This window comes from Megalobrama amblycephala, linkage group LG20 (genome assembly GCF_018812025.1).
Source record: "Megalobrama amblycephala isolate DHTTF-2021 linkage group LG20, ASM1881202v1, whole genome shotgun sequence".
Lineage (NCBI taxonomy): Eukaryota > Metazoa > Chordata > Actinopteri > Cypriniformes > Xenocyprididae > Megalobrama > Megalobrama amblycephala.
The window spans coordinates 17,794,857-17,866,788 of NC_063063.1; the positions used below are offsets into that span (position 1 = coordinate 17,794,857).

The 71,932-nt window shown below is 41.0% G+C and overlaps 4 protein-coding genes and 1 pseudogene across 4 annotated transcripts; 4 read left to right on the forward strand and 1 right to left on the reverse strand.

The window, feature by feature from the left end:
* Nucleotides 1–13,346: 13,346 nt before the first annotated feature.
* On the forward strand, nt 13,347–19,497 carry LOC125255809 (extracellular calcium-sensing receptor-like). Its single transcript, XM_048171309.1, has 6 exons — nt 13,347–13,834; nt 14,065–14,353; nt 14,443–15,264; nt 15,430–15,657; nt 15,771–15,894; nt 16,065–19,497. The coding sequence occupies exons 1-6, from the start codon at nt 13,632–13,634 to the stop codon at nt 16,973–16,975; spliced, it is 2,577 nt and encodes an 858-aa protein (XP_048027266.1). The 5' UTR covers nt 13,347–13,631; the 3' UTR covers nt 16,976–19,497.
* Nucleotides 19,498–28,032: 8,535 nt separating this feature from the next.
* Nucleotides 28,033–33,283, forward strand: LOC125255810 (extracellular calcium-sensing receptor-like). Its single transcript, XM_048171311.1, has 6 exons — nt 28,033–28,263; nt 28,407–28,692; nt 29,075–29,887; nt 29,970–30,200; nt 30,328–30,451; nt 30,584–33,283. Exons 1-6 carry the CDS (start codon nt 28,058–28,060, stop codon nt 31,495–31,497), a joined length of 2,574 nt encoding a protein of 857 aa, XP_048027268.1. The 5' UTR covers nt 28,033–28,057; the 3' UTR covers nt 31,498–33,283.
* Nucleotides 33,284–35,562: 2,279 nt separating this feature from the next.
* On the forward strand, nt 35,563–38,735 carry LOC125255820 (annotated as a pseudogene).
* A 13,070-nt stretch (nt 38,736–51,805) lies between these two features.
* Nucleotides 51,806–56,660, forward strand: LOC125255811 (extracellular calcium-sensing receptor). The gene is made up of 6 exons (XM_048171312.1): nt 51,806–52,333; nt 52,437–52,728; nt 53,014–53,802; nt 53,879–54,106; nt 54,197–54,320; nt 54,448–56,660. Exons 1-6 carry the CDS (start codon nt 52,113–52,115, stop codon nt 55,359–55,361), a joined length of 2,568 nt encoding a protein of 855 aa, XP_048027269.1. The 5' UTR covers nt 51,806–52,112; the 3' UTR covers nt 55,362–56,660.
* Nucleotides 56,661–59,788: 3,128 nt separating this feature from the next.
* Nucleotides 59,789–63,779, reverse strand: LOC125255800 (extracellular calcium-sensing receptor-like). Its single transcript, XM_048171300.1, has 6 exons — nt 63,309–63,779; nt 62,891–63,182; nt 61,922–62,704; nt 61,611–61,844; nt 61,271–61,394; nt 59,789–61,142 (listed from the first exon to the last, which is right to left on the reverse strand). The coding sequence occupies exons 1-6, from the start codon at nt 63,620–63,622 to the stop codon at nt 60,229–60,231; spliced, it is 2,661 nt and encodes an 886-aa protein (XP_048027257.1). The 5' UTR covers nt 63,623–63,779; the 3' UTR covers nt 59,789–60,228.
* Between the last annotated feature and the right edge of the window lie 8,153 nt (nt 63,780–71,932).

Consider the following 71,932-nt stretch of genomic DNA (forward strand, 5'->3'; position numbering starts at 1 on the left):
ATAGGGAATTGCAACATACATGGATTTTTTTTAATAACCCGCCCCGCAAATAAAGTGACAATTTCTTAACCCGCCCCAATCCGACCCGTGGGTTACCCGCGGGGTCCGCGGGTTATGAGACAACCCGCGCATCACTACTGTCCAGCTCTGCCCCAGAATGTTTGTATCAAGCCACTAGTTAGTCTGGTTGTTTGATTGAAAGTGAAAGTGACATGTGAAGGCCGAGTATGGTAACCCATACTCCGATTTTGTCCTCTGCATTTAACCTAATCATTTAGTGCACACACATTAGGAGTAGTGAGTAGTGAACACACATACACTGCGCACTGTGGACACATACACCTGGAGCAGTGGGCAGACATTTTTGCTGTGGCACACGGGAAACGATTGGGGGTTATGTGCCTTGCTCAAGGGCACCTCAGTCATTTCCTGCCAGTATTGAGAATCGAACCTGCAACCTTCGGGTTACCACTCTGACTCTCTAACAATTATGGCCCTGTTTCATCAGTCTCTTTAATAAAAAAGAGATTAAATGTAGTTGCAATTAATGCTTTAAGAATCAATTCAACTGTAGGAGCAGATGACTATTATACTGTTGCGTGAAACTGAGGAACAACCGATGACAACATGGTTTGATGTTTGCTTGGCCAATCGGTGGAAAGGGGCATTTAATTCCCGCCCATATAGAGATTGAATATTCAAGCTGTTTATCCATTTTATTTTTATTGTGTTTCCATTTGGTGAATAAGTGTGATGAAAATGAAATAGGGTCGTATATGTGATAAATTTCTTTGTTTACCCATTTTGAAGACAAAAAACAGAAAACGTCTTGGGTTACGAGTGTAACCCTTGTTCCCTGAGTAAGGGAATGAGACGCTACGTCAGTGACGTGATGGGAATCCTCTGCATTTTTGTGTTCGTGAAGCACTATTGTATCTAACCAATGAGAGAATGTGACGTCAGAGGCGGGTGACGTCGCGGACCGGAACCTATAAAGCATGCCCAGAAACAAAGAACGCTAGCTTCTGTGATATGTCTGAAGTAAGCGCTCCAGGCATGCTGGAGGTACGGCAACGTGACGTAGCGTCTCGTTCCCTTACTCAGGGAACAAGGGTTACACTCGTAACCCAAGACGTTCCCTTTCGTGGGAACTATCGACGCTACGTCAGTGACGTGATGGGAACGCTGTCCCAACTACGCCGTGCCTCCGAGTGCCTGGCTACTATCTTGTAACACCAAAGCACCCAGAGTTCTACTCACATTAAGATTATAAAATCTGATGAAGGTGTGCTGGGATGACCATCCAGCAGCGCCACAAATATCAACCAAGGAAACTCCTGACATATGAGCTCTTGAAGCAACCATACCTCTAGTTGAGTGTGCCCTGACATCCAAAGGACACGGGTGGCCTAGGGCTTTATAAGTCAATGTGATGGCCTCAACCACCCATTTACTCATCCTCTGCTTGGACGCTGGGCCCCCTCGACTCGGGGACCCGTAACATACAAATAGCTGGTCTGATTTTCTCCACAGGGCAGCTCTGTGAACATATGCATCCAATGCCCTCACAGGGCACAGCAGATTAAGTTTTTCCTGATCTGGTTTAGTGAACGGAGGGGGATAAAAAGCCTCCAAAACAATAGGACCTGGGACCCTAGTGGGGACCTTAGGTATGTAACCAGGCCTTGTATGTAGAAAAGCCTTAACCATGCCTGGTGCAAACTCTAAACATGATGGTAAAACCGAAAGAGCTTGAAGGTCACCTATTCTTTTCAAGGATGAAATGGCCAGTAAAAACACAGTCTTCAATGTGAGCATTTTATCTGACACATCTTCCAAAGGTTCAAAGGGCGCCTCAGCCAACCCTTGTAACACAATGGCTAAGTCCCAGGTCGGAGATTTTGGGCGTACTGAAGGCCTCAACCTCAGTGCGCCACGAAGGAAGCGAACAACTAAGGGGTCTCGACCTACCGAGACACCACCCATAGGAATATGATAGGCTGAAATAGCAGCAACATACACTTTTAATGTGGAATGAGTTAAGCCTTCTGAAAGCTTTTCTTGAAGGAATTGAAGCACACAGCTGATAGATGAATGGACTGGGTCCACCCTATGATGACTACACCATGTAGAGAACACCTTCCACTTATACATATAAAGCTTCCTTGTAGATGGAGCTCTGGACTGAAGGATGGTCTCCACAACCTCGGTTGGGAGACCAGATTCTATGAGCCTTGCCCCCTCAGAGGCCAGGCCCACTGTTTCCACATTTCTGGACGGGGATGTAAGATCATGCCGCCCGCTTGGGACAGGAGATCCTGTCTGACTGGAAGCTCCAGAGGAGAGCCGTGAAGAAGCGATACTAGGTCCGCAAACCATATTCTCGTTGGCCAGAAAGGAGCCACCAATATTAAGTCTACCCCTTCCTGACGGACTTTGTCCAGAACTCCCGGGAGCAGAGAGACTGGGGGAAAAGCATACAGGCGTCGCCTCGGCCACGTCTGTATCATGGCATCCAACCCCAGGGGAGCTGGATGCCTCAGAGAGTACCACAGAGGGCATTGAGTTGACTCCAATGTGGCAAAGAGATAGACTTCCGCTCGACCGAATGTTTTCCATATAAGCTCCACTACCTCGGAGTGAAGCTTCCATTCCCCCGGACTCACACTCTGCCTCGACAGAGCGTCCGCCCCCATATTCAAATACCCCGGAATATACGCCGCCCTCAGCGAGAGTAATTTCCCTTGGGTCCACAGGAGGATGCGACTGACTAATTTGCATAGTGGACGAGACCGCAATCCCCCTTGGTGATTTATGTAGGAGACCACCGTAGTGTTGTCTGTCTGAATCAACACATGGTGGCCCCTCAGGTCGGGGAGGAAGTCCTTCAGAGCCTGAAACACTGCCAGAATCTCCAGCCGATTTATGTGCCATGAGACCTGGTGTACCTCCCAAAGACCTTGAGCTGAGCGACCACTCATGATCGCTCCCCAGCCCGTGAGGGACGCATCTGTCGTAAGCATTACGCGACGACATGAAGTTCCCAACACGGGTCCCTGGGACAGGAACCAAGGCTTTTTCCACATGACCAGAGCACGAAGGCACCGCCGCGTGACTTTGATCATGCAAAAAGGATTTCCCCTCGGAGAGAACCCCTTGGTCCTGAGCCACCACTGTAAGGGTCTCATGTGCAGAAGGCCAAAAGTAATAACGTTGGACGCAGCTGCCATCAGACCCAACAGTCTCTGAAACTGTTTTACAGTGAGTGACCGGCCTAACTTCAAACCTGAGGAACTTCCTGTGAGAAGGATGGATGGATATGTGAAAATATGCGTCCTTCAGATCTATCGCCACAAACCAGTCCTCGGATCTGATCTGTGGAATAATCTGTTTGAGTGTAAGCATTTTGAACTTCAACTTCTTTACAGATCGATTTAGTATACATAAATCTATGATCAGACGCAACCCTCCATCCTTCTTTGGAACAATGAAGTAGCGGCTGTAAAAGCCCGACATTTTGCTGGGAGAGGGAAACCGTTCTATAGCCCCTTTTTGCAAAAGCGTCGTAACATCTTGTTCCATTACCAGAGACTGCTCTGGAGCTACCACTGTGTGAATCACTCCACTGAACCTGGGCGGACAAGAACCGAACTGAATTCTGTAACCCTGTTCTACCATGAGCAGCACCCATTTCGAAATATTCGGAAGACGTTTCCATTCCCCCAAAAATTCTACTAAGGGAACCAGCCTCTCGAGACTGGTCTCTGGTGTTTTTTGAGCACTTGGCTCGTTTATCTGACGCGGCACACCGGCAGATAAGCGAATCACGTGCTGGCCGACCCTCCTCGAAGGATCGACGGGGACTGCTGCGCCCTGTCGCACACTGGGTGGCAGGGTTGGCAGAACAGCCCCCTGAGGGCACCGATGGGGAACGATAGATATTAATCGTCGAACCCCTTCGGAGGGGACTGCCCTCAGAAACCCTGACACATGAGTGTCAGGATTTCTTTTGGGAAGCCTTCCGGGAAAAAATGACGGTCCTCAGATCCGCCCTACCCCAGAAGGCTTCGGCTGTACAGCACGCACCGGTCCCCAAGCTTTCCGCGGGGGAGCACGGGCGGCCACACTAACCTTTTGCTGGGACCTGTGTCCTGAGGAGCCGGCTGTCGGCTGAGGCTGCTCCCGCCCAGCAGCCTCAGGGGGATGAGATTTTCGGGGGAGGAATCTCTGGAACGCCGCTTTCTGTTTTTTCGCCTCCTCGAACCTGTCCACGACAGTTGTAACTGCGTCACCAAACAGGCCCTCGGAGGAAAGCGGCGCATCCATAAGGATATGTTTGTCCTTATCCTTAATATCTGCAAGATTGAGCCACAGATGTCTCTCCGTGGCCACCAGGGCTGCCATAGAGCGGCCTACTGACTTGGCCGTCTCCTTGGTGGCACGGAGAGATAAATCTGTGGCTTTTCTCAGCTCTTGAATAGTCTCGAAAGTAGCCTCCCCACTCTTGTCAATCTCCCCCAGCAGATCAGCTTGGTATGCCCGCAGTATGGACATTGTGTGCAGACATGCCGCAGCCTGACCCGCCGCCGAATAAGCCTTGCCCACCAGATTCGATGTTTGCTTTAGAGGTCTGGTGGGCAACGTCGGGGATTTCAGGGACGATGCAGACTCAGGCGAGAGATAGCTCGCAAGCGTCTCCTCAACCTGAGGCATCGCCCCATAACCGTGTTGCTTCAGCCCAGTGATTTTGCTGTACATTGTTGTCTGTGGGCACGGTACTGCACGGGTTTATTCCACGACCTCGACACCTCTGTGTTTTCAGTTTTTCTACTGCCCGGGTCACTACCTCCATAAGCTCCTCATGGGCTGGAGATGAGGATGACGGTCCCTCATCTCCACCCTCGACACCTTCAATATCAACCTCCTCGGAGGAAGATATATTCAGTGCCGGTGCCTTCCTTTGGGGGGAAGAAACCGCAGCGCGTGCTTCCACCACCAAAGGAGAGACACTAGATCTAGCAGGTAAGGGGAGCGATAAGGCAGAGCCCGTCTCTCCTCCCTCTACTAGATCCATTTGTGAACCCCACGAGTGCAGTTTTCGCTGTGCCTCGGCAGCAGCGGGACCAGACCCGCGGGGAACACTCGCCGCAGCGCCCTCCTCAAAGAGCGCTCAGCGTGAGTGCAGCGTCCTGAGAGTGAGCCTCTCACAGTGCACACAGACAGCCCCCTCGAGAGCTGCCTGTGCGTGCTCAACTCCCAGGCATTTCACACACATCTCGTGTGTATCCCCCGCCATGATGAATCGCGGGCAGGGAGGCACACACTTAGTGAAACGCTGGTTTTCCTTTTCTTCCGTCATTTTATATATATGTGTCTTATTTCACTTTCTTTGTGCTCTGGAAACTCTTGTCCTCAGACGAAGAGATCACTTTTGGTGAGATGGTAGACAAACAACAGTAAATAAGACAGACAAGATACAAATAGCGCTTACTGAAGACAACAGAAGCTAGCGTTCTTTGTTTCTGGGCATGCTTTATAGGTTCCGGTCCGCGACGTCACCCGCCTCTGACGTCACGTTCTCTCATTGGTTAGATGCAATAGTGCTTCACGAACACAAAAATGCAGAGGATTCCCATCACGTCACTGACGTAGCGTCGATAGTTCCCACGAAAGGGAACTAATTATCCAAAGATACACAGACCAAATAATTATTTAAAGGGGTGGTTGATTATGATTTCACTTTTTTAACTTTAGTTAGTGTGTAATGTCAAGTCAAGTCAAGTCAAGTCAAATTTATTTATATAGCGCTTTTTACAATTGGTAATTGTTTCAAAGCAGCTTTACATGTTAGAAGCACAGAAAAAAAAGAGAAGTGGTTATAAATAAGCTGTACAAGCAGGCGTGGTAATATGTAACATATACAAGATGGTGCTACATTAAGCCAATGTCGGCTGACTCCCAGGGGTGGAAAAAACCCCCTAGGAGAAAAACCCAGCGTGCTAACACTGGGAAAAAAGTCCTAGGAGGGAAAAAACCCCTTGGAAGATATATATAATATATGTAAATGGATATGGAGATCAAAATCTGAATTATACATTTTTATTATAGAGATTAAAAATAGATTATATATAAATATATGTAAGCGGATACGGAGATTAAAAATCTGAATTATAGATGCAGCCAGAACTGGATCTGTAGGCCCATTGTCTCCTGGGCTACGTTGTAGTCAGGTCCAGACACAAGTTCTCCATCTGATCTGGATACGGCCTGGATCCAGCACCCGGCAAACCTCAGGATAAGCAGAGAATGTTGATGTTAGAGCATAACATCTGCAAAGTTAAGATGCTCAAAGTTCAAAGCAAAGCGAGATATTTTCTTTTAAAGAATTCTCTGTTTAAGGACTAGAACAAGCATCAAGCTTCTTCCCGGGTAAATGATATCACTAACCCTAAAATTTACATAAACCCTGCCCCCAAGAACATACAACAAAGGGGTGAGGCCATATTATTGCATTACAGTATGTAACACAAATGCAATAGCATGTCATAAAAGCAAGATGACAACATGACAAGTTATAACCGTAATTAAACTAAACTGTGCTATCTTCATGCAGCATATATTCTCTGGCTCTGTAGGCACCTTACAACAGTTCCCACACGAGCGATGTATAGATTATCATGACAGAATATGCTAATCAATGACTTTAAGATAGTTAACTCCACATCAGCTACGTAAATTCATCAACTAACTGTTCAGAAATATCCTGTTGCATTCTACATGTTGTCACTTCTTCTTGAGGGTCCGATTTGAACATAAAAGGCTGAACAGTTTCTGATATTTTCAGTGAGTCTGCGTGAGGTATCGTTGATTGGAGCTGCTAACACAAGCTCCTGAAACTCTGCCCTCTTCTTGAGAGCAGCAGCTCATTTGCATTTAAAGCATGAGTCTCAAATTCAAATTGGCTGGGGGCCATTTCTGTGATTGACACCTCATAGGAGGGCGATTTTAACATTCAAGCACAAGAAAGCGCAATATTTCTGAAAATTTACTTTCCTTTGCATTATTTCTCATTTACTTCAAATTTCATTACTAAAATATTTTTGCCATACTTAACAAAAAATGTAAACAGCAGTGTCTCGTTCTTGTTAAGTGTTTTAACAGTTAGAGCAAATGTTTTCCCTTACTTTATTTTAGCTTAAATAACATCAAAATCTTGCACTGAACAACACTGTACTGAACAAATGCAATCCCTGAATACATTTGTACACTATTCTATTTCTTGCCAGACACCTGGCAACACTTCTGCTCACACTGCTGAGCCACATTTGTCCAAGATGCCATTTGAGCATCAGTAACGTTTATTGGTAGCATCGGACCCGTTTTGGTGTTTAAGTCGATGCTCATGACTTGCGCAAAGGCTTTTACTGTAAATTAGGCAAGTGCGCTCATAATAGAAACGATGCGGTCGCGACGCGCAAGCGGTGTGGCACGCTTGTTTTTCCAGGCGTGCCTATGCCACGGCGAGATGAAAACATCTCAACTTTTCAGAATGCCGCAAGCGCACCGCAGGTCATGTGACAAAGACCGATGAACTTCGGCCTTTCCTTAACAAGATCAAAAGCTCAGCCAAACAGCTGATCATAGCTGTACAGGGCCGGTTTTTATTTCTAATCTATTTCTAATCCATAAATATATCTAGTAGTAGAGCTAATGCAAGGACTAGAAATCAATTTTATTTTCCTGAAACTCCCTCGTCATCCTGGAGAGGGCAATTCATGGTTGCATAGCAACGACAGACGCCACGGGAGCGCAAGCGCTTTGGAAAGAAGGAGAAAGTGGCGTGGCCATTTATGTGAATGGCCCCTTAGAACAGTGACTTTTTCTTTGCATATCAGACAGGTAGCATTTCCATTAAACTCCACGAAAAAAATACTGCAATGTCCATTTTTCTTGAAACTGTCTGTGTTCCTCATCCACTTTCCTTTTTGGTTTTGAAAAAAAAAAAAAAAAAAAAAAACATATTTCATTCGCACTTTGCAGCCAAACAACAAATAAACTATGAAAGTCCCGAACCAGCTCTTATCAAATCTGCCTGCATGCTTTATATGTATTATATATATATATATATATATATATATATATATATATATATATATATATATATATATATATATATATATATATGTCATGAATCAGGTTTAATTGCTCCTCATTTTCTCCTTTCTTCCTATCGTTTCTTTAGTTGATTTCACCTGCAGTTCCCTCTGCCTGGTCTCTCCATCTGCCGGCCGTGGGTTTTCCTATCTCCAGCCTGAAGTTACCCTGGCCAGTGACGGCTCTGCGGCTCCCCTTGATTGTCGTTTTGTCTGTTTATTTTCAATACCAGCTGCAAGTGTGTGTGTGTGTTCCGCACTTGGCAGACTGCCTGCGTTCTTATTATTGGAAGGACTATTAAAGCTGTGTTCATTCCACTCTCTCGCCTCTGGGTCCTGTATCCCCCTGACAGAATAATCCGACCAGCCATGGACCCGGTGGGGGAAGGGCCGATTCGTTCGGCGGTGGAGATGCAGGGAGTCCTGCTCGGGAGACATGAGGAAGAACTTTCCGCTGCAAGACAGGCTGTGGAGAGTCTCGCTGGCCAGGTTGCTGATCTTAATCACCGTTTTCAGTTTCTCCGCTCCGAGCTGTCTGATCCTCCATCTCCCAGCCCAGCTCCGGAGCCTAGAGTGAACAATCCCCCAAGATACGCGGGTGAGCCTACTGAATGTAAAGCTTTTCTTACTCAGTGCGAGGTTGTCTTCTCTCTCCAGCCCGCCACATACGCTTCTGACCTTTGTGATTTCTTTACTGACGGGAAGAGCGCGGGACTGGGCCACGGCGGTCTGGGAGGCGGAGGCTGAGTGCTGCCAGTTCTTTGCCCAGTTCAAGGAGGAGATGACGAAGGTCTTCGATCGCTCTGTCAGTGGACGCGAGGCGTCTCGTCAGCTTGCTGTGCTTCGCCAGGGCAGAAGGTCAGTTTCCGACTATTCCATTGAGTTCCGTACTCTTTCCGCAAGCAGTGAGTGGAACGAGCCTGCACTGGCAGCCCGGTTTCTGGAGGGGTTGTGCTCAGAGGTTAAAGACGAGATATATGCGCGTGAAGTCCCCGCTGATTTCGATCAGTTGGTGGAATTGGCCATCAGATTGGAGAAGAGTGCTGAGCTGCGACGCCGTGTCCGAGGGCCGACCCCTTTGCCACCCTTTTCACCGCCTGCTCCCACTCCTGAGTCATTTGAGGCTGCTCAGATTCCCGAGCCTATGCAGGTTTCTGGGATACGGATCTCTCCAGCTGAGCGTCAGCGCCGCATCCTGCATCGGCTGTGCATGTACTGCGGAGGATCTGGTCATCTGGTAGCGGTCTGTCCGTTAAAAGGATGCGCTCGTCAGTAGCACGGGGAGTACTGACGGGTGCAGCTGCGAGGTCCCCTTCGGAAAGAACACACACCATTTTCCCGGTCACACTACACTGGTCTGGAGTCATGTTCTCGTGTCAAGCCTTTATCGATTCTGGCTGCGAAGGAAATTTCATGGACGAAGCATGGGCTTTGGAGCATAATATCCCTCTTCACTATCTTGACAAGCCTACTCCCCTGTTCGCTCTGGATGGTAGTCAGCTGCCATGTACCCATCTCGCCACCGTTCCGGTGAGTCTCACCATCTCTGGAAATCACCAAGAGACAATTTCATTTTTTATTTTTCGTTCCTCCATCTCCCCTATAGTTTTGGGTCACCCCTGGCTAGTCCAACATAACCCGCTGATTGACTGGGCAGAGGGGATTATCATGTCATGGAAACTGTCTTGTCATACCCATTGTCTTGTGTCCGCTGTTCCTTCTCTCTCTCCTGTTTCTGTGTTGTGTTGTGTGTTGTAATGGCAAGTCGTATGTGGAAAGCCACACACTCTGCCCACAGACATACCTCGGAGCTTTGACGCAACGGCGATTGGCAGAGCAGCGAGTAAGTTCTCTGTTACGACACAAAGCGGCAGTCTGCGTTTGACAGATTAAAAAAGCTTTTTACCACGGCCCCTATTTTGGTCACCCCTAACCCCGAACGACAATTTATCGTCGAGGTGGATGCCTCGGACGTGGCCGTTGGTGCCGTTCTTTCGCAGCGTTCTCCGCAGGACGAGAGGGTTCATCCTTGTGCATATTTCTCCCGTCGGCTTTCGCCTGCGGAGCGTAATTATGATATAGGAAATCGTGAGCTCCTTGCGGTTCGATTGGCTCTCGAGGAGTGGCGTCATTGGCTTGAGGGTACCTCAATTCCATTTGTTGTTTGGACAGACCACAAGAATTTAGAGTACATTCGGACGGCTAAGAGGCTTAACGCGCGTCAGGCTCGTTGGGCTTTATTTTTTGGGCGTTTTGATTTCTCTATCTCCTTCCGCCCCGGTGAAAAGAATACCAAGCCCGACGCTCTCTCTCGCCAATTCGGTACCTCGGACATCGCCGCCACTCCCGAGACCATTTTGCCTGATGGTTGCGTGGTTGGAGGTGCGGTCTGGGGAATAGAGAGACAGGTCAAATCAGCGTTGACTAATGTTACTGTTCCCCCCAATTGCCCCCGCAACATTCTCTTCGTCCCGGTCTCCATTCGTCCCGCAGTGCTACGGTGGGGCCACTCGTCTAAGTTAATGATTCACCCTGGGATTAGAGGTACGCTCGCAGCCATAAATCAGCGATTCTGGTGGCCCGCTCTCTCTCGAGACGTTCGTAAATTTATCTCTGCTTGTGCCATTTGCACCCAGACCAAGTCTAGTAATTCTCCTCCCGCGGGGCTACTCCGCCCACTTCCTATTCCGTCCCGACCTTGGTCTCACATTGCGATTGATTTTGTGACGGGCCTTCCTTCATCGGCCGAGAATACTGTCATTTTGACTATTGTTGACCGATTTTCTAAGGCCGCTCACTTTGTTCCGCTCTCTAAATTGCCCGCCGCGAAGGAGACGGCCCAATTGATGATCGAACATGTTTTTCGTTTACATGGTCTCCCCACTGATATTGTTTCCGATAGGGGTCCCCAATTTGCATCTATGTTCTGGAAGGAGTTCTGTCGCCAGATTGGTGCCACGGCCAGTTTGTCATCTGGCTTTCACCCCCAGACTAATGGGCAGGCCGAGCGCACCAATCAGATTTTAGGACGTATGCTCCATACCTTGGCCTTCCATAATCCCGCTTCGTGGTGTGAACAATTGCCATGGGTGGAATACGCACACAACTCCCTTCCTTCTTCGGCCACAGGTTTCTCCCCCTTTTTCAGTCTCGCCTGGGGTACCAACCGCCTCTCTTTTCTTCCCAGGAGTCAGAGGCCTCGGTACCCTCGGTCCAAGCTTTTGTTCGTCGCTGTCAGCGTACTTGGAGGACTGTCAGAGCCGCTTTGTGTCGTAACAGAGAACTTACTCGCTGCTCTGCCAATCGCCGTCGCGTCAAAGCTCCGAGGTATGTCTGTGGGCAGAGGGTGTGGCTTTCCACACGCGACTTGCCATTACAACACACCTCTCGTAAACTGGCTCCGCGTTTCATTGGTCCTTTTTGCATTTCCAAGATTCTTAGTCCTGTTGCTGTTAGACTCAAATTGCTCCCCAACTTACGACGCGTACACCCGTTTTTTCATGTGTCATGTATTAAACCAGTTATTCGCGCTCCCGCCCAGCCCTCCCGTTGTCCTGCCCTTGTTGAGGGGTCCCCCGTTTATAGGGTGAGGAGGTTGCTGGACGTGCGTCGCCGTGGGCGCGGTCATCAGTACCTGGTCGATTGGGAGGGTTATGGCCCCGAGGAGAGAAGCTGGGTCCCTGCCTGGGACATCCTGGACCGCTCGCTCATCGAGGACTTCCTCCACTCTCGCCAGTCCTCTACCTTTGGAGCGCCAGGGGGCGCTCCTCGGGGGAGGGGTACTGTCATGAATCAGGTTTAATTGCTCCTCATTTTCTCCTTTCTTCCTATCGTTTCTTTAGTTGATTTCACCTGCAGCTCTTTTCTTCTCAGCGCTCACGCTGATTGTCCACGCACCTGTTGCGTTTCTTCTCTGATTGTTTCCCCTTCTTTGCTCTGCTGCTAGCCGCGCTTCAGTGTCGGATTATTGTTTTCCCACGCTGGCGTTTGCTCCTCGCTTCCTTAACGAAACTTTTCTGATCTGTGATATTGTGTGTGCCACAGTCTTAGTCCCAGTCCCAGTCCCAGATGCCGTCTCTGGATTTCGCCATCCTGTTTCTGGTTCCCTCTGCCTGGTCTCTCCATCTGCCGGCCGTGGGTTTTCCTATCTCCAGCCTGAAGTTACCCTGGCCAGTGACGGCTCTGCGGCTCCCCTTGATTGTCATTTTGTCTGTTTATTTTCAATACCAGCTGCAAGTGTGTGTGTGTTCCGCACTTGGCAGACTGCCTGCGTTCTTATTATTGGAAGGACTATTAAAGCTGTGTTCATTCCACTCTCTCGCCTCTGGGTCCTGTATCCTCCTGACATATATATATATATATATATAGGATGAGAAAATAATCCATATTACATATAAAACAACACAAATATTACAAATTACAAGTCACTCGTATTTCTAAAGGAACACTGCCCAACAGCAACACCCGCAGGTAAAGTTACAGCAGGAGTCATGCCTCTCTTACCTCTCATAGAAAACCATAGAAAACCATTAGACCCCGGTGTGCCATGGGTTTTGTGGGGGGGTAATATATATATATATATATATATATAATCATGTCATTCTTTTGAATCTGGAATATGGTATAGAATAATTAAAATCATAATCATAATAATAATAATTTAGCGGGACAGATTTTTTATTTTTTTTTGAGATCAGTTGCGGGCCGGGTGGAGGTGGAAGGGGGAGGGGGGAGCCGTAAATGGCCCGCAGGCCGGCAGTTTGACAGGACTGATTTGAAGGGACACACAAAAACGGAGCATTTTTGCTCACCCTCAAAAAGTTACAAATTTAACTTGCTGTAAAAATGATCTGTAGGGTATTTTGAACTAAAATGTCACATACACACTCTGGGGACATCAGAGACTTATTTTACATCTTGTAAAAGTGGCATTAGGCTATATGATCCCTTTAAGAAGTCATAATTTTGAAAAAGTGAAATTGAATAAAATGAGAGAAAGTAGCAATTATTTATTGGTCTAAAAAAAAAGAAAAGAAAAAGAAAAAAAATGTTCAGTTTATTTTTTACTTTTTGCATTTGCATTGGTATGGTCTAAAAACTGTAAAGCATTACACAGACTGAGGTATTGTGGATCTCTAGGGCATGAACAAAGAAATATTGCAATAAAACATTTGCCTGTGCAAAATATTGTTTGAAATATGACTAAAAATGATATCAATGTCTTCGAATAAATAGGCCAGCTCATGTGATTTTCAATGAAACCTCCTAATTTTGAGAAAACAACTTTTATATTTCCACCATTTACAGTTTGGTCTGCATTATATTTTCAGTGAGGTTTGTCAGATTTAAAAAAAAAAAAAAAAAAATCACCACGATTACATACATTTGTTCATTATGTGCTCTTGAGGAGCCTAACAAAGACTATATAAACAAACGCATCATCATCAGAAGAGTAAGGGAGGGCCCAGAGTCTTTGTGATGCTTGTCTTTGGGTTCTTGCTGCTCTGCAGCATTAAAACAAAAGGGGAAACGACTAACTGTAGTATTATAGGGCAACCAGAGTACCCCCTGCTTTCCAAGGATGGAGACATTATCATCGGAGGAGCTTTTTCAATTCACAGCAAAATAAATTTGGAAATGCAATCATTTACAGAAAAACCTCATCGTCTATTGTGCACCAGGTTAGCGACTTCTACTTCTAGGCTTCTATTTTATTAATTTAACAATGTAAATATATATGTCCCATGTAATAGATTTTATTTTGAGAAACAAGACATTAGTTAATATTTCCAATAACCCTGCAATATATATATATATATATATATATATATATATATATATATATATATATATTTATTTTTTTATTTTTTTTTAAACTCTCTCTCTCTCTCTCTCTCTCCAAACAAATTAGCCTTAATTTGAGAGAATTCCGCTTTGCTCAGACCATGATCTTTGCCATTGAGGAAATTAACAGCAAACAGACGTTACTCCCAAACATTTCGATTGGATACCAAATATATGACAGCTGTGGTTCCACATTAGCCTCTATGAGGTCATCAGTGGCTCTGATAAATGGTCAGGAGTTGACAGCAGAACACACCTGCCCTGGAAAAACATCAGTTAAAGCTATTATTGGAGAATCTGAGTCTTCCTCAACCATTGTACTGTCCAGAGCAACAGGGCCCTTCAAGATTCCTGTGGTGAAATAAATATACATAAATGTGTCCTATTGTAAGATATATGTGGATAAAAATAAGTATGTTTTCCTGTTACTTTTATCTGTTTTCAGATTAGCCATTTTGCTACCTGTGCCTGCCTGAGCAACAGAAAGCAGTTTCCTTCTTTCTTCAGGACTATTCCCAGTGATTACTACCAGAGCAGAGCACTGGCCCAGCTAGTCAAACACTTTGGCTGGACATGGGTTGGAGCAGTGAGAAGTGATAATGAGTATGGAAACAATGGCATGGCAACCTTTGTAGAGGTAGCTGAGCGAGAAGGAGTATGCATTGAGTATTCAGAGGCCATATCAAGGACAAATTCCAAAGAGAAGACTGCTAAGGTTGTTGAAGTAATAAAAAGAGGCACTGCTAAAGTTCTTGTGGCATTTCTGGCACAGGGTGAAATGGATGTGTTACTGGAAGAAATTATCAGACAAAATGTAACTGGGCTACAGTGGGTAGGCAGTGAATCCTGGATAACAGCGAGATACTTAGCAACAGAGAGAGTTTCAAAAGTTCTTGGTGGAGCAGTTGGTTTTACAATTAGCAAGTCAAAAATCCCAGGCCTGAAAGAATTCCTGCTTAAGGTTCATCCATCTCAGAACCCTTCAAATGCTCTACTGAGGGAATTTTGGGAGATGACATTTGGATGCCGTCTCTCTTCAACAATCAGTTCTGAAGTTGAGTATGAAAAGTTTTGTGATGGATCTGAAAATCTGAGTAATGTGAGTAATGCATTCACGGATGTATCTGAGCTAAGGATTTCAAATAATGTATATAAGGCAGTCTACGCTATAGCTTATGCACTTCATAACACAATGGCTTGCAAAACCTCAAACAGTTCACCTGAAAATATAACATGTGGAAATAAGGATTTAATGGTTTCCAGCCAAGTAAGTAAATACGAGGAAACTGTGTGTGTATGTGTATATATATATATATATATATATATATATATATATATATATATATATATATATATATATATATATATATATTATTATTATTATTATTATTATTAACAACACATTTTAACAGAGTTTTAAAAATGGTAACAGGTACTGCATTCCCTCCAAAATGTGAATTTCACAATGACCTCAGGTCAGAAAGTATACTTTGACAAAAATGGAGACCCTACGGCAAGATATGAGCTAATAAACTGGCAGAAAAATGGAGCAGGGGAAACTAATTTTATCACTGTAGGACACTATGATGCCTCACTACCCAGTGAACAGCAGTTTGTCATGAATTCTATCAATATTATTTGGGAAGGAGACAGTTACCTGGTATGTACAAAATAACATTAGTATGTTGAGTGCCTTATATGTGTCAGTTATATAAGAAAAAACTCAAAAGAAGTAAAACAAAATAAGAATGTGCAATGTAATGTGCTCGGCAGAAACCAAGCTCAGTGTGCAGTGAGAGATGCCAGCTAGGTTTCAGACAAGCTGTGATCAAAGGGAGACCAGTGTGCTGCTTTGAATGTTTGCGGTGCCCTTCTGGAGAAATCAGCAACACTACTGGTAAGATGACGGTCACTTTGATACAAAGAGACATAAACACATTTAATATGCAAATAAATGAAAGACACATATATAAATGGATGTACATATTCACACAATGCCATATATACCAGATTATGCTGAATGTAAAAGGAAAACATTATAATGCTATGCTCTGTTTGTCTTTTTAGATTCTGCTGAATGCATCAAATGTCCTTTAGAGTACTGGTCAAACGAAAACCACAGTATGTGTGTTCTCAAGAAGGTGGAGTTCCTTTCATTCAAGGAAAACATGGGGATACTTTTGTCTGCATTCTCATTAACCGGGGTGTCTTTAACAATTGCAGTTGCACTGGTGTTTTACAACTTCATAGATACACCTCTTGTGAAGGCCAGCAATGCAGAGCTGAGCTTCCTGCTTCTCTTCTCATTGTCTCTGTGTTTTCTCTGTTCACTTACTTTTATTGGTAAACCTACTGAGTGGTCCTGTATGTTGCGTCACACAGCATTCGGGATCACTTTTGCCCTTTGTACGTCTTGTGTTCTGGCAAGGACAATAGCAGTGGTAATGGCCTTCAAGGCCACAGTGCCTGGATCAAGTGTCCCTCAGTGTTCATTGCCTTTACAAAGAATTAGCGTTTTCTGTTGTACTCTTTTTCAGGTAATAATATGTACCCTGTGGCTGGTATTAGACCCTCCAATGCCATATAAAAATATTACTCATTCATTAGATAAAATAATACTTGAATGTTATCTAGGCTCAGCTATAGGTTTCTGGGCTGTACTGGTTTATATAGGGTTGCTCTCTGTCCTATGTTTCATTTTGGCTTTTCTGGCTCAAAAGCTTCCAGATAACTTCAATGAAGCCAAATACATCACATTCAGTATGCTCATATTTTGTGCTGTTTGGATCACATTTATCCCAGCTTATGTCAGTTCTCCTGGAAAATTCACTGTGGCTGTGGAGATATTTGCCATCTTAGCTTCTAGTTTTGGTTTGTTATTTTGTATATTTACACCAAAGTGCTACATTATCTTACTCAAGCCAGAGCAAAACACAAGGAAACATATCATGGGCAAAACCCATAATAAATCACAATAAATGTATTATCCACTCTCAAAGCAATTTACACTAGAACCATGGAATTTAACTTTAAATACAAATGTAAGGTTACACTTTATTAATTCAAATAATAATAATAAAAAAAAACAACCTTCTAATATGAGACCTACCCCATAAAAAATAAATAAATAAATAAATAAATAAAATAAAAAGCATAGATCTGAACATACTGCACTTGGGGAACTATTTTTTCTGAAAACCGCAGCTTATGTACTTATCTGATTCACTATATTTTATGCATGAATTTATTAAATTATGAAATCCCATAGCAAGAGAATGTTTCATTACACTAAAATAAGAATATAATAATTTTCAAGTTGATCTCTTTTTATCAAAATGGTTTATTTAGAGAGAGTTAGGCCTACATCTGTAGTAGACACCATGTATTAGGAGACATAAAATAAACCAATTGCAATATCTAAGAAAACGATAAAAAAAGCCTTTTAAAAACCATTAACCTACAACAATCGTTATGAAATTTGAATAAATAAATAAATAAATATGACATACTAACAAGTCTACTAAGTGAAACAAACAAACACACAAATAAATTAAACCACAAGGAACAACTTTTTGGTGCCTAAAGCACTAGCACTGTACTATCAGTTGAAAAAGTAAAATACAAACACAATTATATAAATAAAAGTGTTACTAGTGTCTGTCTATTGAAGCATATTTGTAACAATGTATATGGATTTGCGATTACCTAATTTAGTGAAGTCAGTAAAGATAGGCCTTAAAGGTGGTTTGGGATTGGACCCACTGAAACAGAATCTAAGAGCACAGTTTCTTCTTTCAGTCTTCTTAAATGCTTACTTTTTGACAAAGATGGCAAACATGTAATCATGCAATAAATGAGTCCTAATGTTCCACACTCAGTTTAAATATATATAAATCAAAATTTGCTCAACACAACCTGAACCTGACGCAAGTCAAATTGTTGCTTAGAACCATTTTGAATATTGTCACCTTTACTGAGCAGTCTAAAATTAGCCCGAAGCTTACAGAACCGATGAACTTATGATCAAAATTTAGCTGGCGTAAATCCAACACTCAAGGCCATTCCAGGAAACATTAGTGATAATTAGTAAGATACAGTATAATATTAATTTCATGTTAGTTGAAACCAGGTAACATATGACTGATTGAGCTCTGAGAAAGTGTGTTTGATTGTACTTTAATTCCAAACACACACAATACCTCCAAGATATTCAATGGAGAGGAGTCCCTTGCAAATATAAGCTCACATTTCACAGATGTGTTTGATGTTAGTCTTATTTATATTGTCTACAAGGCAGCACACATCCTGTTGCTATAGAATGACTGATAACTTGTGAGAAGGGGAGGGTCCCCAACAAGAGAAAAGGAAAATCCAGCCTTGACAGGTGTGTTCTTTTGATCTTCTGTACTGTCATTTTCTGGAATTCCGAAGTGTTGTTCAAAAGCAGGGTTTGGCAACTATTCTCCCACTGTGTTGTCTACATAGACTCTTATTACAAAGTATGAACACTAGGGAGAGATATAGGACTAGAAAAGAGTGAGCATAAGAGTAGACAAGAATGTGTACATATGGAGAGAGTTCAGTCGGGAATAAAGAGTGATTAATCAAATCAAATCAGCTTTTATTGGACAAGTATGCATAACATACAAGGAATTTTTCACTGGTATCAATCGTTCCACATGTATATGTGCTGTATTGTAATACTTGCAGATACCAATATAAAATGCTTTACATACAACTACACAACAGCATAAAAATTATTAACAGATATTGCCCTTAATTACGATATTACACAAGAGAGGGAGAAAAAAAATGACATAAATATAAATCAGATAAGATTAAAAGTCTTTATGGCTACTGGAAAAAGCTATTCCGAAATCCGTTAGCCCTTGATTTAACTAAACTATAATGCCTTCCAGAAGGTAAAAGTCTGAAAAGCTTGTGTGCAGGAAGATGAGGGTTATAGACAATTTTCTCTACCTGTTTCATGACACATAACAAATGCAGATCCTGAAGGGAGGGTAAATCAGTCCCTATAATGCATTCAGCCATTCTGACCACATTCTGAAGCTTATACCTATCTTCTTGAGTGGTGGAACTGTACCGAACACTGAATGATGAGCACAGGACCGATTCAATTGTAGCCCTGTAAAATTTACACATGATTCCCCTTGACAGGTTGTACTTCCTTAATTGACGGAGGAAATACATCCTCTGTTGTGCTTAATGTGATTAATGAAGGAATTATTGTGCCAGTGTGTCTTTAATTGGTAATTAAAGTTAAACAATAGTACAACAAGTTGGCAACGAGGTTATCTGTATCTATATTACGTGACACTACACTGAATTCTCCATTCCCACACTTGTTTTTGCTGTAGTGTAAGGCATTACTAATCAATTTTCAGTTATATTTTACTTGACACGTGTTCAGTAACGCTTGCGTTACAACAAACTTTTAGCCCAAAATTTAATTGTTAAAAAAAAAAAAAAAAAAAACAGCCACGAGACCTTAAAGGATTAATTCACTTCTGAATTAAAATTTCCTGATGATTTACTCACCTTCATGTCATCCAAGATGTCCATGTCCTTCTCTCTTCAGTCGAAAAGAAATTAAGGTTTTTGATGAAAACATTCTAGGATTATTCTCCTTATAGTGCACTTCAATTTTGCCACAAACGGTTGAAGGTCAAAATTACAGTTTCAGTGTCACATCACAAGTGCTTCCACCAGACCTTCAAAAAGCTTACGCTGAATGTCCGTTCCGTAAGTTGAATAGAGAAGGTGTAGGACATTCAGCGTAAGCTTTTTGAAGAATACAGAATCACGGTCTGGAGGAAGCACTTGTGATGCGATCATTTGTGTCTATAAAGCATATACATTTTCATTTTTTTCGAAAATGACAGATCGTTTCACTAGATAAGACCCCTATTCCTCATCTGGGATCGTTTAAAGCCCCTTGAAGCTGCACTGAAAATGTAATTTTGACCTTCAACCGTTTGGGGCCAATTGAAGTCTACTGAAGGACATGGACATCTGGGATGACATGGGGGTGAGTAAATTATCAGGAATTTTTTATTAGACAGTGGACTTTAATGAATGAAAAATGCCGCAAGTAAGTTCTATTACCTGTTCGTGGTCAGTCAATAGCCGCGTGTGGTGTCCAAGTTTGTAAATAAAGACTAAATGACAGCTTCTGATATATTTGTGTAGCGATTTATTTCATTCATCTCCCTCTCACTGGTGTAACTTTGTATTGTGTGACATAGTCCAGTGAAGGCGTATTTAGGGTGGGTCTTACAGGAGGACCACAAGGCTACTGGCCTGACAATGGAAACGCGGCATGATTTTGGCCTCTGTGCTCACGCTGGCCAGTGGAAAAGTGGATAATGGGTAAAGAAGAAGACTGTACATTAGCGAGATGGGCGTATGCGCATTACTGAGTTTGTCAGATAATCACTTTACCTCTACCATACATTTAACAGACTTGGATCGTTTGTGATTCTGTCTGTCATCCTTTCTTGCATTGTCTAGAGCCTTGACTTTGCCAATTATAAGCTATATTGTTAGTAGCCTGGATAGCCCACAGTCATTATGCTGCATCATATCGCCCTCTACTGGATGTAAAATGCTCTGCAGTACATTTTGTCATTTTAGAATGTTAAGTTCTACTTTTGGTGAAAGTAACTCAAAAGTAATACAGGAGTAATGTGACGCATTACAATTCTGAGACAGTAATATTGTAAGGTAAAGAATTACTTTAAAATACAAGTAACAAGTAATGTATAATGTATTACAGTTTTGAAGTAACTTGCACATCACTGCAAATCATTAAGCATGTGTCTGATCCCCAGATTCATGAGAGACTGCTCCTAAGACCTAACCCCACATTGGTAGAAGCTATTGCAACTGCTACCCGAGTCGTGTCTGCATTAGAACAAACAAAGGCCATAGGAGAGCGGAGCATTCCTGTGGAAGCTATTTAAATTCAACAAAAGGCTCATCAGCGCAAACAACAAAAGAATCACGTCTACCGCAAAGACTACTCCAAAACCTCAAGCACCGTCTGTGCATGCACACTCATGTTTTTGTTGTGGTTCTAGTGGATACTTGGCTTATGCAAAGGAGTGCGAGCAATGTCTAAGAACTATAAAAAGAAAGGGCACTTTGTTTGACTCCAACACACACTTTTAGAGAAGTTGAGTTACCTGAGTACACTTTAATATCCAAGGATCCAGCACGCTAAATAAAATCCAGTGTGCTGTGGGCATCCAAACCCCAAAGTCCTTTGCAACAAGCGCGCAGCCGCTCACATGAAAGCCCTGCTTATGGTGACGATGGAGGAGAGGACTAAACAACTAAACGTCTGCTTACACTTTAGGTCTGTGATATTATGCTTATTTTATTTTTTATTTCGATTTTGGCTTCCAAGGATCAGAAAGAAGATACCTGAGGTAAAACTATTAAAAACTAGCCGCGTTTTGTCTAGCACACCTTCTATTCACAGCTGTGCGCGTTCATTCCTCCCTAAACCCAAACTTAACGTCAGAATCAGCACAGTCGGTGATTGTTGTAAAATCCAGTCTTTACTGTTGCTAAATTGCAGTAAATGTTTGATAATTATCAATGTTTTAAAACGTTGAAAGCACATTAAAACCGTGCAAGAGACGCTGTTCCTCGGGCTGAATTGTGTGCGCGCGCTCCAAAACGGATGGCAAATAGACAAACAAATTACACGTTGGGCTTCAGGTGCATGTCCAAACGATCAAATGCACACAAATATATGTTAAAATAACCGGATTGGTGCGTGTTTAGCTACTTAAACGCAGTTTCTATCGTAAGTGTACATGAACAGCTGGGAGAAAATCCGATGTGTGTTAATATCTATCGTCTTAAAGTGACAGCAGTCACCTTCTGATGATTGTGCCATCAGTGTTAATCAAACAAGAAAATGCAAAGAGAAAATCACTCACAGCTCTTCATCTGAATATAGTTAGCTTTAATAAGCATTAATCTATTAATTTATACTGTGAAAACCATGCAGTGTTATTTTACATTTGGTTACTTTACTTCAATTTCTTTTATAGGCTAGGCCTATATTACTTACCTGAACACATGAACAAATGAAAGCACTTTATTTCATTTGTATCTGTTACGTACGCTGGTGCAGAGATGAGGCTGATACGGATTTCCACAATACGAACAATACATTTATTAAACAGAAGGCAGAGATCACCAAACATACATCTTAACAAAACAGAGAACGGACAAGGAGTGAAGGGAGTGAGTGCAATATATGGGGAGTGCTGACAATAGAGTCCAGGTGCAGGTGATGAGTGACGATGATGAGCTGACGAGGGAAGTGAGTGCAGGTGATGAAACAGGAGGATTATGGGAAATGGAGTCCAGGGAAACAAGGGTTCTGTGACATTACCCCCCCCTCCCGGTAGGCGCGTCCTCGCGCCGTAGATGAAACAACCGGGAGGGGGGCGGGCGCCCTGGAGACCTCAAGCTGGTGCAGGGGGAGGAGCAAACTGGAGTGGAGGTCTCCAGGGCAGGTTCAAAAGCCATGGCGGGTCAGGGGCTGAAGGCAGCCATGGCGGGTCAGGGGCTGAAGGCAGCCATGGCGGGTCAGGGGCTGAAGGCAGCCATGGCGGGTCAGGGGCTGAAGGCAGCCATGGCGGGTCAGGGGCTGAAGGCAGCCATGGCGGGTCAGGGGCTGAAGGCAGCCATGGCGGGTCAGGGGCTGAAGGCAGCCATGGCGGGTCAGGGGCTGAAGGCAGCCATGGCGGGTCAGGGGCTGAAGGCAGCCATGGCGGGTCAGGGGCTGAAGGCAGCCATGGCGGGTCAGGGGCTGAAGGCAGCCATGGCGGGTCAGGGGCTGAAGGCAGCCATGGCGGGTCAGGGGCTGAAGGCAGCCATGGCGGGTCAGGGGCTGAAGGCAGCCATGGCGGGTCAGGGGCTGAAGGCAGCCATGGCGGGTCAGGGGCTGAAGGCAGCCATGGCGGGTCAGGGGCTGAAGGCAGCCATGGCGGGTCAGGGGCTGAAGGCAGCCATGGCGGGTCAGGGGCTGAAGGCAGACATGGCGGGTCAGGTGCAGCGGGCAGACATGGCGGGTCAGGTGCAGCGGGCAGACATGCAGCGGGCATACATGGCGGGTCAGGTGCAGCGGGCAGCCATGGCGGGTCAGGGGCAGCGGGCAGCCATGGCGGGTCAGGAGCCGAAGCCTTCGAGGCGTTGAGCCCAGGCGTCGCTGAAGGACTGGCGGGTGATGGCGGAACCGTAGGCTTCCGCCGACCGAAGCGCAGCCGGGGCTCCAGAAGGCCGCAGAGGAAGCTGGAGGACAGCCAACAAAACGAACACCGGGGGAGTGAGGAGGCCAACTGAATCCGAGGGACGGAGTGACGGAGCGGAGACGGAGGAGTGCAGTCCAGAGGGGAGGGCAGGCTGATGAATGACCAAGGTGTGAGTGGAGGCAGGATGGATACTGGTGAAGCTGGTGGACTGATGGGCAACGGTGGAGCAGAGGGAGGTTGGAGCCGGGGTGAAGGTAATCGCCCAGAGGTCCGAGGTGGAGATCTGGGCGAGGGGGCTTGAGGTGGAGGTGCAGTGAGTACATTAGTGGGAGGAGGCGGGAGAGGGAGGCAGGGAGGGAAAACAGTCTTTGAATAAGAGACTTTTAGAGCAAAGTTCATCATAATAAAGGGCTCGGTGGTGGCAGGAGCGACTGGCTCGGCGGCGGCTGGAGCGGCTGGCTCGGCGGCGGCTGGAGCGATTGGCTCGGCGGCGACTGGAGCGGCTGGCTCGGCGGCGGCTGGCTCGGCGGCGGCGGCGGCTGGAGCGGCAGGCTCGGCAGCGGCGGCCGGAGCGGCAGGCTCGGCAGCGGCGGCCGGAGCGGCAGGCTCGGCGGCGGCGGAGCGGCAGGCTCGGCGGCGGCGGCTGGAGCAGAGGGCTCGTTCATCCCCTCAAATACAATTAAAATCCCCACAGGCACTGGAGCTGGCTCTGTGGGGACTGGAGCGGGCTCTGGAGATACTGGAGCGGGCTCTGGAGACACTGGAGAGGGCTCTGGAGACACTGGAGCGGGCTCTGGAGACACTGGAGCGGGCTCTGGAGATACTGAAGCAGGCTTTGGAGACACTGGAGCGGGCTCTGGAGACACTGGAACGGGCTCTGGGGATACTGGAGCGGGCTCTGGAGAGACTGGAGCCGCTTTCTTCCTCCTCCTCCGCTTACTGGGCCCAGTAGAGGAATGTGGGTCCAGCATGGGGCAGGCAGGGAGTTCGCTGGAAGGGTATGCGGAGGAAGCCGGAGCTTGGCAGACTGGCCGGGCTGACCGTGTTTTTGGAAGGACTGGACGAGAGGAACACCCAACATTCTGAACCTCTTGGACTAAGAATTCGGAGCAATTTAAATACAAAACTAAATTTATAGCATCAGTTAAGGAAACATAATCGTTAGGTTCCATAAAGCGAATGGTGTTCTCATCCAGTCCATCCAAAAACAGGTCGATCAACTGAGCATCCGACCAATCTGTCGAATAAGCGAGCTCTACGAACTCCTCCGCATACCTCTCCAGCGAACGACCTACCTGCAGGAGCCCGATAAGGCGATCGCTGGCTGTCAGGGTGAGAGGCGTTGGAGGAGCTGGATCCAGGGAGCCGGTGAAAATCTCCATTTTTATTTCCTGTGGAAAATCCGGTCGGTATTGGTCCGTTCTTCTGTTACGTACGCTGGTGCAGAGATGAGGCTGATACGGATTTCCACAATACGAACAATACATTTATTAAACAGAAGGCAGAGATCACCAAACATACATCTTAACAAAACAGAGAACGGACGAGGAGTGAAGGGAGTGAGTGCAATATATGGGGAGTGCTGACAATAGAGTCCAGGTGCAGGTGATGAGTGACGATGATGAGCTGACGAGGGAAGTGAGTGCAGGTGATGAAACAGGAGGATTATGGGAAATGGAGTCCAGGGAAACAAGGGTTCTGTGACAGTATCTTTGTTTTATTGTATTTGTCAGTTTGTTTTACTTTGTTTCTTTGTTCATGTTCTTACTGTATATTATATAAAACACCAAAAATGCCAGACACCATATGTGACCTGATCCAGCAAAATGAGTCACAGTGACCCAAATTTCAAAATTGAGATTTTGGTATTAATGATATAAAGATGAGACAATAAGCTTTAAAATGATACCCTAGTCAAAGTCATACCTTGAATGGTTTTAAAGATATACCCATTTGAATGATGGTTGTCTGCCCTCTTTTTCAAATTGAAAACCTGAGAAAATCGCTTTTAAAGTTTTTTGCCCGTTTTTTTGTTGATATCTTTCAAAATCCATTGCATTAAAAGGGATAAACTATTTATTTTACAGCTTAATTTGACCAAAGACATTTTTATATATATAAATGCTAAACCAGGCTGAAGCTCAAATTATTTGAAAGTATTTATTTGAATTAACACTTTAAGACCTGAAGGCTTTTTTTTTTTTTCCTGAGCGACACACACAAAAGTAAAGACTCATAACTCCAAAACTGTAGCAAGGAGTCAAAAGGTAGGTATCATTTGATAGAAAACATTTAAAATTTTAAGAAAATATAAATTACATTACATTTGGACATTTTCTTGCTGAGAAACAGCTGATAAAAGACAAAAATATATATATATATTTTTTTAATTATTTTTCTTTTTTTTTATTTGACATGGAATAACTCAGGAACACAATAAGATCCCTAAAAAAATATTTTTTGGTGATGCTCTCCTATATGTGAGCTGCATCTGGTTCAAATTTCATGGTGATAGCATAAAGAATAGTTTGAAAAATTGTTGTTCATTTTTTCTGCAGCCAGGTGGCGCCAACGGGCGGTAAACTCCGGTTTAGAGGTGCTTCTCAGCACTCCTCAGGAGTTTTTCAAAATGGTTAGATGCCTTAAAAAGATGAGATTCTAAGCTTTAAAATGATATCTATTTTGTGTTATTCCACGTTGGAAAACGAACATGGATGGGTCCGGGAACATTGGATACACACTGCATCCCGGAGAGATGAGAGACATGTTTTTAGCCAAGTATGTTAAATCAATCCGTGAGTAATATCTTGTGATCAACGCAATATATTATATTGATTTTGGATTCATTTTAATCTTGAGAGTCTGCTTTAAATATTGATGTGCCATTTTTATGATCTGTGCATTTTTCATGAAGTTATGAGCACGTGAAATATACATACTTGTATTCAGTTAGCGGCTGTGCTGTTTTTGTTGTAAACGCATATTACTCAGACTCATTAGAGGGTGAAAACAACGCAACAGAAGCATGTTGGAGGCTTGATATGAAAGCTTAAAGTCTCTGGTTTTGTATGCAAAAAGATTTTTTGTGCTACCTATATGGATTCAATTTTTATTGTCTTTTAAAGAGAGACATGCAAATGAGAGTTTTATTTTATAAGGCGCGCTAGTCTGACAGGAGGATGGCTGGACCGATCGCGTGCCTGTCATTCGAAACGGGGCTTCCCATTGTTAAAAATCAGCATTTAGGTCAGTGTGTTTACATTTCTAAGCTTTTTGATTGGTTCTATACAACGTGTAACACCATATTTGTAGAGCAGAGATAATGACGTTTCAGGGGATACCGGGAAATGCTGCATAAGTGACGAGAGGAGTTGAGAAGTCAATTTCCAGCGAATTTAGTAAAACCATGTCAAATTTAATAGCCATTTAAATACCTTTACTCAATTATCTGGACTACGAAACTTTGGGAGATTATTTTTGAAAGTCTGTTCTTTGAAATTAGCTTAAAAAAAAAATAAAAATCAATATTTTCATTGTTTTTCCACATTATCGGCCCATATCTTAAAATAGAACGTTGCGACTTCCGACTCATTTCGCCAGATCGGGTCACATATAATATAAAGCAAAGTTAATTCAGCTCTTATACAGTATATATATATATATATATATATATATATATATATATATATATAAAAAAACAAAAAGTACCGATAAGAATACCGTTAAAGTACCGGATCGATAAGCAGTATCAGTAAGAGTAGTAATACCGTTAAAACCTTAACGATACCCATCCCTACCCTGGACAGCATGCCAAATACGCATTACTTTTCTCTATTTAATTATATGTTTATGTGAACTCGTGAAGTAAAGTGAAAACACAGGATGCAATTTTCCTAAAGAAAATGCTAAGTAATCATGATGATGTGCTCAATATACATTTTAAGTTGTTTACTTATATGTGTAACTAATGAACACTATTTTTTTGTAATAAAATAATGAAAAAAAAAAAAAAAAGAAATCAATACAATCAGCTGAAAATAAATCTTTTTTTAAAGTTACATACAAGCAAAAGACTGAAACAATATATTTTTAAAAAAGTATAATTCCAAACTGCTATAAGCAATATCATTTGGCTGAGGAGATATAAATTTTAACAAACTAAAATTACCATTCATGACCTCTAATGCAAACATTAGCTGTTAAAGACATAATTATAATTAACTAATTGGTACAGCAAACAAGTGTCTCTGGAATTGTTTTATATTTGATCATTTATAAATCAGTGTAGGCTATAATGGATTGTGAACATGCACATTGAAAAAGCAAATGTATGGCTTATAAGTAATTATTTTTTTCTCTCTTTGTTATCTCTTTGTGAGCATCACATAGGTAGAGTAGTCTGTGTGTGTGTGTGGGGGGGGGCAATATATATATATATATATATATATATATATATATATATATATATATATATATATATATATATATATATATTATTATTATTATTATTATTTTTCAAGCTATACATTTCTCTATGTTTTCTTCATGTTAAGGTTAAGGAGGTCTGGGATTGGACCAAAGCAAAGTAAAACAAAGCTTATTGTGTTGTTTTTCTGTCAGTCATCTTAATTGCTTGTATTATTGGCCAGAGATGGTAAACATGCATAATGTAAGCCTAATGTTGGGCTCAGACAATATATACATAAAACAATGATTTACTCAACACACATCCTCAACTTCAAAAAGGCATTGACCTATTGCAGAGTCATGGTGTTGGTTGCAACCACTTTAATGATTATCACCTGTACTGTGAGTGCTGCACAACCTAAATGTAAAGCTTATGGGACAGATGAACTCCTTCATTTCTCAAAAGAAGGTAACGTCTCTATTGGGGGCATTTTTTCATTCCACCAAAATCCAGTTGATGTAAATCCAACGCTCACAACCAATCCAGGAAACATCCGGTGTAATGGGTAAGATAATGACAATATTAATTTCATATTACTCAAAAAGAAAGGCTTGTTTACAAAGATTTGTAATTTAATATAATGACAGAGTAACAACTAATGTAATGGATGACTTCACTGAAGAAAACAAAGCTATCTTCCATTTTCAGTCTTGATCCTGGAGAGCTGCAGTATGCAATGACAATGCTTTTTGCCATTGAGGAAATAAACAACAGCCCAGATCTTCTTCCTGGCTTTGTGCTAGGCTACCGTGTCTATGGCTCTTGCCCAAGTATCCCTCTCTCTATGGGAGCATCGTTAGCTCTGATCAATGGACAAATGGAAGCAGAAGAGAGCTGCGTAAGTCCCTCTACTGTGCAAGCTGTCATTGGAGAAACTACATCAACATCCACAATAGACATTGCAAGGACCATGGGTCCATTTAAGATCCCTGTGGTAAGTGATTAAATAAATGTGTGGTTGTGTGTGTGTGTGTGTGTGTGTGTGTGTGTGTGTGTGTGTGTGTGTGTGTGTATATATATATATATATATACATACACAATTTGTTTAAATTAGTGTTTTATTTATTATTCTGTTATAATGATGTAATTGTTATTCTTGGTCTCCAGGATAAAATTATGTGAATGTTTATCCATGTTTAAACATCACAAACTGTCTTTTTACAAGAATTAATTCATTTAAGCATTTACATGTGCAAAAAGCACAGTTTTGGGTCTACTGCTCATCTAGTCTCAGACAGTAATCCTTCTATTATAGTTTTAACGAAAGAGCCTAATAATTTGAATGCCATTTATAAACCTTTTTTGTGTCGTTTCAGCTAAGCCATTCAGCAACTTGTGCATGTCTTAGTAACAGACAACAGTATCCATCCTTCTTCAGGACCATTCCCAGTGATTACTACCAGAGCAGAGCACTGGCTAAACTAGTCAAGTATTTTGGCTGGACCTGGGTTGGGGCTGTGAGAAGCAGGGGAGATTACGGCAACAATGGAATGGCCACTTTTTTAGAAGCAGCAGAGAAAGAAGGCATTTGTGTTGAATACTCCATGGCCATTTACAGAACTGATTCAAGAGAGAAGTTTTTGGAAGTCACAAACGTAATTAAAAAATCAACATCTAAAGTCATAGTAGCTTTTGCAGATGGCAATGATTTGGACATCCTCATAAAAGAGCTTTACTACCAAAATATAACTGGCTATCAGTGGGTTGGAAGTGAGGGCTGGATTACTTACAGATATGTAGCAACCCCAATGAACTATGCTGTTGTAGGGGGAGCAATAGGCTTTGCTGTGCCAAATGCATACATTCCTGGATTGAGGGAGTTTATTGTGAGTAGCCGTCCCTCCTTGAGGTTAGGTAACACAGGACTGGTTGAGCTGTGGGAAAGCATGTTTGACTGCATTTTAAATCCAAACACACACAATGTCTCTAAGATATGCAATGGAGAGGAGTCCCTAGCTAATACAAACACACGTTTCACAGATGTATCTGATGCTAGTCTTCTAAACAATGTCTACAAGGCAGTGTATGCTGTCGCTCATGCAATAGAAGCACTGCTGACTTGTGAGAAAGGGAAGGGGCCATTCCCCAACAAGACATGTGCAGAGAATGGGAAAATACAGCCTTGGCAGGTGTGTTCTTTTGAATTTCTGCTCTGTAATTTTCTGTAATTCAAAACATCAGTTCTTATTATTAAGCCACCATTCTTTGCAGGTGTTGCATTATCTCACTCAAGTGAACTTTACAACCAAAAATGGAGAGAACGTTTATTTTGATGATCGTGGTGACCCAGTTGCACGTTATACACTGGTTAACTGGCAGATGAACTATGAAGGAATAATAACATTTGAGTCAATTGGCTTGTATGATGCATCCAAGCCAGAGGGACAACAGATTCAAATGAAAGATGACATTGATGCAATCTGGGCAGGAAACCAGAAAAAGGTAAATAATAATAATAATAATAATAATAATCAGTCATAAGCTTTATGTTAAATAGATTAGTGCACAGTGATTTTATGTAGTGCAGACTACGATGATGTACATTTTTGCTTGTGTGTGTATGTTTTAGGTCCCTCTGTCTGTGTGTAGTGAGACCTGTCTTGCAGGCACTCGGAGGGCCTTCATGAAAGGAAAACCCATCTGCTGCTTTGACTGCATCGACTGTGCAGATGGAGAGTTCAGCAACACCACAAGTGAGATAAACAAGCCTCTCTCATTAACAGTGATACTCGTCATGTTTCTGTGTGGTCAACCCAATGTCTGCATGGTTTTGCATTGTCTTGAAATGATGTTGTTTTCTCTCTTTAATTTGTCTATGCTTTCAGATGCAGTAACATGCGTTACATGCCCTCTTGAGTACAAATCAAATGGGAACAGAACACGATGTGAACTCAAAAACATTGAATTCTTAACATTTAAAGAAGTAATGGGTAATATACTTGTGACATTCTCTTTGTGTGGTGGATTTCTCACAATCACAATTGGGTTGATTTTCTTCTACCACAGACATACACCAATAGTAAGAGCTAACAACTCAGAGCTGAGCTTTTTGCTGCTCTTCTCACTCACTTTGTGTTTTCTCTGTTCACTTACTTTCATTGGTCGGCCCACTGAGTGGTCCTGTATGTTGCGTCACACAGTGTTTGGGATCACTTTTGTCCTCTGTATCTCCTGTGTTCTGGGGAAAACAATTGTTGTGTTAATGGCCTTCAAGGCTACACTTCCAGGAAGTAATGTCATGAAATGGTTTGGGCCTCCTCAACAGAGACTGAGTGTTTTTGCCTTTACTCTTATACAAGTACTTATTTGTGTTCTTTGGTTAACAATGTCACCCCCATTTCCCTACAAAAACATGAGTAAGTACAATGACAAAATCATACTTGAGTGTGATTCAGGTTCAGCAGTTGGTTTCTGGGCTGTGCTGGGTTATATTGGCCTATTGGCTGTCTTGTGCTTCATTCTGGCTTTTCTTGCTCGCAAGCTGCCTGACAATTTCAATGAAGCCAAATTCATTACATTCAGTATGCTTATATTCTGTGCTGTATGGATCACTTTTATCCCAGCTTATGTTAGTTCTCCTGGAAAATTCACTGTAGCTGTGGAGATATTTGCTATTTTAGCGTCAAGTTATGGGATGTTGTTTTGTATATTCATTCCTAAGTGCTACATAATTTTACTAAAACCTGACATGAACTCTAAAAAACTTTTAATGGGTAAAGCTTCTTCAAAGGTTCACTGATAAAACTGGCTATTTATTATTATATATTGACATAGTAAAAATGTCATGCATTCTCCATTCAAAGTGAAACTTCAATGCTGCGTCATGCCGTTGACGCTATGGGAATTTTAATACCAATGTCACCATGCCCCGGGTAACAGAACCTGCCCAAAAGGCTGTGTATAAGCACAGAAGATTGTTAAGTGCAGACTGGACTTGGGTCAACCCTCAAGGACTCGAGATCCTGAGTCAAATCTGTGTCCAACCGGTTCAACCAGGTGAATGTGTGCGTAGAGGACCAGCCTGATGCAGCACAAACATCTTGTAAATGTGCACCCCTCTTTTCCCATTCCACGTGCCTCATAGGAGAGGGTGATAGCATTTCCATCCAATACAAGATACATTGCTCATTAACCACAATATCGTTAGTGACTACATTATTATAAGTTGCTTAGCGACTGCATGATTATTCTCTCTATTGTGACCACCAAAGCAAACAATGCCACTAGAAGGAGGTGAACTCAATTTTGGCAAACCCTTGCTAGAACTATATCCCCCAGAATGTAGAATGCTCTCAGAGAAAGTAACTTTTCTTCTACCCAGAGCAGCCCACCCTGGTGATTGATGTAAGAGATTACTGTGGTGTTGTCTGTATGAACAAACACATGCTAGCCCCTCAGCTGTGGAAGGAAGTGTTTCAGAGCTAGAAAATCTGCCCTCACCTTGTGGCAGTTTTTGTGCCTAGGAGAGTTGAGGGTCCCCCCAAAAGACCGTGGGCTGGTCAGTCATCGAGAACCGCTCCCTAGCCTGTGAAAGAGGTGTCCATCGTGAAAGACTTGCGACAACAACAGGCCCTATAGTGCCAGGGCCCTGTTGAGGTACCCTGGCTTGTTCCAAAGTTGAAGCACAAGTAGCATGCGAAGCATGACTCTTATGACTCAAAGTAACAGAACGGGAAAGTAACAGCCTCTGAATTTCTAAAACAAAAAGCTTCTGATCTAGCTTGATGTTTCTTTCAGTGGTTAGGATCAAAACCACATGTGCAGGAGACAGTGCCTGCATTGTGGTTGAGTCCCACACTAAGAAAAGTGGTTCTTGGAGTTTAATCATAGTCCCAGATGCTTCATGTGAGCGAGCACAACATTTCAATGCTGTGGCTCTAACTCCTCCGACTGAGCTAGTATCACCCAATCATCTTTATGATTCAGTACATGGATGCTCTGGAGTTGCAGAGGAGCCAGAGCAGCATTCATGCACTTGGTGAATGTGCCTGTCAGAATCTTAATGTGAATCCTTTAGATCTATCAACACAAACTTTTCCTCAGATTGGACTTGTGACACTATGAGTTTGAGGCTAAGCATCTTAAACCTGTATGTCCGAAGAGTACGGTTCAGACCCCCAGATCTAAAATCAGACACATAGCGTCAACGCCATGACTCAGCAATGTTCCATTTCGAAGGGGAACACGTTAAACAGAATGCAAAGCTGCAGTAATTCAGTTATAAAATAACTAAAATGCTTGAATGTAATTTTGAATGTTTTTTTTTTTTTTTCTTTCTCTAGCTAGCTTATTAAGGCAAAAGTACTGTATGCTTTATTTATCTGCTTACTACTAAGTGTCATGCACAATGAACCACATTAATAATACACAAGCAGCATGGTTTGTGTGTGTGTGTGTGTGTGTGTGTGTGTGTGTAAAACACTCATAAAGCTGATCTGAAATACGTTTTTGTATTCATAATATTGTTTTCAAAATGTTAGAGAATAAATAAATAAATAAATACACACCTGCTCCTGACCACAAAACATCTGAATGTTATCTATTCTTTAGGCAAACTGATGACAATGCATTTTGGTAATAATATGTTGGTAATAGTATCTGTTATAATAATATATAATAACAACTTTGATTAGTTTAATTAGTTTAAAAAAAAAACAAAAAAACATTTGTGTAGTCTGATTTCCTTTTTTATTATAGATGAACTATTCTATTCTGAACACCAATAAAATTTGTCTGCAAGCTTTTGCATATGCCATAATGCCAGTATATTTTACATGTCTGTATGTATCAGATCTGAGGTTTATAAAGAATTTTCAGGGATGGCCCTTTTTTGCGCAAAACACTTTATTCGATTTTACTCATGTTTACGTAAGTTTTACGAATATGCCAAATATCATTTAGGCCCAATACGCATAACATATATTTTGTCATCAGAATGGTCGAAAAGGTCTAAAGATATCGGTAACACTTTAGAACACTGTTCCATCTTTAATGAATAACTTCACAGGAACAAATGAGTAACATAATATTAATACTCTAGTAACTACTATTAACTAACAATAATCTCTGATTAACGGATAAGTAAATAATGGTGCTTAGTCGAATGTGGTAGTTCACTGATAGCTAATCAGTAACTACTATTTTTCAGGACTACTAAGAACTACTATATACAGGTTCATAATTAATATAAATAAAGTGTAATGTATAATTAATAGTAAAGATAATGGTAACACACTAGTAATGACTCAAATATTACCAAATCCTTCAGAAGGAATTACTAATTATTTGGATCAGTATTCTAAAGTGAAAAGCATGATAGCTCCCTAGTAATGACTGAAGTTATTATAAGCTTTTGAAGTTTTTGTAAGATTTTGGATAGTAATCCTTCCAATGAATTTGGTAACACTTGAGTTATTACTAGTGGGACACCATGATCTTTACTTTGGAATTGTTACATCCACGTCTGTCCCAAACTCCATTTCCCAGAATCCTCCTGTTCCGCGCACTTGTCTTCACTCCCTCATCAGTCTTCCCACCATTCTCCCCGGATTCCCTGCACCTGTTGTTCTTCGTCAGCACTCCCTTTAAGTTGGACACTTTCCCTGCACTCCTTGTCTGTTCTATTGTTTGCTAAACTGTGTATGTTGTTCCTGTGTTCTTGTTATTGTGAATAAACCCTGTTGCATTGTGGATCTCCGTACTCGCCTCATAACTTCAGCATACACATGTAACAGGAATACTGATCCAAATAATTAGTAGTTACTTTAGAAGGATGTGGTAAGACTTAAAGTCATTGAGACTTAAAAGATTTTATGACTACCTTATAAAAATCTCAAATGTTTACAATGAGTTCAGTTAATATTAAGGAGTTATCATGCTTTTCACTTTAAATTCACTTTCACTTCTAATTCATTTTGAATGATTTAGTAGTACTTGAGTCATTAATATTGTGTTACCATGATCTTCACATTATTTACATCAATTATGGACTTGTGTATATAGTAGTTTTAAGTAGTTTTCCAGAATGTATGAAGAAAAAAAAAAAAGTTATTGATTAGCTAATAATGAACTACCACATTCAGCTGAGCACTATTACTTACTAATTTGAGTTTCTTGTTAGATAATAATAGTTACTTGAAGGTTAATAGTGCATTACTCATTTGTTCCTTTGTAGTTATTAATTAATGATGGAACAGTATTCTAGAGTTACCAAGATATATGCATTTGCACATGAATTTGAGTTTGAAATATATAAAGATGACAACTCCATGCTGCCCTCTGTAGGTCAGGTGACTATCATAAAGCAGTCATAGTGCCGTGCGCAATGTGTGATGGCAGGCAGAAAAATGTTGCATACGCCAAGCTTCAGTCATCCACTGATATTAGCGGATTACCATGTTTCATTTGTGGGTGATATTTTGGTTGTTGAGCATAGATAATTCATTTCCAACTTGCAGAGTTTACAAAATATTTTTTTCTTAAACATTCATGTCTATGTTTTGTGTGCACAATTTCTGTTCTGTTCACAATTTCTGTTTAACCATATCTGTGTGCACATTCAAATTCAAAGCTTCAATGTATGGCAGAAACTGGAAACGTGTATTCAAAAATGGTTAAAAAGAAAACATTCTCTATAACATCACACACAGAACCACAAATGGGTACTGACTAAATGCCACAACATACAAAAAAAAAAAAAAGCACCAACGTTACTCTGATCATGTTAAAATGTGGCACCTCCTCAAATGAGGTCAACCTGTGTCATTTCCCAACAGATTATAATATCTCTACAAAAACCTCAAAGCCTTCCCTTAGCTGAAATATCAGTGCTGGCACATTTGACATAAGACAGTTTATATTCAATGGGTGAATGGAGTCACTGGTTGCAATGCTGCAAATGGTAATAACTATCATGACTTTCTCTAAAGCTAATGAAACTGTCTGTACTCTGCAAGGAGAGCCTGTACACCCTGAGCTATGGAAAGACGGGGACATCATAGTTGGAGGGGTTTTCTCTTTCCATAGCAGCTGGGAGGTCAGGCAACTGACATATTCTGTCATGCCACCTCCACTAAAATGCATCAGGTAAGTAAATCGGTATGCTATAAGATGTTATGTGATGTTATATGATTAATTCATAGTTGTTGTTTTTTTTTTATAGATTTTTTGCTTCTTCTTCTTATTTATTTATTTATTTTTTAACAAGTCTTAATTTCAGAGACTTCCAGTACGCACAGTCCATGCTCTTCGCAATAGAGGAAATTAATAACAGTTCCACTTTGCTACCTGGGGTCTTGTTAGGCTACAAGATCTACGACACGTGTGGCTCAGTGGCAGTTGGGGTTCGAGCAGCTATGGCTCTTGCCAATGGGCATGAGAAAACATCTGTTGAAGGGCCCTGCACAAAGCATGCTGAAGTGCAAGCCATTATAGGAGACACAACTTCTTCAGCATGCATGGCAATATCAAAGGGTATTGGACCATTCAAGCTTCCACTGGTATGTTCCACTGGTATTGAAATATAGTGTTTTAAAATGTTATAAGATCTGTATTTTATAATAGATGGTGATGAATGCAATGAATGTAACTACACCGGATGTGTTATGACTAAATGTATTGTTTCTTTTAGATCAGTCACTATGCCACCTGTGAGTGTCTCAGTGACAAAGTCAAATATCCATCATTTCTTCGAACTATTGCAAGTGACCACTACCAGAGCAGGGCACTAGCAGAACTGGTTAGACATTTTGGATGGACCTGGGTGGGAGCCATAAGAACAGATGATGATTATGGTAACAGTGGGATGGCGACTTTCACAAAGGTGGCTGAACAGATGGGTATCTGTTTGGAATATTCTATCCCTTTTTTCAGAACCTACCCTGAAGATAAAGTAATGAGGATAATTGAACAGATTAAAAGCTCTACTTCTCGAGTAATTGTGGGATTTCTTGCTCACTGGGACTTGGAGGTTCTGCTGCATAAATTTGTTGAATACAATATTACTGGTTACCAGTGGGTAGGCACTGAAGCCTGGATCTCTGATTCAGTCATTGCTAGTATGGATAAGCACCACATTCTACAAGGAGCAATTGGTCTGGCTATACCCAAAACAAAAGTGACAGGTCTGAAAGAATTCATTCTAGATATAAAGCCACTGAAGTCTTCAGGAGGTGCTATTTTTACAGAGTTCTGGGAATCCCTGTTTCAGTGTAAATACTCCACTAAGAATGATTCAGTGTCCACTACTGCATGTACAGGCAAGGAGGAACTGTCACAAGTGCAAAACATGTTCACAGACATGTCACTCATGCCCATCTTTAGCAATGTGTACAAAGGAGTATATGCTGTTGCTCATACACTTCATGACCTTCTGGGCTGCAAGGAAAAATGTGCCTCAAAGAAACAGCCTGATCCTTTAACAGTGGGTTATCTATTTTAATACTACTACAATATAAAGTAAAATATTATCTAAGGTTGTACACGTGGACACAGCATATTCAACATTTCATAATATGCACTATATGTACAGTATATATATTATTGTGAAAAATATGTATTGTTTGTGGTGTCAAACACTTTAGTCAATGGCTTTAAATATTGAATATTTTGTCCATTTTTTTCCCCAGTTTCTGAAGCACCTGAGAAAGGTGCATTTCAACACTAAAGATGGTGAAGAGGTTTACTTTGATGAAAATGGTGACCCAGTGGCAAAATATGAGATAATTAATTGGCAACCAAGTAGAAAACAACATTATGAATTTGTTACTGTTGGACTTTATGATGCTTCTTTTCTGGGGATGGATCGTTTAGCTGTCAATATGGCAACAATTTTATGGGCAAATAATTCCACAAAGGTGAGGGGAAAAAAGGGGGAAAAATGGTCTGAATTTTAATTTCCATAAGTAAATGGCAATGGCAAAAAAACAACAAAAAATAACATCCTCTGTCACAGGTACCAGGGTCTGTGTGCAGTGAGAGTTGTCCCCCTGGCACTAGGAAGGCTGTGAAGAAAGGAAAACCTATATGTTGTTATGACTGCATACCATGCACAGATGGAGAGATCAGTAACACTACAGGTAAAATTAAACAAATATTTCCATAAAGAAAGAAAACTAGACACATAAATCATTGCTTTTCCTGTGATTAATAATTACATCCTATAACAGATTCTGTAACATGTCTGCGGTGCCATCAAGACTTCTGGTCAAATCTGCAAAATGATGGATGTGTTAAGAAGGAAACAGAATTTTTGTCTTATGAGGAAATCATGGGAATTTTACTTACAACTATTTCAGTTGTTGGCACATTTATAACAATGATAATTGCAGTCATATTTTTCAGATATAAAAATACCCCAATAGTGAAAGCCAACAACTCAGAATTGAGCTTCTTGCTACTGTTTTCATTGATGTTGTGTTTTCTATGTTCACTTACTTTCATCGGTCGGCCCACTGAGTGGTCCTGTATGTTGCGTCACACAGCATTTGGGATCACTTTTGTCCTCTGTATCTCCTGTGTTCTGGGGAAAACAATAGTGGTATTAATGGCCTTTAGGGCTACACTTCCAGGAAGTAATGTCATGAAATGGTTTGGGCCTCCTCAACAGAGACTCAGTGTTTTTGCCTTTACTCTTATACAAGTGCTTATTTGTGTGCTTTGGTTAACAATATCACCCCCATTTCCTTTTAAAAATCTTAAATACTTCAAAGAAAAGATAATTCTAGAGTGTAATGTGGGATCAATTGTAGGTTTCTGGGCAGTGCTGGGTTATATTGGACTGCTTGCTATTCTTTGTTTCTTTTTGGCTTTTCTGGCTCGAAAACTCCCTGATAACTTTAATGAAGCTAAATTCATTACATTTAGTATGCTCATATTCTGTGCTGTTTGGATTGCATTTATACCAGCTTATGTTAGTTCTCCTGGAAAATTTACTGTAGCAGTGGAGATATTTGCCATTTTAGCCTCCACATATGGAATGTTATTTTGCATATTCATTCCTAAATGCTATATCATTTTATTTAAACCAGACAAGAACTCTAAAAAACATTTGATGAGTAAAGTACCCCAGAGAGCTCTGTGAGATTTGAAATCTGTATATTTAAAGAAAACATATTTGAGAATGTGGATGAAATATCAATAATAGACTGTTATTTTTACCAAACTATTCTAAGATATGGTGATTATCATCATGATGGCATGTTTCTTACTGAACAGCTTTATAGTTTATGTTGGTACATAATAAAAGTAATAACATCTCTGTTTTTGATAACTGTTTTATCCAATACCTTTATAAACACATCAACTGGAATTCAGCCATTTTTTTGAAGGTCCTAGGGCTAGATTTACTAAATGGGCCAAATTAGCGCGAGAGCTCAATTCCACAAATGCGCCGATGTGAGTGGCAAGTTTTGCATGCAATATACTGCTGATGTGCAAATTAAAGAACACAGACGCAGTCAAATAATTTACATAATGACCAAAGCAATCGACCAAGGGCAGTGCAAATTAGGGTAACACTTTATAATAATGTTCAGTTATAAGTCATTAATAAATTATTAGTTAATGATGAATTAATCATTTACAAAACATGACTATACATTATAAATAAATATGACATAAATTATTATTAAGTGATATACTAACATTTTATGAAAGTTTTATTAATTCAGTTATAAGTCATTTATAAATTATTAGTTAATGATGAACTAATCATTTACAAAACATGACTATACATTCATAAATGATTAAGTGATATACTAACATTTTATGAAAGTTTTATTAATTGTTTTATAAAACATGACTATAAATTCATAAATGATTAATAAGTGATATGTTAACATTTTATGAATATTTTATTAATTCAGTTTAAGTAATTTATAAATTATTAGTTAATGATGAATGAATCATTTACAAAACATGACTATACATTCATAAAAGATTAATAAGTGGTATGCTAATGATTTACAAATGTGTAAATCATGAAAACATATCATTAGTAGATGGTTTATAAATTGATAATTGAGTTTATAAATTGACAATTGATAAATAAGTAATGATAATTGAAATAATGATTGAGATAATGAACAATTTTGACAAATACTTCAGTGATTTATAAGTGATAAATAATGTATCACCTAATAACTTATAAACCACCTACTAATGATCTATTTATTTCATGATTTACACATTTTTAAAGATAATTTACAACACATTTGTAAATCGTTAGCATACCACTTATTAATCATTTTTGAATGTATAGCCATGTTTTGTAAATTATTTGTTCATCATTAACTAATAACTTACAAGTGACTTATAAATTAATTAATAAAACATTAATAAAAATGTTAACCATAACTTATTAATCATTTATGAATGTATATTCATGTTTTGTAAATTATTAGTTCATCATTAACTAATAATTTATAAATTACTTATAACTGAAAGTTATTATTGTAACGAAGCGGGACTCAGGCAGGGATCCATTTGCAAAGCTTTATTAAAAGTGAGCGTGGTCGTACAGGCAGGGTCAGACAGGAGCAAACAGGAACAGCAAGGGACAGGCAGAATCGTGATCAGGATACAGGTAATGGTCAGGACAGGCAGATATCACTCACAGGTCAGGGTACAATATACAGTCCAAAGGCAGGTGACAGAGAATTGTAAATGGTAAACAGACAGGATCGGAGACAGGCAGACAAGCTAACGACGCTCAGAAATGTACACTAGGTGAAACAAGACTTCGCAATGAGGTGATGTGTGTCTGAATCTTAAATAGTCCAGATAATGAGCTTAGCTGTATGTGGCAATGGGTGATTGGTGGGGAGTGTGTGCATGTGACTGGCAGGGAGGATTATGGGAATTGGAAGTGACGGTAATCGTGACAATTATAAAGTGTTACCGACTTTTGTCTACTGGTCATTCAATATTTAATATGTTTAAAACACTCTGTCAACTTCATTTAGATCATTTAGAGATTTTATCTGGTTGTGATAAAATATATAACTGAATATCATCAGCATAGCAGTGGAAACTAATTCCATGTTTTCTAATATATTACCAAGTGGCAGCATGTATATTTAAAATAACAGGGGGTCTAACACATATCCTTGTGGCACTCCATAATAATTTACTGATGTATTTATTTATTTATTTATTTATTTTTACCATTTAAATAGACAAAATGGTAAAGGTCGAATAGGTATGATCTAAACCGCCTTAATGCTTGTCAAGTCAAGTCAAGTCACCTTTATTTATATAGCGCTTTTTACAATGTAGATTGTGTCAAAGCAGCTTTACATTGATAACTGGTACATTATTTTGGCTGCACAGCAGCTCTTAAAGAATAGTGTCAATGCAGGCAGATCAAAGCACTGTTGAATACCAAATGTCAAGTGTCCCCAACTAAGCAAGCCAAAGGCGACAGCGGCAAGGAACCCAAACTCCAACAGGTGACATCAGGTGGCAAACAAGTGGCAAATAGGTGTTAAAATGGAGAAAAAAAACTTAGGAGAAACCAGGCTTAATCGGGGGGCCAGTTCTCCTCTGGCGAACAGTGCTTTGTTACGACTCAGGTTGCTATCATAAGTCCGATAGGATCGCAACATTCAAAGAATTTATTTCAGTTCCATCCAGTTGAGGATCGTCTTCATCATGCCGGTATGGACGGTTGTTGAGGAGCTGCGCTACTGATTGTCGTGTTGATGAGGCCTTCACAGTGGATGATCTAGTTGACAATTGATAATGTGTTATGTGTATGCCAGGTTAAAGAGATGAGTTTTTAGTCTAGATTTAAACTGACAGAATGTGTCTGCTTCCTGAACAATGCTAGGAAGATTATTACAGAGTTTAGGTGCCAAATAGGAGAAGGATCTACCGTCTGCGGTTGATTTTGATATTCTAGGTATTATCAGCTGTCCTAAATTCTGAGATCGCAATAGACGTGAAGGACTATAATGCTTTAAGAGCTCGCTCAAGTACTGGGGAGCTAAACCATTTAGTGCTTTGTAAGTAATTAGCAAGATTTTAAAATCTATACGATGTTTAACAGGAAGCCAATGTTAACTAACTGTTCTGCATTTTTCATTGAGAGCATATGTCGTAGTTTAGATAGATTTTTAAGATGGAAGAATGTGGTTTTACAGATGCTAGAAACATGGCCTTCAAATCAAAGATTGGTATCGAAGAGCACACCCAGGTTCCTAACTGATGACGAAGACTTAACAGAGCAGCCATCAAGTGTTAGTGTCACGGTTCATGGGTTCACTGACTCGCCCTCGTGTGGTTGTTTGAGGATGTGCGTGAGTATTTGTGTGGGCGTTACCTTGTTTATGACTGATTGTGATCTGTGTCAGCTGTGTCTTGTTTCAGTGTTCTATTTAATGTGTGTGCCAACGTGTCGTGTTTGTCAGATCGTTGCAGGCTGTCCTGGTGTGTGTTCGCTCCCTTCCTTTGATTTTGGATTCTCTGGACACACTGTTCGTGTGTTGCCCTGTTTTCTGGGCTGGATTATTCCTCAGTTTCTGGTACCCATTGCAGCCCTGCGTCACCCAGCCCACCACCTTCGGTTTCACGCCTGCCTACGTTCTCTTGTTTATTGTTCTCTGAACATCTGTCAATAAACCCATATTTACTCGCATTTGGATCTTCTGTACTTCTTTGTCGCTGACACTGACAGTTAGACAGTATTCTAGGTTATTATGTGAAGAAGTTTTTGGTCCAAAAATTAGAATATTTTTCTATTTTTCTGAATTTAGTAGTAGGAAATTACTGGTCATCCAATTTTTTATATCAGCTATGCATTCCGTTAATTTTGTGAACTGGTAAGTTTCGTCAGGGCGTGAAGAAATATAGAGCTGTGTATCATCAGCGTAACAGTGAAAACTAACACCTAATGATATCTCCTAAGGGTAGCATGTACAGAGTGAAAAGCAACGGTCCTAGTACTGAGCCTTGCGGTACTCCATATTGAACTTGTGATCGATATGACATTTCTTCGTTTACTACTACAAACTGATAATGGTTAGATAAGCATGATTTGAACCATGACAATGCAATTCCACTAATGCCAACATAATTTTCGAGTCTATTTATATATATTGTGTATAATATTGTGATCAATAGTGCCAAATGCAGCACTAAGATCTAGTAACACTAAATGATGTTTTATTAAACAAGGTTCGGGAGGAACAGGTGCAGATAATTAACCTAACTAGCTCAGGTGGAGAGCATTCAGTTAATCAATGCAATCAGGACAAGAGGTATAAATACAGCAGACTTACCTCTGTTCATCTGACAGTTCATCAGCATTTTGGTTTGACCGTCTTGCTACAATGTCTCAGCTCCAGCTTTTCCCATCCGTCGACGAGTCCGACTTCTCTCCGGATCCCGCGCCGCCAACTGCCGGCCCCAGGACCACTCCTCCTCTACCCAACATCACACCTGAACACCAGGCTTCTTCGCGTGGCCGCCGGTCAGCACAATCAGCCTCCCGCTCACCTAGACGCCGACGTCTACCCTCGCCTCCACCGGAGAGAATCCCAGTTCTCTCTCCGGCGTTCTCCTATCATTCGGCCGTGCCAACGATTCCACCTATTGGGAAGTGGACAGTTTTGAGTTTGAGGCAAGCGCTGATTAATTCTGATGTGCAACCGTCACGCAGAATGAACAAGGCAGATTTATACAAGCTGTATGTCACCTTGCAATCAGCCAACCTCTCACCTAAGTCCACTCCAGCCTCCAAGGCATCCAACAGGCAAACTAAATCCCGTGATGCCCAGAAATCGCCTCATCCAACTCCACCATCTCCCTCCCGCACAAGGTCCGGCGCTCTGCGTGTGTCGGGCCATGGTGCCGGGCCTTCAGCGAGCCTGGGCCGCGTCCCAGATTCCGCAGCATCAAGGCATTGTGCACCTCCCTCTTCGGAGCAGCATTTCACCGCGGCTCTTCCCGCCAACGTACACGCAGCCGGGCCCGCCGGCCCTCTTTCAGCCTCGCAGTTTTGTCCTCCTACTGTTTCTAACCCCTTTCCTTTGCAGTGGCCTTTAGCTCCCGTAGTTGATGCCAGCGTGAGATTGCCTCCGTTAACGGCTCAAGCATCTCATCACCTTCCTGCGATTGCCGCAAACCCCCCCCTTTTTCAGTGGCCTGCAGCTCCAGCAGCACAAGCAAGCGTGAGGCTGCCTCCGCTTGCATCGCAGGCCTACACATCTCAGTCTTTCCCTCAATTTCCCTCTTTTTCTTCTCTCCAATTTCCTCCTCAAGCCCCACAGGCCGACTCAAGCGTGAGGCTGCCTCCGCCAACAGTCGCAGCCCCGGCTTCTCTCCCCTACAATCTTCTTCTACATTCTAAATCACAATATTCTCTGTTCACAGCAACTCCGATGCCCGTCCCATCAAACGCAGTCGCCGCGGAACCACCTCCAGTGGCCCACAACATCCGAGCACAGATCTTGGCAGGTGCGGACATAGATCTGGCTAACCTTCTTTCTCAGCTTCCAGTAGGTGACTCTAACCGCCAGATAGACTGCGGGGATTTTTCTGTCACGTTAAAAAACCAAAACATTCATACATCACGTTTACTTTCTTTCTCTGAATTTGCTATTGCTTTCAGCCGTTTCACAGAAATTATTTGTTCAGCATTCCCCCATAGGCGACGCGAACTGAATGACTACCTATCGCTCATGGCTGAGCTCGCGTTGTCCTATGGGGGAGGTCATTTCTACACCTACCACAAGCTCTTCTCTGCTAAATGCGCGGTCAGGGTCGCCCAGTGGAACCAGTGCCCTTACTGGGGTGCACTCGACCCTGACCTGCACAGCAGAGTTTTCCTCGGCTGCAGGAATGTTTCATGCGCTGTATGCAGGTCAGTAGCTCATTCTACCGTCGCATGCCCACAGATTAACCCTTCCATTCCACATTGCCCAGACACAGCCTCCGTCAAATCCACCAGCTATGTTCCAAGACCAGCAACCATAAACCCATACAACTCTGACTTCAGACGCAGAACATCATCTTCAGATAACAGACAGCCCTGCAATAACTTTAATATTGGCATATGCACCAGACAAAGATGTCGGTATTTGCACATCTGCAATTTTTGTGGCGGTGCTCATGCCCGTCCTGTATGTCCCGTGTCTAAAGCGGATAATAAAAAACCAAAAAATTACTTATCGACTCCTGTGAATATTTCTCGCCTATCTTTTGAACTTGCGAACCACCCGGACGCCGAATTCACTGATTATCTGCTATCTGGTCTCAAACATGGTTTTAATCCTGGCGTGGAAAGCACGCTTTCCCAAAACATCATCTGTAATAATCTCCAATCTGCTCTCGCTGAGCCTGACACCGTAAACAACCTGATTAGAAAAGAAGTCGAGTCAGGTTTCATGATCGGCCCTTTTGACAACCCTCCATTCAACATTTTTCGCATCAGCCCTATTGGAGTGGCTACGAGAAAATTTTCAGGTAAGAAACGCCTCATAATCGATCTCTCAGCTCCACATAATTCCCTGTTCCCAAGCATAAATAGCTTGATTCCACTCGACGAGTTCTCTCTCAAATACCATGATATAGATCATGCAATCGAAATGATAAAAATCGTAGGTCGGGGTGCTTGGCTCGCAAAAATCGACATCACGTCTGCTTTTAAAGTGATGCCCATTCATCCTGATTCATGGCACTTATTCGGGGTGCGCTGGCACGAGAAATTCTATTTCGCTGTTCGCTTAACGTTTGGATGCAAAAGCAGCCCCAAAATTTTCGACATGTTATCAGAAGCGGTCTGCTGGATTCTGTCGAACAATTACGCAATTCCTCACCTCATTCACCTGCTAGACGATTTTTTAATCATTTCGCCCCCCAACCCCATTCCAGCGGCCCATATCCTTACGGTTCAAAACGTTTTTTCTGAGCTCGGAATTCCCATCGCCCAGGAAAAAACAATGGGTCCCGCCACATCCATCGAATTCCTTGGAATTAATTTGGATTCAGTCAAATACCAAGCTTCCCTGCCCAAGGAAAAAATCGATAGGATAATCCTCGTCTCTTCTACCCTTCTAGACAGTTCAAATTGTTCAAAACGCGAACTCCTGTCCCTGCTCGGCCACTTAAACTTCGCCATGCGCATCATCCCACAAGGCCGCCCGTTCATCGCGCATCTCCTCTCACTCGCCTCCTCGGCTCACGCGCTAGAGGACTTAATTTCCTTAACACAGGCGTGCCGCGATGAAATCAGGTTATGGATAACATTTCTTAAACAGTGGAATGGCCTATCTTTTTTCTATAATAATCTCGTCTCTTCCCCTGTGGATATCCAGCTGTTCACAGATGCAGCCCCCTCAATAGGCTTTGGAGGTTTTTACCAAGGACGCTGGTTCGCGTCACCATGGCCCCCTCAATTTCAGGACATACCACAGTCCTCAGCGCTATTTGAGCTCTATCCTCTCGTAGTAGCAGCCTTCCTGTGGGGGAAAGAATGGACGGCTAACAGTATTTTAGTGCATTGTGACAACGAAGCAACAGTCCAGTGCATTAATAAAGGCCGTTCCAATTCACTCGCTTTGATGCCTTTTTTAAGACGTCTAATCTGGATCTCAGCATGTGACCAATTTATCATAATCGCTAAACATGTGCCCGGGTCAGAAAACAAAATTGCTGACTCTCTGTCTCGCTTTCTGTTTCAGAAATTCAGGATGCTGGCTCCAGAGGCAGACCAATTTCCAACTCCAGTACCTCACTTTTCAGAACTCATATTCCCGTAACCCACCCGTTAAAACCCCTCCTTGACGCGTCGCTCGACACAATCCTCCAAGCAGTCTCCCCGAGGACACTGCAATCCTATGTGACAGCTTGGAGATGTTTTAAAGCATTCCATTTGTCATATAACACGCCGTTTCCCGATTTCTCTCTCCTCTCAATCACCTCTTTCATCTCATATCTCAACATTGTCAAAGGGTTCCAAGTCGGGTCTATCAAAGGCTACTTGAGCGGCATCCAATTTTTTCACAAATTGATGTTTGGCACTCCCTCCACTGAGATTAATAATTCACAAACCTCTCTCCTAATCAAAGGGATTCAACGTTCCCAGCCCACCCGTCCCGACCCCAGACAACCCATAACACTAGACATTCTCACAAAATGCATCAATACCCTCCGCTCAGGCTACCAGCCTCTCAATACCGCCCGCACACTTGACGCTATGTTTATTCTGGCCTTCTTTGGTTTTCTAAGATGCTCGGAACTCACAATCACTTCCAAATTCGATCCAAAAATCCACCCCACCATTGCAGACTTGTCTGTTCTCGATAACGATACAATCTCATATTTAATTAAACAAAGCAAGACAGATCAAGCTAAAAAAGGACACTTCATCTATATTTTCAACATTTCCTCACCAATCCAACCATTCCAGTCCATTTTCGCGTACCTCCAACTAAGAAGCTCTCAGGCTAAATCCCCCTACGAACCCCTTTTCATAGACGACTCCAACAAACCTGTCTCTCGCTTTTGGTTCCAAAAGCACCTCAAATCCGTTCTTCAACAGTCAGGCATCCCAGCAAAAAACTACTCCAGCCACTCTTTCCGCATTGGGGCAGCAACCTCGGCAGCCCAAAAAGGCCTCTCCCAGCAGCAGATCCAAGCTCTTGGAAGATGGTCATCGGACGCCTTGCCAAAGTTACATCAGAAGCAACCAGTTCCACATCAAAAAAGCCCATCAAACCCTCATTGGTTAAAAAAAAATAAAAAAAACCTTTCTCCATCCAGCAAGTATTGATCTCCCAGCGGATGCAACGTTAACCCTCCCAGGTGAAAATATGCTTTTCTTTCTCCATCCAGCGAGTATTGATCTCCCAGCGGATGCAACGTTAACCCTCCCAGGTGAAAATATGCTTTTCTTTCTCCATCCAGCGAGTATTGATCTCCCAGCGGATGCAACGTTAACCCTCCCAGGTGAAAATATGCTTTTCTTTCTCCATCCAGCGAGTATTGATCTCCCAGCGGATGCAACGTTAACCCTCCCAGGTGAAAATATGCTTTTCTTTCTCCATCCAGCGAGTATTGATCTCCCAGCGGATGCAACGTTAACCCTCCCAGGTGAAAATATGCTTTTCTTTCTCCATCCAGCGAGTATTGATCTCCCAGCGGATGTAACGCTAACCCTCCCAGGTGAAAATATGCTTTTCTTTATCCATCCAGCGAGTATTGATCTCCCAGCGGATGAACGTTAACCCTCCCAGTTGAGTATTGCCGTGCATTCTAAACTATTTCATCCGCAGGCGGCCAACAGGGCCTGTTCACCCGATTCCACAAGCCGCTCCCGTTGGAGGCTCTATAGGCCATTTAGGCCGGTTGTTGAACCTCACCACTCCTCCCTCCGTCCATCAGTTAACAACGTCCATCAAGGCCCGGCGCTGCAAGCTGCCCCCATCAGAGACAACATGGGCCCTCTTGGTTCAACAACCAGGCTTCTCGAAACGCCAGCTCGCCAATCTCAAGGCTTTGGGGGGGCTATTTGGTCTAGCGGCTGTCCTTTGCTCTTTTGCATCTGGGGGAGTACTCTGGGTTCGGGCCAAAATTTCCGAGCTCGGAGCCCTCCCCCCGGACAGCACGCCAAATATGCATAACCCTTACTGTACTTAATTATATGTAAATGTGAACTCGTGAATAGAGAGATACAACCACGATCTGATGATAAGAGCAAATCATTAGTAACTCTAATGAGAGCAGTCTCAGTACTATGGTACGGTCTAAATCCTAAATGGAAATCCTCTCAGATACTATTTCTTTCTAAAAAAGGAACATAGTTGTGATGATACTGCCTTTTCAAGTATTTTTGACAGAAAAGTGAGATTTGAGATCGGCCTATAATTGACTAATTCTCTAGGATCAAGTTGTGGTTTTTTAATAAGAGGTTTAATAATAGCCAGCTTAAAAGTTTTTGGTACGTATCCTAGCGATAAAGATGAATTGACGATATTAAGAAGAGGATCTATGACCTCTGGAAGCATCTCTTTCAATAGCTTATTCGGTATAGGGTCTAACATACATGTTGTTGATTTTGATGATTTAACAAGTTTAGACAATTCTTCCTCTCCTAAAGCAGTAAATGAATTGAATTTTTCCTCAGGGACACTACAATGCACTGTCTGACGCGATACTGTAGTAGACGGTTGCATGGTTATCATTTTTTCTCTAATATTATCAATCTTGCAAGTAAAGAAGTTCATAAAGTCATTACTGCTGTGCTGTTTGGAAACATCAGAAACTGAAGCTTTATTTCTAGTTAATTTAGCCACTGTATCAAATAAATACCTAGGGTTGTGTTTATTTTCTTCTAAAAGTTTTGAAAAATAGGTTGATCTAGCAGTTTTTAAGGCCTTTCTGTACTCAATCATTCTCTCTCTCCATGAAATGCGAAATACTTCTAGTTTTGTTTGTTATACTTCTAGCTTGTCCCTGTATCAGTGTAATTCTGTAGTCGATCTAAGTGTATGTTATGATTTATGGTGTCAAAAGCAGCACTAAGATCAAGTAAAACTAGTATTGAAATATATCCTTTGTCAGAAGCTAGAAGTCATTTGTGATTTTAACGAGCACAGTTTCTGTGCTATTCCATAGATGCCATTTTTTTGCAGGAAGGAGCACAATTGAGAGGACACAACTTTTTCTAGCATTTTGGATATAAATAGAAGATATGAAATGCGTCTGCTAATTCATTTGTACCTCGTTGTGGTTTCTTAATGAGAGGCTTAATAACTGCCAGCTTAAATGGTTTTGGAATATACCTAGAAATATACCTAGACATAGAGACGAGTTAATAATATTGAGAAGAGGCTCTTCTGCTACAGGTAACATCTCTTTCAGTAATTTAGTAGAAATTGGGTCTAAAAAACTTGTTGATTTAGATGCATTGATAGGTTTATTTAGATCTTTGTGTCCTATATGTCACACAACAGAAGGATGGAACACAGTTATTTTCCAAACAACAGGTTTATTGAACAGATTTGTGAAGACAAGCGATGTGAGCAGGTAGTAACTGATACTTGGATAATTGTAATTGAAAAGTATCACACAGGCAAGTAATCAGGCAGTGGTTCTAGCATGAACAGCGAGACCAGACAATGGTGAACTGAAGAGTGTGTATGTATATGTGTGTCTGATGAGGTGATAATCAGTGGAAGGTGGGGATCAGAAGGGATGCTGGGAAATTTAGTTTTAATTTAGTATCATGTTTGTATCTGATTTTTAACACAGTGTTTGTGACAATGGTTAATAAATTTGTGAATATTTTAAATAAAAAAGTAAAAAAATAAAAGCAGATCATCAGTCATACAGTGCTATTGTGGCTGCAGTATGTCACATGGCAAGTAATGATGCATCACAATGGAAACTATAAAACGATATTAATTATGAATAATGGTTGCCTTGAAAAACTCACGCTGGGGGGTCTGCTAGAATATTTTAAACTTATGTGTGAAAGGGTTAAATATAACCTTGGATTGTTTTGGTTATTTTGCGATAATGCTTGGCCCTGGCTGCTTTTTATAACAGGTCTGTGGTATGTTATAGCAGATCATGCTGCCTTTCAATGCAATTCTAAAGACCTAAATGAGTTTCTTTCCATTTACACTCTAGATCAGGGATGGGCAACTTCAGTCCTGGAGGGCCACTGCCCAGCAGAGTTTAGCTCCAACCCTAATCAAACACACCTGAACCAGCTAATCAAGTTCTTTAGGATTAGTAGAAAGTTATAGGCAAGTGAGTTTTTATCAGGGATGGAGATAAACTCTGCAGGACACTGGCCCTCTAGGACCGTAGTTGCCCATCCCTGCTCTAGATTATGAGTTTCTCTATTTATATTGTAAGTAATACTGTTGTATCATGATGCAGTACTTTTCTCTGTAACCTTTTTTGATGGGTACAACAGTGTCTAATGTATTACAGAAGATAGTACTGCTAGTTCATTTGTTTTTATTGGAACACTGAGCAGTTGAGACAGATCAGGCAGGTTGGTTGTGAATCTGTCTTTAGTGGTTGAGATAATTGTTCAACCTGGTCGATAATGCAGAGCAATATGACAAATATCAGTGGTATGCAATATGCACATTATATAGTGAACAGAGATATCATCACTTTGCTGTATAAAGTCCATATCAGTAAGATTGGTTCCATGCGATATAATTAAATCTAGTTTATAATTAAGTGACATTTTTCTCGACCCTAAAGGAGTTTATTATGTGACCTCACTATTCAGGGAACAGTCTCTAAAGAATGAACTACGCACGCAGTACTATCAATTAATTTGGCAGAAGAGCAAAGACTGTGATTTGAGGTTTGACTTACTAGTCATACGGTGCATAGTGGCTTGGAGATGTTGTCAGAAAGAAGATCCACGCTGATTCTACTGGGGTGCTGGCCATCAGCATGGAAGACCCTAGGCCGCTCCCAGAAAAGATTCCAATTATTTACAAAGAACAGTTTCTGTTCCTTAAACCATGACATTATCCATTCATTTAGAGCAAATAATTTACTGAACCTTTCATGTCCTCTTCTGTACGTGGGAAGTGGTCCAGACACAATGATCCTCGTCGAGGGCAATGCGTCTCGATTAGGCTCTCAAAGTCTTTCTTCAGAACCTCCGTCTGCCGCAGCCTGATGTCGCTCACCCCACATGCAGCGCGACTGCTCCGATGCTCTCATTACCCTTCAGGATCATAGGTACCTGCGCCGTGACATTGAGAACACGAGCACCAAGAAAACAATCACTGTGCACCTTACCTTTAGCTGAGGTAGCATAGACATGCTTACTGAGTCACTGATGATAACAGCATAGTGCTCTGTCTCGCGAAGGACCAGATAACTGAAGCAGATGGCAGATGACTCTTGAAAACTGGCGGCAGCAGAAGGGGCCTTGCTCGCACCTTCTGCTGCTGAAGCACCCATGGTCCGTGGTGTGTAAGCGCCGGAGTGAAGGAGACCTGGGATGATCAAGTACTGGGTGCACAGGTAATGAGCAGTGTTGGGAGAGTCTACGACTCGATTATTAATGCAGTAATTATTATGTTTCTAGCATGTTATACATTTGGCAACAGTTCTTCTAATCCTAATTGATGGAGTGTGTAGCATTTAATTTCTTAAACAACCATGCAGAAACACACATCATGGCCATACTGCAGGATGACAATGTAAATATTCATCAGGCTCAAATTGTAAGTGTAGCTGAAAGTCTTTGGGATGTGCTGTTTCATTTGTAATAAAGCATGTAAATGCCAATCCCACAGGGGATTTTAAGATGCAATAAAATGCAGCACTGCCCCAGTTCTAACTCAGAGCTTCCTGCCTTACATACATACTGGCATGGCAAAGAGGACTTTGTCATTGCCGCTACTGCTGCTGCTGGTGCACAGCATCTGTTTAACAGATTCAGAACAAGTCTGCAGACTGCTTGGACAGCCTGACTTGCCTTTACTTTCTGCAGAAAGAGATATCAACATTGGAGCGATTTTCTCAATCCACAGAAGTGCTCTGCTAAAGATGCATCCTTTTACTTCAAAACCAGAGCAAACAACGTGTGTCAGGTATGTATGATGATATTAATGATAAAAAAAAAAAAAAAAAAATCATTATGACTCTTTGATGATGCTAGCAGTTTTACACATGACTGATGCTTTAATTCCACAGGTTGAACTTGCGTGAATTTAAATTTGCTCAGACATTTATTTTTGCCATTGAGGAGATCAATAACAGTACACAACTGCTGCCTGGTGTTTCTTTGGGCTATAAGATATATGATGGTTGTAACTCTATAGTTCAGACTATCCTTGCAGGCATGGCTTTGATGAATGGCTATGAAGAGACTTTGAGTGATACATCCTGCTCTAGCTCACCAACTGTTCAGGCCATTGTCGGAGAGTCAACATCCTCTCCCACTATAGCCTTGGCTTCTGTAGTTGGTCCATTCAGCTTACCTGTTGTAAGAATTCTAATTTATACTAATTAAGCATGACAACAAGTAACATATAAGTACTTTGATGAACTGCTGGAACATGCACCAAAAATATACATATCAATCTAAATTTAACCCAAGGGAAATAAGTGTAAATATAGAAAACAATGTTTTAAATGGAATAGATTGTGTCAGTATATTTATGAAATTTGCATTAATTGCATAGTGATGATATATAGTAAATTAACAACTGGGGGAAAAAAATATCTGAAAAAATATGTGTTTAATATACTCTGCTTCTTTTTCTTGCAGATCAGTCATTTTGCCACATGTGCATGCCTAAGTAACAGAAAAAGATATCCATCCTTCTTCAGAACAATACCCAGTGATTATTACCAAAGCAGTGCACTGGTTCAGCTTGTCAAGTATTTTGGTTGGACCTGGGTTGGAACGGTCAGGAGTCGCAGTGACTATGGTAATAATGGCATGGCAGCATTTGAGGAGGCTGCAAACAAAGAGGGGATTTGTATCGAGTACTCAGAGGCCATATTAAGGACTGATCCACAAGAGCAGTTTCTGAAAACAATGGAAGTGATAAAACAGGGCACAGCCAGGGTAGTGGTGGCTTTTGTCTCATTCGGAGATTTTATCCCCCTTGTGAAAGTGATTGCAGAACACAACATCACAGGGCTGCAATGGGTTGGCAGTGAGTCTTGGATAACATCTCGAAATCTTGCAGAAACAAAGGAATACAGTTTCCTTTCTGGAGCTGTGGGCTTTGCTGTAGTGAATGCCAAACTTGTGGGCCTGCGAGAGTTCCTAGTGAATGTGCATCCTGATCAAGAACCAAACAATGAGCTTTTAAAGGAATTTTGGGAAACAGCTTTTCAGTGCTCTTTCAGGACCAGCGGCAGTGGTAGCTGCACTGGCTCAGAGAAACTGGCAGAGCTGAAAAATGAATATACTGACATATCAGAGCTACGAATAGAACATAAGACATACACTGCAGTGTATGCTGTTGCACACACACTTCATAATATTTTAAAAGACTTCAAATTATCCATCAACAGCAGCAAAGAAGAGCTGCCCAAACCACAAAAGGTATGTAAGAGCTCAAAAAAAATAAGGGTAGAAAAATCAAACTGAAATAAATTGTGTTTCTGGACTTTCCTCTCAGGTGTTACAGTATATGAAAGATGTAAGGTTCACTATAAAAACAGGAGAAAATATCTTATTTGATGCAAGTGGTGACCCAGTGGCAAGATATGACCTGGTGAACTGGCAGCCTGTTGAGGATGGAATTATGCAGTTTAAGCATGTGGGTGTCTATGACAGCTCAATGCCTTCAGGGCAACGTCTTCAAATCAATCTGGAACACATACTATGGGCAGGGAACACTGGAAAGGTATATTGATCTTATAATTATTTCATGAAGACGAGCATTTAACAATTCATTATCATTTGGGAAACTTATGACAACAAAATTTTCTTATAGTTGCCTGTGTCCATGTGCAGTGAGAGCTGCTACCCTGGAACTAGGAAGGCTGTGCAAAAAGGACGACCTGTCTGCTGTTATGATTGCATTCCATGTGCAGAGGGAGAAATCAGTAATGGAACAGGTAAAATAGTACATGCTGAGAACATGCCCTCATTAAAGTATGATAAAATGTAATACTGTCCATTGGTCAAGTGATTTCATGATGCAGTTTTCCATTCAAATAATCTTTTCTTGAAATTCCTTCACAGATTCTAGTGACTGCTTTCCTTGTGATTTGGAGTACTGGTCGAATGAAAGCAAAGACCGATGTGTATTAAAAGTGGTTGAATTCCTTTCCTATACAGAAATCATGGGGATGTTGCTTTGTATTTTTTCCTTCATTGGGGTGTTATTAACGGCTTTTGTATCTTTTCTGTTTTATCTTCACAAAGAAACACCCATTGTCAGAGCCAACAATTCAGAGCTGAGCTTCCTGCTGCTCTTCTCACTATCACTGTGTTTCCTCTGTTCAGTTACTTTCATTGGTCGGCCCACTGAGTGGTCCTGTATGTTGCGTCACACAGCATTTGGGATCACTTTTGTCCTTTGCATCTCCTGTGTTCTGGGGAAAACAATAGTTGTGTTAATGGCTTTCAGAGCTACACTTCCAGGAAGTAATGTTATGAAATGGTTTGGACCTGCACAACAACGACTCAGTGTTTTTTCCTTAACGTTAATACAGGTGTTTATATGTGTACTTTGGTTAACAATATCCCCCCCTTTCCCATATATGAATTCGTCCTATTACAGAGAAAGGATTATCCTAGAATGTAACTTGGGTTCAGCTCTTGGTTTCTGGGCTGTTCTGAGTTATACTGGCCTGCTATCAATCTTGTGTTTTGTTTTAGCTTTTCTTGCTCGAAAGCTCCCTGACAACTTTAATGAAGCCAAGTTCATCACATTCAGTATGCTTATATTCTGTGCCGTCTGGCTCACATTTATCCCAGCTTATGTTAGTTCTCCTGGAAAATTTACAGTAGCTGTGGAGATATTTGCCATTTTAGTTTCAAGTTTTGGTTTACTATTTTGCATTTTTGCCCCAAAATGCTATATCATTTTGCTAAAACCAGAGAACAATACAAAGAAACAAATGATGGGCAAATCTTCATCTAAAGCTCTTTGAACCCAGAAATAAACAGGTAACAGTTTAAAGGTACATACCATAACATACCATACCTGGCTGTAGAAAATAAAACAGATTTTCACTACAGAATTTAACACACGGTAACCAACAGATAAGTAAACATATGTAATTAAACGGTTAAAAGTAATAACTGGAAAGGTTTAATATTACAGCCTGGACAGACAACCAAAATGGTTAATTTGCATGTGATATCTTAAGTAACAATAGCTACACAACAGCAACACTACTTTCAGGCCTGTCTGAACCATTAGTTCTGCTCTCCACAGGCTGTAGCAGGCTCTGCAGTGTAGGCTGGGTCAGCACTAGACACAGTGGACTCTCAGTGACCATCTCCATCACAACCATGTTCTGGACCTGCATTATGTGCTTCCTAATAAAAAAATGACATGGACTTTTTACCTGCCAGCACTACTTTCAGGGCTGTCTGAACCATTAGTTCTGCTCTCCACAGGCTGTGGCAGGCTCTGCAGTGTAGGCCGGGTCAGCACTAGGCAGAGTGGACTCTCAGTGACCATCTCCATCACAGCCATGTTCTGGACCTGCATTATGTACTTCCTAATAAAAAATGACATTGACTTTTTACAACTAACAACAAATGGAAATTACATTTTAATGGCCTGAATTCTTTCTTAACTTTCTGAATTTCTTGCAGTAATACAGTAACAACACAGCCATACATCTTGCTTTTAATGTTAAAGTTTACATGAATAGGTTAAGCATTAAGCCTCATGCATAGGCCATATTAAATGTAAATTAAATTATTTTGACTATTTAACTTCACCAACATTTTTTTTTTTTTTTTTAAATAAAACACTTCTGACTGAGTATAGATTTTTTTTACTTTTCTTTTCATTTTAGACAATAGGCGCTTTTCCACCATCGGGCCGAACAGATTCCAGTTATATTTCCCCTTGAGCTTAGTTCAGCACGACACGGTTACAAACTGTTCTCAGCCCAGAATACGGAACCGTGTGGGTAAAATATGTGTAGTATTGGTCACTCAGGATTGGTCACTTGTCTGTTGCCTGGCTACCAGTTTCTCTGTAGCTGGTCAAGCACGCTATTTGAGTGATGTAAACACAAGTTAATAACAAAATTAAGAGAGATCGCCTGAGCGAGTATTACCTGTCTGAAATAACATTCATTCTTATATATATATCCATTATAAAAGTCTGTTTGAACGTCCATTGAGGAAAGTGATCTTTGTATTTGTCCTTTTTACAGCCTTGTCCAAATACCCACACTTGCGGTCTTTGCACTTGACCACTTGTCTACTCAGGGATGGGCAGTATTTATGATACATGTATTTCAAATACGTATTTTAAATACAAAATAGTATTTTGTAATTTGTATTTGATAGGGTTGATGAAAATGGCTTTGTATTTTGTATCAAAATACTTTAGTGTTTTGTATTTTTGTAGTTTTAAAATACTGTAAAATACTTTGTAAGAAGTCTACATGATGACATCATAAAAATGCAACCTCTGATTGGTGCTTACTCAATAGTTTGCCCAGACTTGTTGAGTTCAGAACAGATGTTAAGTTTTGATGTTCGTTTTAGTAGCCTAGGCTAAATAGTTTACCAATTTACATAATGTTCTTGAAAACTATTATACCGAGCAGCAGCCCCCTATATTTATGATTAACAATCAATTGATTAATTAGCTATAAACTAGTTGCTATGAATACAGGAGCCATCAGTTGTCTTCTTATGAATGACTTGTTTGTCATTGAGTCAGTGTTGCTGATGCAAAGTAGGCCCTTCGTTACCAAACATCAAGTAACTAAATTAGGAGGTAACTTACAATTATAAGTCATTTGCAAACTGTTAAAAATTAAACTGTTCGTTACTTTAAAACTAACCTTCATCTGGGAGATCACAGGGATATGTGAATATTTTATCTGTTAAATCCACAATATGTATATTACGCCATTAGAGGTCACTTATTCGGTTGCTTATCCTCCGGGTTAAAATTGCATATTTCTCTAGATTTAAACATTCTTGGAAACATTTGGGATAATGTACGTACAAAAGTCAACAAAAATATAACATTGTTCTAGTTGTTTTTGGATATTTTAATCCAAAAATCCTACTGTACATATTGTGCCTTTAACTGGTTGCGTATGTCAGATTTATTGATTGACTGGGGCAGACAAAAGCTGCTGCTATCAAACATTGTTTACTTAATCAGCTGAGTCAGTGTAATGGTGAAGGGATCGATCAAATAGGCCAACTAATGGAAGGTTTGTGAAGAAATTTCATGCTCCCTTGTAAAAGTATTTTTTAGTATTTTTAAAATACAAAAATACAGTAGTTTATTTTGATACATGGTGTGGCTGCTGTATTTAGTTTATTTTGATACACTTAAAATTAAGGTATTTGGATTTTATTTTAAAATACATTTTGATGTATTTTTGCCCAACCCTGTGTCTACTTACATGATGTATATTCCTGTATTTGGCTCAAGTGTTCAAGTGGGCGTGAAGACTGCAAGTGTGTGTAAAACTTTTGATTGCCCAATGGGACACACTTAGTCGTGCAAAAAATGCAAGCGTTTAACGCTTTTCTTTTTTAAATTATTATTTTCAGTAATTTGCATTTTAAAATACACTTCTAAATGCCTGTTCAGTGGTCGCTATGTAACTAACAGAAGATACTATTTGTGGTGCTTCTTTAAGTGCTAAACAGCAGTTGCAAATATTGTACAAAATACACATAGCCTACTCATCTTTGCATCAATAAAATGCGCAACACTTTATATTTTACTACCAAATTATATGTAATATAATTAATTTTCCCTGACATCTTGTGATTTTGGGGCATGAGTTTTCCCGAACATAATGCATGATGGGATACACTTAGCCTCAAATATACCGCTCAGAAGCGGTATTCAAGATAGTGTGGGTTTAGTGTGCATTAAAGGATTAGTTCACCCAAAAATGAAAATTCTGTCATTTATTACTTACCCTCATGCCGTTCCACACCCGTAAGACCTTTGTTAATCTTCGGAACACAAATTAAGATATTTTAGTTGAAATCCGATGGCTCTGTGAGGCCTTCATATGACATTTCCTCTCTCAAGATCCATAAAGGTACTAAAAACATATTTAAATCAGTTCATGTGAGTATAGTGGTTCAACATTAATATTATAAAGCGACGAGAATATTTTTGGTGCGCCAAAAAAAACAAAATAACGACTTATTTAGTGATGGCCGATTTCAAAACACTGCTTCATGAAGCATCGGATCAAGTATATATATTTATTAATTAGGGCTGTCAAGTGGTTAAAATTTGAATCTAATTAATTACATGACATGGCGATTATTAATCTAATTAATCTCAATTTAATCACACGTAAATTTTGGCTGAGCTAGAACTTACCATCAAAAGATAATTTGAAGTCATTACTGTAAAGCATCAAATAGACATTACAAAAAGTAGCTTCAGAAAGAAATATTTAATTTGATTCAACATAGACATTTTTACACATGAACTTTTGGACCATGAGGTTGAGTAAAATGATGATTGAATTTTCAGTTTTAGGTGAACTATACATTTATTTATTTTAATTAATATGGAAACAGAATTTTTTATTTATTTATTTATTTATTTATTTATTTATTTATTTATTTTTTAAATAAAATTAGACTCTAAATAGACTCTAAAAAGAAAACTGCCAGTAGGTGGCAGTAAATGTTTTGATGATTAAGTAGTTCATTCATTAATTAAGTAATTCATTCATTCAAACGGCTGGATTTGTTCAGGAGTGAAATAAATAAACGGTTCTCTTCAGGCATCCTGAACTTGAAGCAGCGCTACACAGAATGATGACATGTTTGACATCAAAGTAGTAAAGTAGCCTACCGGGAGAGCAAATAGAGAGCAGGCAGCTCTGTATGCTTTTGAATCGCTCTCGATGTATTTTGATATCATACACCGATCAGTCTGTGTAGTGCCACTTCAAGTTCAACAAGTATTTTATGAATGGTCCGCTGAATCTTTGATTTCACTTGGTTCATTCAAAATTCAATGAAACACTGCTGTGTATTGTGCGGAGACAAACAGTTCTGCTTTGTCTTTACATTTTCATTGGCAAAATTTAACAAAATAGACAAAATTGCCCCCATATCTTCAATTTTATGGACTTCCTGACTGCATTCTATAGGCTTCATCGTGCAGTGAGTTGCCCTGCAACATATGAATCAACTGTATGAAATGTCCGATGAACTACATAGTTGTGGGGCGGGGCAAGTGCGTTAATTGTGTCAAAAATCTTCACACTTTATTTTTTTACTATAACTAATTAATCTAATTAACGCATTAAATCGACAGCCCTAATATATATATATATATATATATATATATATATATATATATATATATATATATATATATATATGAGGTTTAATAGATAACATACACATAAGAGGCATAATTCTGTTTACATAAATGTAAGTAAAATAATGCAGAAAGCTTTAAAACATACAGGACATCAAATTAAATTTCCATTTCTTGTTAAATGCAAAAAGTCAATGTCATTTTTTATAAGGAGATACATAATGCAGACCCAGAACATGGCTGTGATGTAGATGGTCATTGAGAATCCACTGTCCCTAGTGCTGAACCGGCCTACTCTGCAGAGCCTGCCACAGCCTGTGGAGAGCAGAACTAATGGGTCAGACAGCCCTGAAAATAGTGCTGCTATTGTATAGCTTTTGTTACTCATGATATGACATGTGAATACACCAGTTCAACATACTATAAAGTGTCTTTGTAGTCTTTTGAATTCTTAACTGTTCATTTTCTCAGTTAAATATGTTAGAATACATAGAAATGTTTATCCTTTAAAGCACTTTAGATGAAGATTTGCCCATCATTTCTTTCTTTGTGTTCTTCTCTGGTTTTAGCAAAATTATGTAACATTTGGGAGCAAATATGCAAAATAATAAACCACAACTTGATGCTAAAATAGCAAATATCTGCACAGCTACAGTAAATTTTCCAGGAGAACTGACATAAGCTGGGATAAATGTGAGCCAGACAGCACAAAATATAAGCATACTGAATGTGATGAACTTGGCTTCATTGAAGTTATCAGGGAGCTTCCGAGCCAGAAAAGCTAAAACAAAACATAAGATTGATAGCAGACCAGTATAACCCAGAACAGCCCAAAAACCTAGAGCTGAACCCAAGTTACATTCAAGGATGATCTTTTCTCTGTAATAGCTTGAGTTCATATATGGAAAAGGAGGGGATATTGTTAACCAAAGTACACATATAATCACCTGTATTAATGTTAAACAAACAACACTAAGTCGTTGTTGTACAGGTCCAAACCATTTCATGATATTTCTTCCTGGAAGTGTAGCCCTGAAGGCCATTAACACCACTATTGTTTTGCCCAGAACACAGGAGATACAGAGGACAAATGTGATCCCAAATGCTGTGTGACGCAACATACAGGACCACTCAGTGGGCCGACCAATGAAAGTAAGTGAACAGAGGAAACACAGTGAGAGTGAGAAGAGCAGCAGGAAGCTCAGCTCTGAGTTATTGGCTCTGACAATAGGTGTTTCTTTATGAACATAAAACAGAAAAGACACAAATGCTGTTAATAACACCCCAGTGAAGGAGAAAATGCAAAGCACCATCCCCATGATTTCTGTATAGGAAAGGAATTCAACCACTTTTAATACACATCTGTCTTTGCTTTCATTCGACCAGTACTCCAAATCACAAGGAAAGCAGTCACTAGAATCTGTGAAGGAATATCAAGAAAAGATTACTTGAATGGAAAGTGCATAATGAAGTCACTTGACCAATGGACAGTATTACACTTCACTTTATCACATTTTCATGAGAGTTATTCAGCATGTACAAATTTACCTGTGATATTACTGATTTCTCCCTCTGCACATGGAATACAGTCATAACAGCAAACAGGTCGTCCTTTTTGCACAGCTTTCCTAGTGCCTGCAGGGCAGCTTTCACTGCACACGGACACAGGCAACTATGAAAAAAAAGTCATATAAATACCGAAACAATATTTGAATTAAATGTATTGCTTGACAAAATAGAATATTTTTATTTATTTATTTTCGCTTTTGCAACTCCACTTAATATATTTTCAGACCGATTCATGTAAACTAATGTTTTTCATTGGTTTTCCTAATTCAAACAGATACTTCATATGCCCTCAATGATGCATTATACAGAATCAATGTACCTGTCCACTATGCCCTGCCCACAACATGTGTTCCTGATTAACTTGAAGATGTTGATATTGCTCTGAAGGCAGTGAACTTTCAAAAGATCCCACATGCCTAAATTGCAGACTTCCATCCTCAGCAGGCTGCCAGTTCACCAGGTCATATCTCGCCACTGGATCACCATTTGCATCAAAGAAAATTTCTTCACCTGTTTTAACAGTGAATCTCACATCTCTCATATACTCCAACACCTGATAGGAAATGTCAGGAACATGATTAATGTTTAATTTCAGTATAATTTCTATCCTATTATTTGTTGTGCTCTTACCTTTTGTATTGTGGGCCATTCTCTTTTGCTGCTGATGTTAGAGGATTTTAAGTCTTTTAATAAGTTATGTAGTGCATGAGCAACAGAATACACTGCAGTATACACTTTATTTGCTATTCGTAGCTCTGACACATCAGTATATTCATTTTGCTGCTCAGCCAGTCTCTCGGAGCCAGTACAACCGCCACTGCTCCTGAAAGAGCACTGAAAAGCTGTTTCCCAGAATTCTTTTAACAGTTCATTGTTTGGTTCTTGATCAGGGTGCACATTCACTAGGAACTCTCGCAGACCCACAAGTTTGGCATTTGCTACAGCAAAGCCCACAGCTCCAGAAAGGAAACTGTATTCCTTTGTTTCTGCAAGAGTTCGAGAAGTGATCCAGGATTCACTGCCAACCCACTGCAGCCCTGTGATGTTGTGTTGCGCAATTACTTTCACAAGGGGGACAAAATCTCCTAGTGCAATAAAAGCCAGCACCACTCTGGCAGTGCCCTTTTTTATTACTTCCAGTGTCTTTAGGAACTGCTCTTCTGGATCAGTTCGAAATATGGCCTCTGAGTATTCAATACAAATCCCCTCTTGTTTTGCAGCCTCCTCAAATGCTACAATACCATTATTGCCATAATCACTGCGACTCCTGACCGTCCCAACCCAAGTCCAGCCAAAGTGCTTGACAAGCTGAGCCAGTGCTCTACTTTGGTAATAATCACTGGGTATTGTTCTGAAGAAGGTTGGATATTTTTTTCTGTTACTCAGACATGCACATGTGGCAAAATGACTGATCTACAAAACAAACAAACAAACAAACAAACAAAAAAACAAAAAAAATTAACTTTTCACCCCTCCCCTTTACAATTTACAACAATTTACAAAAATTCCTATACATATTTATGTGTTTATGTATTTATGTATTTATTTATTTGTATTATTAACATTTTAAATCTCCCAGTGCTTCATCAGAGTTCTTACAACAGGTAAGCTGAATGGACCAGCGACAGATGCCAATCCAATTGTGGGAGAGGATGTTGACTCTCCAATAATGGCATGAACAGCTGGTGGTCTAAAGCAGGATGTGTCACTCAAAGTATCTTCATAACCATTAATTAATGCCATGCCTGAGAGGATAGTATGAGCTATAGAGCCACAGGAGTCGTATATCTTATATCCCAAATAAACACCAGGCAACAGCTGTGTGCTGTTATTAATCTCCTCAATGGCAAAAATCAGTGTCTGAGCAAATTTGAATTCACGCAAGTTCAAGCTGTGAAAATAAAGTATAATTTAAGTGTTATATTTTGCAAAGAATAATCTCAGAGTAACATTCAACTTTTTTTCTTTTCTTTTTTTTTTTTTTTTTTTCTTTTTAAAATCATAATATCATACAGACCTGATGCATTTTAATGGCTCTGGTTTGGAAGTGAAATTATGCATCTTGAGCAGAGCATTTCTGTGGATTGTGAAAATTGCTCCAATGTTGATGTCTCTTTCTGCAGAGAGTAGAGGAAGGGCAGGCTGACCAAGCAGTCTGCAGACCTGTGCTGAAGTTGTTACACAGACCCCATGTAGCAGCACTAGCAGCAGAGACACAGTCCTCTTTGCCATGCTAATATGTGTGCAGATTAGGAACCTCTGAGGCATTACAGGGCAAGTGTCACCTTTTATTGAGTCTTTGAATGCTTTCGGGTTGGCATATTGAATCATTTACTCATTATGGAAGAAAGAGCAGCACAGCTAGATATTTAGGGATCAAAGGGCATAAAAAGGTGCTGGAACCTTATAGTTTAAATTGTAGATGGCACCATAATACGTACATTTACATTTGTTCTCCATAACTCTGACACCATATGATCTCAAACTGAAATTCAATTCAGTCTTTAAGATTTTTCCACCATTTTCAAGGTCCAAAAAAAAGAAAAAAAAGATACACATTAGATAAATGAAATTCAGAGGACGCTTGCCAAATAAAAACATACAATTAAAAACATGTCTTTGTGTTCAAGATAAATATTAATTTATAATATTATTATTAATATTATTAATATTATTAATATATTAGAATATTTCAATATTTTTTTCTTTTCCCCTCATAACCTTTAATATAGATTAAATTTGCCGTTTTGTGCAGAGATATGTTAGTTTGTGTAGGTCAGCAATGTTGATATTTCTCTCATGGGAGCTTAATGGTAAAATGCCTATGCATATAGAACTGCTGTTCCCACAAAGAGAGAAAATGCACATTATTATGTGATATCACATAATAATTTGCTGACACCTTTAAAGGGGTGGTTCAATGCGATTTCACTTTTTTAACTTTAGTTAGTGTGTAATGTTGCTGCTTGAGCATAAACAGTATCTGCAAAGTTACAGCGCTAAAAGTTCAATGCAAACAGAGATATCGTCTTTTAAAGTTATGGCAGTTTAATTGCCTACAAAAATGACCAGTTTGGACTACAACAAGCTTCTTCCTGGGTTGGTGACATCATAAACCCTGCGGTGAGGCCATGTCGTGCGGAAGAGTTGTGTACACCGGACGCGAGCAACGCGTCAAAAGATAATAGAACCCATTATATTAATAATCTGTGACATTGTCTACACAGGAATGTAGACCTGAAGACAGCTTCCAGAATCTACACAAGTTCAATGCTGGATTTGCAGAAAGGCTTTTACTAAAAGATGAAGCAGTTCCCACTTTAAAAGCAAAATCTGTTGTTTATTGGTTTCAAACTGTAAGTATGTTTTATTGTTTGTACATGTCTTTTAAATGTATATTTCTGTTGCTATGTTTTGGTTGCATCAAGGACATAGACAAAAACCAACACGTTTTTGCTTCGCTAGCCAGTTAGCTAAATTCTAGTGCATTCCACCAAAGCCCACGTAACCGGTAACAACTAACGGTAAAAGGCGTGGCGTTTCCGGACGCTTCAGCGAATCACGATACACTGGGCAGCTAACCAATCTGAGCACATTGTGTATTTTGGAGGGAGTGGCTTCAGAGAAGCAGGAAGTCAAATGAGACGTTTGAATGACAATGGAAACAGAGGTGTAGAATAAAGGTAAAATATATGAAAAATACAGCTTTTAAAAACAACAACAACAAAAAAAACCCAAAGCATTAAGACATGTTAAACTGTGGCCCAAAAACACAATCAAGCCTAGAAAAAAAAAAAAAAAAAAAAAAACCACTGAACCACCCCTTTAACAGTCAAAAAACTTTTAATGGCTAAAAAGCTAGTGGCACATGCATGGTGACAATGTATTGTCTCTGTTACGTCCCCTGTTGGCATAGAGGTATGAGGAAGATGTACATAACATTTAAACACTCTCTTATAATTTTGGTCTCTGGGGAATACTGTGGGTGAATGACACAAGGACAACCAAGATAACTGCAAGTGGTTCGCTTTTTTTACAAAGAAACATAATTTACAAAAATGAAAACACACAAACAAAATCCTTATTTACAGCTATATACAACTAAGTAAAAAGAAAAGAAAAATAATAAATTGAAATAAGCCACAGAGAGAAAGAAAGTGAGCAATGTTAAACAAAAATAACAAAACCAAAACACTCACTGACTAATCCCCACCCTCTAAACTAACTGAAAAAAAAAACAGAATATAAAGAAATCTTCAGTGATCAATACGCCATTACTAAAGCTTCACTAACTAAAAACAAAACTTACACAAAGTTGCACACGCTCCTTCCCTAGTGTGTCTAACAGAGGTAATTCTACGTGTGTGTAAGATGTAAGTCATGTGACATACTTTCCTAGTCTCTACTCTCCGGGCTGGTGAGGATCATAGTAATGATCTCCTTCCCACCTCTGCTTCAAGCCTACATTGTCAAAACAGAGTTTGTGCTAAAAAGTTTTTACTCAAGGATAGATCAGTACAAACTGTTTGTGATCCAGCTTACAGCCTCCAGAGTGATATTGGATACGGCAGTAATAAAGGTGAGAGCACTTTATTACAGTTCATCGGAGTTGATCTATGGATATAAAGTTTACCAGTTTATTCAGCACCACTGGAAAAGGCATAAGGTCTTTATATATTTGTTTACTGTTAGTTGTAATGAGTGTTTCTGTGTACTTCGCTATGTATGTTGATGATAATGCAAGAGAGAGAGAGAGAGCGTTTATGGATAATATTTTATTGCACACTTGCACTGTGTTTTATTAAGCTCTTACAGTGATTTTCTAGAATGAAAATGCTTTATATTTTGTGAGAAGTACAATAAACGTTATAAAACTCATCGGTAAACAGGCTTGTACTAATATAGTGGATAAAAACAAGAAGACAATATAAGTTATATCTGTAATTAAACTAACTATACCTGTTCTATCTCCATGCAGCATGTATTCGCAGTTTCTGACATTATAGTGCATCCTGACTGACTCCTGACACCGGAGAATGAGCTCTTGAAGCTCCGCCCTCTTATGCTGTGTTCACACCAAACGCGAATAGAGCGTCTGGCGCGAATGATTTCAATGTTAAGTCAATGTAAAGACGCGTTTCGCGGCGCGAATGAGGCGTTTAGCGCGGCGCGGAAGACGCGAATTCGCCTCATTCGCGCGTCTAGTTCGTGCGAATGACGCGAATTGAGCGTTTCGCGTGAATGGTGCTTTTTGTGCATATAGCGTATGACGCGAATTCGCGTCTGACGCCCGAGTTGAAAAATTTGAACTTTGGCGTAAATTCGCGCCGCATTAACCAATCAGGAGACTGCTTGCTGCTGTGGCGGCAGGCCCGCCCGGAGTCACTCATTCAAAATGGAGGAACGACTGATATTATCAGTGAGCAGTCCACAAGTTCATACTTCAGACAGGAATAAAAAGGACCTCGCTTGGAAGAGTGTCGGTGAGGAGATTGGGCTACCTGGTAAGTTGTAAATACACATTTCACTTTTGAGTCACGTACACGTTTATCGACCCGCGGCCTTCCCGCGACGCTGACCCCTACGCCGCTGTTCTGCTCTCCAGAGCAAATACAAAGCGGTAGCTCTCTCGATGAACGCACGATCAACATCAGCCATCTTGCAAACAGACAACCGCCTAGCACTTGCCCCTCCCACAAGAAGCGGATTTCGCCTCGGACGCGTGTCAATTTCGCTTCAAACGCTTGTTTTTTACGCTCGTCTATTTCACTCTAGACGCGCGAATGCATTCAAAATGTTCAAGCGGCAAACTAGACGCGGTAGACGCGAATTTGACGCTCTATTCGCGTTTGGTGTGAACGCAGCATTAGGCTGAGCGCAGAAGCTCATTTGCATTTAAAGGGCACACACTGAAATGGCGCATTTTTGCTCACCCCCAAAAAGTAGAAATTTTAACATGCTATAAAAAATTATCTGTGGGGTATTTTGAGCTAAAACTTCACGTAAACACTCTGGAGACATCAGGGACTTATTTTACATCTTGTAAAAGATGCATAATTCAAGGACATTGTGAGTAAATGCATAGCATTATCAGGTGCAGGCTGGCCAGCTAGAAAAAGTTGCCCGGATCCTAGAATATCACGAATGAGGAAATGGAAATGATGCACCATGTTTTGTGCTCTGTTTAGAGCATCCTATCCAACGGTGGCCCATCCAACATGTATAAATTATACCACCAGTTACATGAAATTAAAGAAAATGCAACACTTTAAATCAGGACAAATAACAAAACTGGATGCAGTTCAGTTGAGTATAGGTATTTGCAAAGTCAAGCAATCAAAAAATCAGCATTTTCCAACAAATCACATTTTTCAACAAATAGTAAGAAAAAAAAAAAAAAAAAAAAAAAATATATATATATATATATATATATATATATATATATATATATATATATATATATATATATAAAGTCAGTTTGCAGGTGCTTGTGTCCTGCACCGGATTACCTTTTTTGTTAATCATGGCAGAAGTGTCCATTTCTCTCCACATTATCATTTTATAATACAAAAAGAAAACAAAACAAAAACAGGGAGAGAAGGAAACAATTAAATATACACGACTTTCTCAAAAGTTCCAAAGTCTGTCAAAGAAAAAGATGCCCATCGGGTGATACGCGAATGTATAGACATGAATGCGTGTCAATAGGTGCATGACTGTGTTGAGGTGTGTGTTGGGAGAAAGTCTTCAGGAGAGCTTGAGGGTTTCAGAGTACTATGGAGAAAAAAATACCTGCCTGCTTTTCAGAACTCTTCCGCAGGGAAAACGGAACGACATTGCTCTGCAATTGGCTAGCGACTGCTCTAGAGTCTTAACGCCCCCGTATAATGATGGGGACACTATATTGTCAAAAAGCACCGTCCTTCGGATGAGACGTTAAACTGAGGTCCTGACTCTCTGTGGTCGTTAAAAATCCCAAGATGTCCTTCGAAAAGAGCAGGGGTGTAACCACAACATCCTGGCCAAATTTGCCCATTAGCCTCTGTCCATCATGGCCTCCTAATCATCTCCATACACTGATTGGCTTCATCACTCTGTCTCCTCTCCACCAATAAGCTGGTGTGTGGTAGGCATTCTGGCGCAATATAGCTGCCGTCGCATCATCCAGGTGGATGCTGTACATTGGTGGTGGTTGAGGAGATCCCCCCTTCTATATGTAAAGCGCTTTGAGTGCCCAGAAAAGAGCTATATAAAATGTAAGGAATTATTATTATTATTATTATTATTATTATTATTATTATAGTGTTTGCATAAGGCAATCTGATTGGCTGATGCCTGCTTTGGCGCTTGAAATGTTGAGAAATCTTCAACTTCTGGCACGAGCAATGCGAGTGAAGCGACGCGACGCAACCCACAATTCAGTTCGGCAATGCATGACATCACTCATTTAAAGTAAATGAGAAGCGTTAATGCCGACGCCCGAGAGCTGTGTGTGGATTGGGTCTGTAGATTGAGCTAACAGCAACAAACGACTGTGTGCGGAGTACAAGACGATCTAGACATGAGTTGCAAATCTGAAAAGTGTTTGGGAGCAAAAGAATACCAACGACGCTTGCACAAAGTGGGAAGCTGAAAGAAGGCGGAGGGCATGAGCAAGTTAGTGAATGGGTCAGGATGGCAGGATCTTGGTATGAGGATGTTGATGATATGGATAGTGAGGAGTAGATGGCTGCTGGGGGTGAGAAAGAGAGGGGTAGAGGAAGAAGGCAGGGAGAAGGGGGTAATGAGAGGATTAATTTAAGTCAAAAAAGGGGTTTGGCGGACAATTAGTGTTGAGGAAAACGGAGCAAATGGTGCAGTGGAAGATGGACAATGGAGAATTCAGAGTTATCCTTATGTTTAGGAAAGAAGATGAGCACATACGCTTAAGTCCAATTGCACTTACCCAAGAATTAAAAAAGAAGCTAGGTGAAATGGAAATGGCAAAAATACTTTGTGATGGAAACATCATGTTAAAATGTAAAACAGAGGAACAAAGGAGGAAAGCATTGCTCATTGGAAACATATGGAAAAAGAAGGTAGCGGATAAAAAAGTAATAAATGGAAGGAAGGGAACTCAAGGAGTAATATGGGGCATTCCAACAGAAGAAGACCTGAACAATATCAAAAAGTATCTTGTATCTGTAGTCTAATATCTGAAGTCTCTTTCCCGAAATTCAGCCTTGGTGCAGAATTTCAGCCACTATGAGCCAGTCCAACAATGAGCTTTCCTCAGGAAGTGCTGTTTCTGTGTCTGTAGCTTTAAATGCTAATGAGGAGGAGAGAGGCGGGGCGAGGAGGAGAGAGGCGGGGCAAGGTGGAGGGTGGGTGTGGCCTTAACCAGCTTGCGGCCACTGTACCGTGCACTAATGTTGACAGTGGATGTATCGCAACCCAGAATCTGATCTGGATGGAGAAGCACCGGATGAAAAAGTTGCAACTCAGCAGCTACAGCAGGACGTCTCCGAATGGTTAGTTTAAAACATTGTGTCTGGATACGGTACTTTGGTTGGTTTATGTATGCTGTTACAGTTATTATCATGTAGCTAATGCTAGCCTACATTGTTGGCTTTTCATTTTGCTCTGATTTGCTATCGTATATATATATTATATATATAATTATTAGCTATAAACACTAACCAGCGCAACTAAATTAGTCAGACTTCTGCCATTATTACAAATACCTTTTTGGATAGGTGCCTTTGTGGAAAATGTGCTACTATGCCAACATCATTTATTTGTTTACATATTTTCTATTTCATAAATCATAAAGGTTTTTACAATCTTTCTTATTACAATTACATCAAGCTCTGCAATCTGAAAATGTGGATACTGCGTGCACCAACAGCAGAACAGTTATCCAAACAACAAAGAAATGTACAACATTCGCGTTACAGTGTGCGTATTCACATACATACTTGATGCTGTCTACCTTTACATTAGCGACAGTAACTGGGCTGTAATTGGCTCACGTTGAGGAAACAGTCGTCGGTGAAATGTGTGGCGCAGACATACAAAACTTTGGGAGGTTGTATCAGCGCTTTACTAGAGAAAATAAAATTGACCCACTGTTTCTTCATAGGCTTGGATGAAGGAACTAAAAAAATACTTCAGTATTCATTTGTACATCCAAACACTGAGCAACTGCCATGCTTCGCTCATTTGCAAGCCATGATGTCTCTTGAGGAAAAAAAAAAATATTGTGCTCGAATCTCACTGTAGTAGCTCATTTTCTCATGGGCGGGCAAAGCAGAGAAAGGGGAGGTAACCTTTCCCCTTATGACGACATATGTGACCCGTCACGGAAACCAGGGACACAAGTCGGCCGCACAACTATTGAGCAAACTGAGAAAGAAGCGTTTTTTTTTTTCAAAATTGGTGATTTTCGTTTTTTTGCAGAATCTGTTAGTTGAGATCACGAAGAAGCATCTCCGTGTCTTAGATAGCAGTATTGGTATATTTTAAAGCGTACATTTTGAGGTTGAAATCAGCTTGTTTTTCTGGGATTCTATCTCGCAGTAGGGTTGTGTCATTGTCTGTGTGTATTCATACTGGATAGGCCGGCTTTTGTTTCTTTTGTTATTGCCGCCGCCCTCCAAGGGAAGCGTGGCTACTTATTTATGCAGCGCTCTGGCCGGCTCTAGCTGATATCAAAATTTAATGAAGATGGACCGCAAAGAATATGGCAGACGAGCTGATCCGTGGCCGTTACACTGAAAATGTTTTGAAGTACAACATACGGCTGGATTCTTTAGCTGCGGAAAAAGAGTGGCAGGACATGCGAATTATTGGACATTTGGAGACAAACGGACGCATAGTAGTGCAAACTTCGGAGATGGTTACATCCACAAAGAAGACCCTGACAAAGAGAAAGTGTGCCCGAACAACTTATTTCATTGGAGGTAACGAGATACTTCACTCGTACTGCGTATGGGGAAAAGTCTCCTTTTTTCCCCATCACTGAAGCCTTTTTCAATAACGCAGTGTAACTGCACCGTCATTGGTTCACTCATAGACAAGTTGTTGAACCAATGGCGGCGCGGCATAGCTGCGCGGCCTATGGCGAGAAAGCGCGCGAACTTTCCAGCCGAAATGGGTGGGGTTAAGGGCTATATAAGCAGGCGTTTCGCCATAGGATTTCAGTGCTTTCTCCTTCAGTGACGAGTGCGTTGCTTGCCTGGGCAAGTCCCACGCTGACGGCGCGCTTGCTGGAGCCTCATGCCCACACTGCGAGAGCATGAGTCTCGGTTCCCTGTGCTCGCGGGTCGCCTTCTTCACAGAGGGCGATCTCGCCACTCGCGCCCTCCCGTCTCCTTCCTCCCGCGAGCCGGCAAGAAAGAGACAACGGGGTAGAGCGACCCAGCGCCCGGAGTTTGGCGAGCTCACGCCGGCCCAGCCCCCGCGTGCCTCGCCCTCTCCTCCAAGGGAACATTCTCCCGTCTTGTTCTCCCGACCCGAGCAGCGTCCCTCTGCCGATGCAAGCGACCTCGTCTCGTTTGGAGGATAGGACGACGAACAGGATGACTCCATGTCCCTCTCTTGAGCCACTCAATGGTCAGCCTGGTAGTGTTGGAGCGCCACCTGTGGCTCAACTTGACGGAA

Coding starts and splice junctions, on each gene's coding strand:
- LOC125255811 (XM_048171312.1), top strand. CDS start 52,113: ATGGCAAAGAGGACTTTGTCATTGCCGCTACTGCTGCTGCTGGTGCAC. Junction 53,803..53,878: donor AGCTGCCCAAACCACAAAAG/GTATGTAAGAGC, acceptor CTTTCCTCTCAG/GTGTTACAGTATATGAAAGA. Junction 54,321..54,447: donor AGAAATCAGTAATGGAACAG/GTAAAATAGTAC, acceptor ATTCCTTCACAG/ATTCTAGTGACTGCTTTCCT.
- LOC125255810 (XM_048171311.1), top strand. CDS start 28,058: ATGGTGTTGGTTGCAACCACTTTAATGATTATCACCTGTACTGTGAGT. Junction 28,693..29,074: donor GTCCATTTAAGATCCCTGTG/GTAAGTGATTAA, acceptor GTGTCGTTTCAG/CTAAGCCATTCAGCAACTTG. Junction 29,888..29,969: donor GGAAAATACAGCCTTGGCAG/GTGTGTTCTTTT, acceptor CATTCTTTGCAG/GTGTTGCATTATCTCACTCA.
- LOC125255809 (XM_048171309.1), top strand. CDS start 13,632: ATGCTTGTCTTTGGGTTCTTGCTGCTCTGCAGCATTAAAACAAAAGGG. Junction 15,658..15,770: donor GGGAAGGAGACAGTTACCTG/GTATGTACAAAA, acceptor TGTGCTCGGCAG/AAACCAAGCTCAGTGTGCAG. Junction 15,895..16,064: donor AGAAATCAGCAACACTACTG/GTAAGATGACGG, acceptor TTGTCTTTTTAG/ATTCTGCTGAATGCATCAAA.
- LOC125255800 (XM_048171300.1), bottom strand. CDS start 63,622: ATGATTCAATATGCCAACCCGAAAGCATTCAAAGACTCAATAAAAGGT. Junction 61,395..61,610: donor GGGCAGGGCATAGTGGACAG/GTACATTGATTC, acceptor TTTTTTTCATAG/TTGCCTGTGTCCGTGTGCAG. Junction 61,143..61,270: donor AGAAATCAGTAATATCACAG/GTAAATTTGTAC, acceptor ATTCCTTCACAG/ATTCTAGTGACTGCTTTCCT.